Below are 72089 nucleotides of genomic sequence, written 5' to 3'. Positions count from 1 at the left end.
CATCCAGACATTTGCAGTTCTCAGAATGCGAAGGAAATTCCACAATGCTGGCTATCTCCTAAACCAAATGCCCAATGCTGACTTACCTCATCTCCTACAACCGCAGATGATCTCTTACTCTCAGAGGACATGGGAGGATCACAGAAAAAATAGTAGAGCATTTTTGTTAACACATAATGATTAAAACAGTAGAGTAGACTTTCTCTTGAAGTCTAATTTAAAAAGCCCATACCCTGTTTTTAAGTGCATCTTTGGTCTCCTACTTGAATAGCAATATATTTTAAATAATAAATATAATAAATATATTTATTTCACAGAAAATAAAGCATTAGTGAATCTTGCTGTGCTTCAGATTAAAATGAAATGCCATAGAATTTTTCCAGAAATATTATTGTTGAATTATTGTGAAAAGAAAGACCTTTAACTAGAGCAGATACAAACAGAAATGACCCAGGAACATTAACACTTTGTGTTAATTCCCATTTACTTCTTAGGTTACATCAACTACTTGAATTTTCTGCTGGATCAAAAGGGAAGTGAAACGGCACATTAAGTTAAAACCAGTATATCCAAGAAGACAGATGACTCTGGGTCATACTCCAGCATTGATTTCTGATGTGTCTTTGGGTAAGTCAAACAGAATGATTAATCCCAACCAGCTATTGTAATGCCTAATTTAAACTAATTATGTAAATTATTCCTGAAAAGGGGGATTATTCACATGTATTTAAGTTGAGTTGTACTCTCCTCTGCAGACATCGCTCTCTCTCCATTTACTACAGAAGAAAACTATGGGCTCACTTAGATATTGAGCTTGTGCCTTCTTCAGATATAGGTAACATGAATCTAGTTATTAGTTTTATTTAAGTTCTAGTTTAGACTTTAAGTTTATTTTCTCTAAATCCATATGTTTAAAACATAGTTATTCTTCTTTTCATCTTGTCTTCTACAGCTGAGCATTTAGCTCTTTGGAGATGGGACTGTCCCTCAATAAGTGCATGCAGTACCACACAAAAGACTATTCCTGGAGGGTTAAAGCACTACTGTAGAGATAACCTCTTCTCTGACTCTTGTAATGGGTGATATTTTTCCTTGCAGTCTGTAGTTCAGTGGTTACAGTACAGTCTAAGCTTTTCCTTCAATCAGAAGTGAGTTTATTTGCTAGTGAAGGTGACTAAAAATCAGAAAAAAAAAAAGTTCAAACTAAAAAGAGTTAAGATCAGCTCTTTCTCTCTCTCTCTCTCTTTTTTTTTTTTTTAAATTTTATTTAATCTCTTGTGTTGGAAATAACATAGTACTTACAGGCACAGTAGGTCTCAACTGGCTCCAGGCTGTGATGAATGTTTTGCGTCATTGACAGGATAGGTGGATTCCAGCATCTCCTGAGATCCAGGGTAGGAAGCTCCCGTGGTGTCTCTGCACATCCACAGTGATGTGCTGAGATCCCACAGGAACCTCATTAGAAGTGTGTATTTTGAACAAATTTCTGTTTGCAGATCTTTTTCTGAAGTACTTACTGTTTTGAATATCACAGAGAAGGGAGAATGTCTTCCTGCTCTGTCTGCTATCAGCTCTGAGATCAGCAGCACCTTAGTCGCCACTAGCTGTGGGAAAAGACCATGTAACTGCAATAAGTTGTCCATATAAAGGACGTATACGTGCTCTGGCATAAACACAAGACATCTTGTGGGAACATATCTGCCCTCAGAACAGCCACAGGAGTTCCATCAGCCAGCAACCTCTGGTCTACAAGAGCCCTGTTTTAGGACAGTGACAGGACAGATGAATGCATTTAATTCTTTAGAGACTTCTGTGGGGATGGGTATTTCTTGGGCAAGAGAGAAACTTCATAAAAATAAAATATTTTTACCCCAAATCTTTTTTTAATATCTACGTCCCCAGTTTGTTTCCTGAAGAGCACCTGTACAGGTGTTTACACTTGCTTTTGCAGTGGGGCCCACACAGTTAAAAATGTAAGGTGAGCACAGTTTTGTGTGCCCCAGCAGCAGATAAACATATCTGGCACCACCAGTGCCCAGCTGTCTAGGTAACGAGGAGCTACATCCCAATTTGATTTTATTATCTTTGTCACTTCTTCCTTTGTAGAGTATGGCATAATAAACATTAGCATCTTTAGAGCAAGAGCTACCTTTTCATTCTTTTTCAGTCCAACATCAATCACTGTGGCATCCCTATCCATGCCTGGAATTTCTATATGTTACCCACAATGTAAATAGTGACTAAGAACAGTAAGTCACACCTGTCTGCCAGCAGCTGAGGTTTTAAGGGTGTTTATGTTTCTCGTTCATAAACAACTGTGGAATCCTCCCTTTTTAAATAGCACTTTATAAATCTCAAGTCATATACTTTCCAAAATTTTACTAACTTAAAAAAAATATTTTGCAGTTTTAGCTATGAATGATGGCAATCATCCTTATCTTGAGTTGATCTGTAGATAAAAGTCTGAATACTGTAGAACTTGCAGTAGGCTCTAGGGTAAGGATTAAGGACACCATGCACTGCACTGCACAGCTGATGCCACTGTCACAGTGATGACCCTTGAACCTTGCAGCAGCCCATGACATAAACCTCATGTAAACCATAAACCATGCCTCGGATGACCAAGACATCTCCAATTCTGCGGCTGCAGTCCTTAGGTACTCCTCTGTCAGGGGTGCTGTGTCCCAGGTTTGCTTGTATGTTGGATGAAGCAGAAACTCAGCATCCATGAACTCACAATGACAAGAGCCTGCATTGGGCCAGCCTCACTTTGACTGAGCCAGTGCTGGTTCAGAACTGGAAGACATATATTTCTTCAGGAAAGGAGAAAGAACTGATGGATCTTAAGCTTAAATTTATCCAGAGGACAGACCTGGCAGTGAGCTTAGGACTTATAAGTGGCATAGATCCTGCCCCAGTCCTTGTATCAGCAAAAAATGAAGATACCATTGCTAAGATTATTTATAGGGAAAAGCATAATTGGATAAATTTATTTTTATTTTTAATGTTCTGACAGGATAATGTAATGGCTGGAAGGAGGAAGTCACATTGCCCAGTCTCAATAGTATTTATCATATGAGGAGCAGAGAAATATGGGCTACTTTTACTTAACTGTTAGTTAGCTTTTTGTGTAAAATCAACAGCAATAATGAACGAGCTGAATAGCTGCATCTCATAATGGATGTTGCTATAGAAATTATGAAAATATGCTTGGTTTTAGAATTATAGGTAGTCCCAGGAACTTCTAGGTCCCTTTCAACCCAGGTCATTCTATGATTCTATGACACACAGGATAGTAACAAAAAAATCCCCCAAACAACAAAACACTCTCCTTAAGTGGTTCCATGACACTAGACAAAAATATGTAGGTCTGTTTATAATTCTTATCCCCAAAGCCACTTTGCTATCATTTACTTGTTTTCTAACACTTTACATGGTCACTTCAAGCAAAAACCCTTGAACAATCAGGATACAAGCATGAAACTCTGCTTACAGCTTGGGCTCAGGCAGCTCTTTAATAAGTTTTGCATTATTTACCCCATTGCTTCCCTGGGAACCTCTAACTCTGCTGCTAGTAATTGAAAAAGGAAAGATTCAGAAAGTTCAGTGAAATCAGTTGATAACAGTGGCTGCAAGCAGTTTATGTGGTCTAGATGAGACAGAGCAAAGGGAGGTTTAGTAGGAGACAGGATGGAAGAAACTGTAGTCTCTTGAAAATAAATCTGTACACATGAAGAAACAAGGTATGTATTTTTAGTGTATTGATCTCATCAGTCCATAAAGAGCAAAATTCAGGTGAAAGTACATAGCACACTTATAATAGCTCCAGACATTATTGAAACTGCCATATTAAGGACAAAATTTACTTGACTGGGTAAATTGCAAGCAACACACAAACCACATGTGAAAGTAAGAAGCAGCAATGCTTCCTTAATTTTGGCCAGAGCATGAAAAAACTGGACCTGCCACACTCTTGGTTTTCCCTTATAATATACTGTATTTCTTGGGCCCTTCAGTGCCAGGGATGCCACCTATGTGCATTATACTACCTTCTGCTCCTTTATTGCCATGCTAGGTGCATATTTTTTGCCCAGTAGAAATGAAGGTTGGGGCAAAGCTTCCTGAGGCTCTGTTTACCAGCAAGGCATCCAGTCCTACTAAAATTGTTACCAAATGAGGGAACGTTGCCTCTTGAAGTATCAAAACAAATATATCATGACTTGTCAATAGACAAGGACAAATGTCACTTTAAGTGAATTTTATTACCAGAAATATATATATAACTGAAAAAAGAGATCCATGGACTGAATCCTTCCATTAAACTAAAAGAGGAAATTTACTTTTTCTCGAGAGCAACTTAGATTTGTACAGTTTATTTGTTAATTTGTAGAGTACATAGTTGTAATCTAAAATTTTATGAAGCATTAATTTTATGAAGCATTAATTATAATATGAAAATTTGAAACCATTGTTCTTGATGCTGAGTTTGTTCTTGTAACATTCCTGAATTAATCCTACCAGGATTAAAGGAAACTATGTTAGTTTTTGAGCAAAATCATGACAATTTTCTAGCAAAAACTAGTTGCTAAGTTCTGGGGAATTATTTGATTTTTGTCTTCCTGGAAATTCCCAACTTTGACAAGCTCAAAAAGTATTTAATCTACTGTCTCTTTTAAAGCAGCACTTCAAAGAATATATTTGGCAAATGCAGTTTGATACTTTTGTTAGCACATGGAGTGATGACCATTGCGTGCTGGTGTTTTTGATGATTGCTTGGCATGTTGATGTTGTTTAGCAATGAAGCTAAGGCAAGACATTGCAGTTCTACCCTATGCTATTGCTGATAAGATGGAAGATGAAAACAGGAATGCAGAAGCTCAGGGATTTGGGGATTTATTCCTATGTTGTGTGGCTAGGTCGTGTTGCTAAAAAGGGAGTGAAACACCTGTGAGAAGAGTGGAATTACTGTCTTTAACTCCAAGATGAATCACTGTGCAAGTGCTCCTATTGCTCATTGCGAGGTAGATTTAGAAGTCCGTTACCAGGGCAAAGGGAATCACAGAAGACAGGTTTACATTGAATGAAAGATTACTGATGAAAGACTTTCCAGATATACTACAAACTTGCTTTCAAAGTGATTTGCAGTAAAACTTGAGCAGAATGCTGCTGTTGAGTGCAGCTGTCATAGAGAAGGATGATGGTATTGGTTCTGGAGAGTGATAGCTGGACTGTTAAGTGAAATTTAACCAAGTGCTGATCTCCCTGGCTGACATGAAGCAAAGTAATTTAGTCTGGAGTCAATGAATCTCATTTACGTCTGGGTGAAGTAGATTGAGGCTTTTGAGATTCCTTTCTCTGAATTGTTCAAAAAACTGAACAAAAATAAAACCTTGATTTTATTACCTTAAGAAGTCCACTGAACTTTGCATTTCAATTATCCTTTCAGCAAAATGTGATAACTGCATCTACTTGCCTCCCTGAACAGTTGTGAGAATAAATTACTGTTCCTAAACAGCTTGCAAGCTGAAAAGGGATGAAAAAGGGAACAGTTAATGTTAACTTTTAGGAAAAGGAGAGCAAAAGGAGGAAAAGGTTATAGATATGCTTTTTACTGCTTCCTCACCCAATACAGCAGTCACTTCAAAACAAAAGAGGCCAGGCACATGAAAACAGTTCTGAGACACTTCTGCCAGGATTTGCAGTGCAGGCCAGTACTGCAGCAATATCTGCTCATGGGTCTTAAGGATCATCTCTCAGAATCATCATACAGAAAACACACACAAAAGTGGGGGTTGATGTACAAGCACAGGAAGAGAAGGCTAATAAGTTGCTGTTGCTTAACATGGGCTCAGGTAGTATTCTTCCCAGGCCTACTTGAACACACCCTGGTACCTGGGAACACTTTCATATGGAACAGTTATGAAATACTCTGGCTGATGTAGTTCTGATAAGAAGCTGTAGCAATGTTTATAAACTGCTGAGCTCTATAGATAGCAATACACTTGGTAACAGGAAATGAGACATGGTTGCTTCACCTGTGCAATTAGTGAAGCAAGTCTCTGCATGCTCATATACTCTTATACAACATAGAAAGACCCTATTGGCACTTGGGCTCATCGAAGTGCCATGGCGATAGTAAAGTGTCAGAAGGCACTGGACAAAACTAAAGAGCTTAGAATGCACTGCCTTCTTATAGTAAAATTCTCTAATGCCTGTACTGCTGTGTAAATAATTACAGCACTGAAAATTCTTAACTGTTGGTATGAATGGAATACGTTATTCTCAAGTTGGGATTGCTTTTTGCATCCATACAGAAATTTTCTAAAATGCCTGTCAATCTAAGGAACTCTGTGAATGCTGTGCCTCTACCTACAATCAAAACCAAATAAAGCAAAATAAATGTAAAATAATTGAGAGAAATTAAAATCTTAATCACAGCCTCTTGTGTCAAAGTTTTGCTCATGTCCCTCAGCAAACAGAAGTCATTTACTTTTACCCAAGCACTGACTTAAATTGCTTATAAATAGCATTTTCCCAGCTCCCTCTCCCCTAAATTCCAGATCCAAGGAATTTAATTTGATTGGAATCAAACTCCATGGTCTCACTGGCCATAAACTTCAGATCAATATGGTCAGTTTTTGTTTAATCATAACCAAATTTCACACCATTTGAATTCGTGTGATCTCACAGTGAGTCAAATTATCTTTTTTCCTAAGAGTTAAGATTTCAAAACATGTTGCATAAATATGATTGTCTTACTTTGAAGAAGTTTTGTCAAAAATCTACAGTGTATATAGAAGGGGAAGGCAATGGAGAGTTAGCACTATCACTGACTATCTGCTCGGGTGGGGCAGTACATAGTGGAAGAGTAAGATGGGGCAAAAATTTTGTATGTTTCTAAAATCTTTAAAGGTATGACTCTAAAGACAGAGAGACCACATAATTGTAGAGCTCATGGTTAATATTTGTAATGGGGAAAAGTTTCTGTGAGGTGACAGCAAGTGTGACCTTGGTGATGCAAAACCACTGCCCTGACAACATCAATAGAAACAAAACCCTACTCGTCTCTTAACTGGCTGCAGATAAGTACAGCATTTTAGTCCTGTCTGTTGTGCAAAAAGGAGGTTTTTCTAGATCTCATATATCTAAAAATACAGAATAAAAAAATTAAGAAGTCATATTAGTGGATATAAGTTGGAAAAAAATTGGAAAAACATGTTGCACCTTGGGAAAGGAGGAAGAGGTTTATTTTCTGCCCTGTGTATTGCTGATGGCATGGTTGCACTGTGTGCATTGTAATCACAGCCATGAGAGATACACAAGTGTTGCTGCAGATACACTCAGTAAAGTTCTTAGCTAGTAATGACTTCTAGTGTTGCCCTTCATTACATATCAGCAGAAATATATTATTCTGCGGACCAAACATTCCTGCACATTGCTGTGCCAGCTGGCCAGTAATTCATTTCAGTGAGAAATCCAACTTGCAAAACATGATCAGGGCGTCTCTTTTTGGTAAGCTGCACACACAGTGCTTATTGCAAGCTAGACACACATAGGCTTTGACAGAGTGCCACAAAACCACACAGCACATAGGTATGTTTCCAAACACTCTTGCCACCTATTTTTCTGTACTATATTCTTAGAACATATTGTGGTGACTGTCAAGATTTATGCAGACCTTCACATCTCTGACTTGATCTCCTTTTTCTGTTGCTGACCCAGGCTGGTTTTTTTCTTTTTCATTTGGTTGATTTGGGTTTTTTTAATAATAACCTCAGCTTTTTTTTTGCTTTACTACAATACAATTTCATCCTCTTTTTTGTTGTGGGGTCCCTCTTCTCAGATATGTGAGATCTTTTCTCTTTTACAGCAGATTTAAAGCAAAAGTGATAATAAAAGAAAAACTGTTGCATCTATGCAGGAAAGAATTTTTTCCCATGCAGGCACTTCAGAAGAAAGAGTGTTCTCTGAGCCACAGACCTCCTTAGAAACCTGTTTTGCAGGAGACAAAGGTTGGTATGGTGAAGAAGCTGGAGCAAGCTGCATGTGCTGAGAAGGGTCTAAGCAGATGTTTAGCCTGTAGAAACACACCAAAAGACTTTCTGGACTTCTGGACTTTAGCTAGTCCTCCAGGACTAAGTACCTGGAGAGTCTGCAGCTACCATGATCATCTTTTTGCCTGGCCTACATCTATGACAGGCAGTATCAAGACTGTATTTTAAGTATGACTTACCATGTACTTCATTTTACTCTCATTTGTGTCACTAAGGCTAGAGCGCCTTAATAGCTCTCTTTAGAAGTCAAAGGCCTGAAATAGCATGTCAAATAGGTAGTAAGAGAGATGAAGTTGGACTGAAATGAAGAAATTACTCATAAAACAAAGTTTAGGCAGTGTAGACTCCTGACTATTGAACACACAGCACAAATCAACTGGACAGCTGGAAATTTTAGCATCAAGATGTAGTGAGTAGTGAGAACACAAGAATCTATGTGCTGTGTCAGAAAATGCACATATAAGGTTCTAAAAGTGAGCATTGGAACGAGGGAAGTGCTTGGGCAGCAGGGTTGCTGAGAAGATGTAGGTCTTGAGGTTCTCCAACCGCTGAAGATCAAGATAGCTCTTTGAATATCTGGCTCTTCACTCCTATATCACTGTTCCAGGAATTTACATCAAACACAGCAAATAAGTTATGCAAAATCTCTCACAGACTTTTGAAGTACACATTCTCATATTTTAAAGTAGGCCTCACCTTCCCTCTTACTTCAAGCTCATTTCAGCCCATTTCTCCAGGAACAGATCTTCCAGCTGTATAATGGGAGTGATCTTCTGAAGGGAGAGAAAGAGGGGCAAATTCAGAGCAGAGTGTCCACTACAGATATGGGGCAGTATAGCCAGGGTGCAGGGCAGAGGAAGGCCCTTTGAAGTCAGATTGGCACTCTTCTCTTACACTCATGTGTGGAAGGATGAGGTTCATAAAAAACAGAATTACGGATTCACAGATTCAATTAGATTTGCTTAGAAGAAGTGCATAGCACACAAAAATGTGGAAAGTATTCAGGAAGCATTTGTTTTCCTCAGGGACATCCAGATATTAAGTGTATTGAAGCCAAAAGTTCAATCCATAGACAGTAATCTATATATGGCACAGCAAAAAAAGTGTGGCATTTGCAATATCAATGTCACATCTCATATTATGTTTCTGCTTTGGAGATGTTCTTATGGAGCCCTTTGCCACTGAATATGAGCCCACTTCTTGGGTGGAAAGGGTTTGTTACATACAACGTGTCTTTTAATCTCTGTACAATAGACAGGTCTGGTGCTTTACAACACTGGGAAAGCTGGATGTTAGAACAGATTCCCATTCAGGAAAAAATGTGTAGATTAGAAAAATAAGAGAAGGGCAGCAAGCTTTGGGACTAGAGGGAGAAAGTGTTTGAGATATGAATATCAGAAAACAACAGTAGTATTTAGATACTAAACAAAGACATAATACACTAAAATAAAATTATTCTTCATATTTATTCTTCTTTACTGTCCTGAAAAACAAGGCTTAATTTATTGAAGCTGGTAGATAGGAACCACTCTAATGTTACCAACTTTCTTAGAAAGTATAACAAAGTTTTTCAATGAAAACATTTTGCAAAACTCTTCAGTAACCAGAATAAGAAAGCAGCTCAAGACTGTAGTAACAAATATTTACTATTCTTTATGTCCTGAAGCCATACTTTGCTGTTTACAAAGCTCTGTAAAGTTGCTGAGGATCATTTCATTGTTCTACCAATGCATCCACTGAAACTGCCTTTACTTTTAAGTTGGTAACAAACAGAAGACCTTGGTAATGTGCCCAATGAAAAGGGACACAGAGGTTACTTTCCTAAGGAGAGCATGATTTAAAATTAAGCCCTAATTCAGCGGCATCTTAAAAAGTGATTTTGTATCTTAGATAGAAAAATAATTTTGTAATTTTTGAATAATTTGTATTTCTGTGTACATGGCAACTACTTGCATTCTTATTTGTCAAAATTATCACAGCAAAATTAATTCAGCTACTGTGCTTAAATATGTGCTTTATCATCTAGTATTTTATATTTGTTCCATTGCACTAGAGGAACTATGATTTGGATTTCTATCTATGGAATGAACATCTCTATACTCCATGATATTACAATTAACTATTTTAGCTGTAATCTTAATTTCTCTTATTTATTGCCTCATCTTTGTTTATTGCCTTTGTAGTATCATGACTAAAATCTGACAAGAAGCTGCCTGAGGAACAGTCTGATCTCTTTGTAGTATTGTAGAGTATGCAACATACTTAGAGCAGAAGTGAAATGAAATTATACTAAAAAAAAATCTAAAAGATTTTGCGTGTAAGTACCCATGATTTTGTTACAGTAAACATTTTAAAATTACATTAATTGGAAAGTAATGTAATTTCATTACATTGGGAATGATTTTCCTAGCTCTCAGAAATGTGAGTAAAACTTACAAACATATATATAAGAATGTTGGTATTCACTCTGTCAAAGGAAATAATCTGTTAGCAAACATTCAATTTCATAAGTATAGATAAAGTAGGAAAAGATAAATATAAATTAATTTGGCATGATCAGATATGAAACACCATATACTTCAGATACCACAGTGTGATTCAGGAGAGCAAAGACTGGATTTGGTCTGTTTCAGTCTTTGCAAAAGGGCATGCACTGAGGTTTCTTTAAAACTTCAGAACATTTCTAGGACAAATAATGAAAACTTCAATAATTGCTAGCACATGCAGCCTGGACTTACTTTAATCTTCTTATCTTGAAGTGGGTCTTTTTAATGTTGGGCCTGGCTTTAGGGTGGTACAGGTGAATATAGTTCCATTGCAATCGGGGTTAAATACTAGGATACCAAAAAAAGCATCCTGGGCTGCATTATGAAGAGCATTGAGAGCAGGTTGAGGTAGATGATCCTGCCTCTCTACTCAGCCCTGGTGCGGCCTCATCTGGAATGTCTAGTTCTGGGCTCCTCAGTACAAGAAAGGCATGAAACTCCTGGAACGGGTCCAGCAGAAGACTATGAAGATGATTAAGGGACTGAAGCATCTCTTATGAGGAAAGGCTGGGAGAGTTGGGCGTGTTCAGCCTCAAGAAGAGATGACTGAGAGGGGACCTCATCAAGTATTTGAAGGGAAGGTGTTAAGAAGCTGGATGCATCTTCTTGGTGGTACCAAGCAATAGGAAAAGAGGCAATGGGAATAAATTATGAATATGAGGAAGGACTTCTTTACTGCTGTTTACTGTGTGGGTGATCTTGCACTGCAACACATTGCCCAGAGAGATTGTGGAGTCTCCCCCACTGGACATTTTCAAGAACCATCTGGACATAATCATGTGCTATGTGCTTCGTATGACCCTGCTTGAGCAGGGAGCTTGGAACAAATGATCCACTGTGGTCCCTTCCAAGTGACACATTCTGTGATTGTGTGAACTGTCAGTGCATTGCATCAGTGTGGAGTCAGCTTGGGGACACCAATTAGGACAGTTGCTGACATGTTGCTTACTCTTTTGCTTTAGCAATACTTTGTCATGGGCTACATATTTAATGCATAATAGCACATGAACATAATAGCATATGAACATATATTACCAACCTATCCACCCCTTAAAACAAGTGCTAATATCTGTCCTTTAAATAAGAGGGTATTTACTAATGTGGTAAAACATAGTGAAGTAATTAATTTTTCATTTCCCAGAATAAGATAAATGCTATGGAAGTATTCACAATCATAATTTAACATTCCTTAATTAATTGGCTTGTCTGTCACATTATTTTCACATTTTCTTGATATTTAACTGTCTTCATACAAGGTAGAATACCTGTAGGCAAAGGTACGGAAGAATGTTTGGGAGTACTTTTGCTGGAGCCTTAACACTAACACAGCTACAACTAAGTACTTGTGCCACTGTGTCAAACTCTGCCTGTAGGACTCCAGTGGCCTGTGCTCTCACCCCTTTAAGTTTCCCTAAAGTTTCTCAAAGAGGCTGCATTCAGACTCCGTGTGATATGCTTGCTCCCCATGAAAGATCTGACACCTGCTCCTTATCCCGTAGGGATGGACAGAAGCACTGCAGTCAATACATCCCAATTTCTTTGGCACACAGCCCTCTAACCAAAGAGTAATTTTCTGTGTAAATGTCTGGATCAGCCAGAGGAGGTTTTTCCTAGCCTTTGGAAAAGCTGATTACTTCATGCCAAGCATAGCTGTATTGCCCAATGAGAGTTTGTTTATCAGCCCCACTGTCACAAGTAGCTAAGTGTGAAAAGACTCCGTCATGAATAAGTTCCTGCTGGAAATAGTCTGGAGTTTCTTTCAAAGCCACACCTGTTCATGTGATACAAGCCTCTTAGGAGAGCTGCCTGCTCTCTCATGGCATTGAGAAACAGAACGTCACAGCCCAATAAAAAGCAAGGTAAGGCCATAATGAGCACACAAACACATAAGCAAGCAAGGAAATGGCTTTAGACTGCAGAGAAACATTGCCCATTTAACCATATCTAATGTTTTTACTCTCTCTCACACACAAAACTTTTGGTGCCTGAGTAGTATTTCTATTTGCTTGAGAGGGAAAAAGAATGAAAGGTCAAAGGACAGGTTACTAGGAGGGGATACATAAAATATTTCTGATTCAACTGTGATGAAGTCCACTGAAGACAAAATACCTACAGGTTTTCACAATTGCCCAGGACCTTATGGCTGTGATACACAGAAACAGAATATAGCCTTTCCATATTCAAACTTACAAAAATTACATGCCTGAAAAGAGCCTTTAACTGTAATAAAAACCAGAACAAGTCACAAAGAAATGGATGAGAATATATAATCTTGTAATTGTCCCTTGTAGTCCATGGAGGATCCAGTAATTTGTAGCCTCTTTCTTCCTACTTATCAAAATCAACTGTCACACCTTACACTGACACCATGGGTTGGGAATACATGATGCAATGTAACAATGGTTTATGATGACGAGCATGTAGAATTAACCTGTTCCCTGTATTACAGCTGATCCACCCAGTTATGACTCACTGGTAAAGGACGGAACTTTTTGTCTTGAGGCAAAAGGGCACAGCAGCTGTGTCTCCCAGATACAGTGCCAATGCTTTCGTGACATCTGCAAGTGCACTCAAGATAAGACTGATCCAAGAGCAGGTTTTTTGTACCACAGGGATTTTTGGCACGACAGACAAGTAGAAGGCTTGCAGACAAACAAGACAGATCAAAAACCCTCTGGCTTTCACTTTCACACTCTGGGCTGAGGTCTCAAACTTGAATGAAACTGGGGCAAATTACCCAATCATTTGTTTGTTCACTTTTGTCAGTATCTGAAACACATCACGCTCCTGAACAAGGTTGTCCTGGTTTAGGGCAAAGTTGGGAGGAAATCTGGGGTGAAATGATGGATACTGCAGCTATTCCCACTGTTTCATCCTTGATGTCCAGATCGGTATCACTAACCTTAACACAAAAACAACCAACTGCTTATACTTCTGTTCCTGGCAAGACTGCTCTTACAAATGTATGCAAGGCCGCAACAGACACTGGTGGTTGCTAAGACCAGTTGATTCCAGAAGTAGGTGAGTCGATATTCCATTTCCGTGGCATCCTTTTGGAAAGCATTCTACCATTTATCCACACATAATCATGTTAATTCTGATTCATACCTCTTTACATAACAGTCACTCTCTGGGTCAACATGAAAACCGAACTGAAGAGAACTTCTGAGTGAAACAGAAGTCACTACCTGAAAAGACCATGATGCTAAGAGCTCTAGTAAGCCTCTATCTCTTCTACTGCTGAGCAGTCCCCAGCATGAAACTAGTTCACATAACACCTAACAACTTCATATTTGCAACAAACTAAAACAGGTTCTGCTTAGAGAAAGGAAAATATACATAGAGTTTGTTAATTCACTATTTAAAAATAGAGTTATTTTTTTCTGAGCTGACTCCATTGTAAAAAAATCAAACTTCAGCCTTCTCTCTCAGCTGTTGTGCACCTGATTATAAGAATATTCCTTCACAAAGAAATTTAGAAGAACATTAAACTGTAGTGCTTTTGTATTGGGCTTAAATAGTAACTGAAACTTGATAATTTCCTTTCCTCTAGAGCTTTCCTCACATTTTTAAGGAATAAGTCCTGTCAAGGACAATGTAACAGCACAACTAAGTATTATCTTTCCTTTGCAAAGAACAAGAAAATGCTATGGAAATACGGAATGTTTTTAGAAACAGAAACTCAGGCAGCATAGTTTATATTGGTTATCTAGAGAGAAACTGAAAACTCAAGTTTCAAACTGTGTCTGTCTAGACTTAATGTATATTAGTCCTCTGAGCCACTTAACAGCTTCTTCACTGTGAAAGTGGTAATTAAATAACCACAGCAGAAATACAAATGACCAACAACACAGGAAACTTGGCAGATCAGCAATCTCAGTTCACCCTGATTGCTTCTAACTGGATGCACGTCCCTGTGCAAGAGTCTGTAACTGCTGTGGAAAATGGGCATAGGTCAGAATAGATGATCCCTGTGAGCTGGGTAAGGAACATCCGAGGCAGCAATTGCAAACACTCTGCATGAAGGACTGCACTGTTTCAGCTACTCTCAGCTCACCACACCCTGTACACCGCCCAGACATGCAGGAGTAGCCACTGAAGTTGTGACCTATGTAGCCACTGAAGTTGTGACCTATCAGTCCAGTTCAGCACACAACTGGGAAAATGGCTCTGCTTCTGCAAGTCCTGAGCAAAACAGTTCTTTTGTTCTGGAGAAAAACATTTCTTTGTTGGAAATAGCAGGTCCGGACTATGCTATAAACACATAACACTGTTTGGAACAGCAGAGCTTCTCAGGTAAAGGGGCCTGTTACTTGCAACACCTTTAAAGAAATGCAAGTAATGCTTTTGCAGGATGTATACCTGTATTAGACATGGTAAATAAGAGATGTTCCCAAAAAAGAGTTGGGAAAACATGCTCAATGTGGCTGTGAAATATATTTGAACAGCAGCTTTTATCATGTCCCTGTGACCTCTATTATTGAGCTTAGTTTCACAAAATAAAGGAACTAGAATATCAGAAAGCATTGTGGTAAGATGGAGGAGCAGCAATAACATCTAAATAAGCAACTCTGGAATCATTAACATCTGATTGAAATACTGAGTTAACAACTATGTAGAAACAACTGTTTATAAACCACTCCAGGAATAGCATTTAAAATAGCTTTTTAAAACAGTATTCTTAAAATGCCAGACAAACTTTCCTCTTGAAAATTTTAGCTGTGTATTTTTGTCTTTAGGTTACACTGTCCTCAGCTTCTTTCAGCAGGACCCAGGCAAAAATTGAAAAAGTCATGATGTCCATTTCAAAGAGTACTATGAGACTGCGATTCTTTGTGATGAGAACCAAGTACATGGCTACAACAGATGTCTCAGTGCATTCTGGCTACTTACGCATAACCTTTCTGTCCATCTTCAGTCTGTACCTCCACTCACACTGTGGGAAACTGCAAGCAAATACTCACAGATACCAGAAAGCAGATCCCAGCACTCCATAAATGAGTTCAGAGTGATTCCTGGATGCTTGCCAATTCTGCAGTGGTTGAGAAAGATTCAAATAGAAATCATATCTTTGCAGCCATTTGGGAAAGAGGCATTCTTTAGGGATGCCTCTGACGAAGCTAATGGTGTATGCTGTAATTCCAGCCCTTGAGACATGAGTAGGAAACCCTGTGAGATATCTTGGACTGTATTCAATCACAAGTTATCTTGTCGTTAGTGTGTTAATGTCGACTTGAGAAATTGCTGGGCACTCAGCTTCAAGGCAGGGCTGGTCCTGATTTCTAAGAGAAATATCTTTCTAAAGCACTTATTTCCTCCACCCTCTAAGCTTTGATAAGTAATGACCAAAACATCTTTACAATTTTGCTCACCTATCTGGCCAAGGCAGTTTTACTTCCAGGCAGTCATGGCTTTAGTAGTGAGAAAGGACTATGAGCTTTCCAGCTCATAGGATCTGCTTTGACTGAGCTCAGGAGCCAGCTTTTACCCTAGCCACCATTTTTGTACCATAGTGCCAGTGTTGGGGCCCAGGAGTTTCTTAAGAACTAATCTCAGTGTCAGTATCCATAGATCCACTTAAATCTATTATTTGTGTCTATATATATTCTTGGAGTATCAAATACTTGTTCTTAGAAGAAACAAACATTACCTTTATATACAGTGTCCCATTCAGTCATGAAACATCACTATTTAGCTCACTTCTGTGCTAGATTCTGTTCCCTGGATTTCACCCTTTTTGGCTTTTACTCTTGGCTTACAAAAACATTCATATTTTTTATCCCCAAGGGGGCTTTCTGACCACAATTTCTGCTGTGTTGCTCCCTGACAAAATTCTTTCCCCCAGTTGAAACCCTTGATATATGTATGTTCCTAAGCCCCCAGACAACCTGCCCTTCATTGAATCTGCTAAAACTTGGGAATAGCTCTTGGCTGTCCTTGCTGGGGTTAACAAGAATGCAGCAGTTTTGTAGTAAAAGGGGTTGAGAGACGCAAAGAATCCTCAGTGTCTGCTTGGGTCTAGCAGTGGAAAAAGAAACTTGATTACATGTTTCTAATAGTAGTAGTATACCTTCAACTTGCACTCAGCATTTTTAATTTCCAGGAAGGTTTGCATTGATGCAAATTCATTCCTGTAGAATGAATGCTTACTCTTGTGAAAACCATGAAATATGTAGCTAGCTAATAAATTTGCAATTTTGCTTGATTTTTTTTCTTACCTGAGATAAGGAGATATCCATAGATATCTCTATATAGAGAGATATAGAGATATTCATAAAAGATATTAGCCATTATGAGGTGATATCAGTGGCCAATTGAGTTTCATGAATAAAACAATAACTTATAGTCTGAGTGAAAAGTCCATGCATAATGTGTATCTAACTGGACAATTAACAGTAAGTATTTTTTTAAGATACTTGTTAAAAAATATGACTTTCTTCTCAAAACTATTAATGAAAAATGTGAATTTAAAACATTATCCAAACAGATAATTACCTTCTTCTTCCCTCTCTATCCTTGTACTCAGTATTTCTCTAACATGTTTCTGGGTTAAAAAAACCAATTATATATTGATATATATTCTGCTCAGCATGTGAAATTCCATGTACATACTGTTGTCAGATGAAGAATTATTTGCTCAGCTGGTGGGAAAATACAATGTTTATGCTGCAAAACCAGTAGCCAATGGAACCACACAATGCTATTCTGCAGGATAATGTTAAAGCCTAACCAAGAAGAGGTGCAAAATAATGCAGTTACTACCATATTTGGGTAGTAACACCAGTTTATAACAGCAGTCAGCTGTAACTTCAAGGTTTACAACCAGAAGAGGAAACCCCAGGACATAAGAACACATGTGCAAAGGGGAGGGAACATTTCATTTCAGGGAAATAATTATCACATATATGTTTATTCCAGGAAAATCAATTAATATTATGTAAAATTCAGTATAAAAGCAAAAGCTTTTCTATACTCAGCTCAACTGGTGGAGATATCCCTTGTGCATCCAGTGCCCTAATAAAAATGCCTGCTTCTTAATGCCACGTTGGTAATAAGGAGCTTTATTTTACTGATTTTTTGATAATAATACCTGCAACAGATTTTGTTCTTAAAAGGAACCTGTTTGCTTAATATTCCTTAGATATATGATTTCTAAAACACTGGGGCTGGTGGAGTCACTGTCCGTGGAGGTGTTTCAGGAAACACTGGATGTGGCACTCAGTGCCATGGTCTGTCTTGCTGACAAGTTGGTGTTAGGTGAGAGGCTGGACTCGGTGATCTCAAAGATCTTTTCCAACCTAGCTGATTCTGTGATTCTGTGGAATATATATGGATATATAGATAGATAGATTTACTGTTTCCTTTTGTACTTCAGATATGAAACTATCACACTTTTTTAATCACATGCTCTCACCCCTGATCACCACCCTCTTTTTCTCATACAACCATACAGGGAGAGATTCCTGGCCATCCTCCTTGGCCTGTGGCTCCATAATAATCAAAATACCGTGGCCAGATGGTTTTGTTTTCCAGGAGGTAAGGCTAGCATAATATGCCTTAGAAGGAACATGTAACTTGTTTATAGGATGTTTTTTAAAAAATAAAAATACACTGCTGTGTAGATAAGACGATTTTGTGACTGTATATTGAAAAATAATGTCTTTTCATCTCAGAGGGATAATCCTTGTTCTGAAAAGAAAAACAAAATAAAAATGGAGAAAAGAGAAGGTAAAGGAATAAAAATGGAGCAGATAAAAATTGAAAAAATTACCTGTTAACACTTACTTATAACAAAGCCCCATTGTTCTTACTCATTGATAATTGTATAATAAAAAGAGGGACTCTGTAGTACATAACAGAGGACAAACCAGAGCAAACATTTGGAAGTGGGTCTTGGAGAACAAACCCTTACAAAACATGGCTGCTGAAGTGAAGAATAAGAACTTTTAAGGAGAGTCAGGAAAGAGAAGTAAAGAAATGGAAGATATTCAGAGCATATAAAGGAAAAAGGTTGAAATTACCTGTATGAATAAGCAAGGTCTCCTCATCAAAATCAAGTATAAAATGGAATCTTAGAAGAGTTGGGACCAGCAGCTCTGAAGGAATACAGACACTCTTTCTGAGCACAGAGGAAAAGCCACAGTGCATCTGGAGTTGACTCTGATGAAGAATGTGAAGGCTTGTGAATTACCCTGTAGCAAAAGAAAGATCATAGAAAATGTGGGACCACTGCTTAAGCAGGGAGAATATGTGGTGACAGAGGGATATGACTGAACTACTCACTGCCTACCTTCAGTGGAGGAAGATCAGGAGAAAATTCCACCCAAGTGTTGAAGCAGCAGGCCTCTTCTGATTGTCTTTAACACATCAGCAGAACATGGGAGGTTCCTGAGGACTAGGAGAAAGCAAAGGTAACTCCTGTTTTCCAGCTGGGCCACAAGCTACAGCCAGGAAACTACAGGCTGATTGGCCTCACCTCAATCCCTGGGAAGGTGATTGAGGTGAGGCTCAGCTATCCTGGAAACCATTTCTAAACAAACAAGGAACAATAAAGTGATTTGGAGTAGTTGGTATGAACTCTTGCATTGGGAATCAGCCTTCTATGTAACCTTCTATGACCAGACGACTAGCTTTGTGAATAAGGGGTAGTAACTGGAAGCTGTGAATCTGAACTTCAGGGAGGCTTTTGCCATTGTTTCCTACAATATATTCCTAGACAAAATGACAAGAAATAAACCAGATAAGGGTGTGGTGAAGTAAACAGAAAGCTGGCTCAGGCAGCCAGGTTCCATGCCTTGTGATCAGTGGCAAGAACTCCAGCAGGAGGCCAGTCACTATTAGAATGCACCAAGTGTCAACAGTGGGGCTTGAACCAGTGCTGTTTGAACCCTCAGAAAATTTGCAAATAATACAAAAATTGGAGGGGTTGCTGATAACATACATGGGTGGATTGAAACTCAGAGGGATTTTGACAGTCTTGACGGATTGGCTGACAAGAACAACATGGAATTCATGTAGAACTCAAGTAAGAACATTACAAGTCGTGCATTTCGGGAGGGAAAACCCAAGGCAGCTGTACACACTGAGGACAAACTGTCTGGAAGGCAGCTTTGCAGAGAAGGACCTGGGGTCTGCTGGTGGACACAAAGTTGACCATAAGCAGCAATGCACCCTTTAGACAAAGAAGGCCAACTCATTGTGGCTTTCATTGTTATGTGCACTGCCACTGCATGTAGCAGCATGGAAATAGACCAGCTGAGGGTCACAAAGATGACAGATACTGAAGCATCTGACATATGAGCAGTGACAAAAGAGCCAGGATTGTTCAACTTGCAGAAGGCCCTGGGAGAATGTTACCAACATGCACAAATACACACTCCACTGGTTGGGTGGAGTAATGAACATGGAGACTGACTCCAAACTCAGCAAATTACTCTCAATGACCCTGCTCAAGCAGTAAGTTGGAATAAATGATCTCCACAGGTCTATTCCAAACCCAGCTATTCTGTGACTCTGCAAAATTATTTACCTTGGTTATCTAAATGTAACTATTCTCCAAGTATTCCACCATTTAATACAGTGTGCAACATTTAATACAGAGTCCAAGAGCAAGACTTGGGAGGTTTATAGGTTAATCAGCCTGGATCAACCTGGATCAAGAAAAATACATATACCTGAAACATTGTTTGAGTTTTTTTAAAAAAATCTACTTTCATGTTCTATTACAAAATTATTTCTGAAGATCAAAAGTACTGAGGCTTTATTAATTTCAGACTTTTACTTCGAGGTTTCACTGCAACCTGTAGCTTTAACTTTTTCAATCCTTGGGCATAAGAACTCTGGTCTCTATTTTTTCTGGTGTTTAATTTTTTGAGACGCAGTAACAGACAAGACAAAGACTGTGTTATGGGCTAGCCTAGAACTACATTTGTTAAACCTCACATGCCACTTCAGACATCAGATTGCTTGTTGCTGGCAAACAAGGAGGATACTGGCAGAACTGTCTCTTTGTGTTCTCTCTCTCTTGCCCCTACTAGACAGGCTTTTATATACACAAGTGCTCTAAGACTTGTATTTAAGTTCTAAACTCACTTAGGCATGGAGACTAACAAACAGGGAGCAATTGCATAGATTTCTGTTTCAAATCCAACTGCAAACTTTAGTCTTAATCTAAACATTTAAAAGAAAGATGCAAGGCAGAGTATTCATATAGTAACAAACATGCAGAGCTGTAAGACACACATTTCTTTGATTTAATTAAAAGGAACAAAAGTGGATTTTTAATAAAAGAAGAAACACTTCTCAGAGTTTAAATTACTAGAACCAAGTTTCAAAGACACACAGTCCTTACCAATGCATGTTCCCTTTATAATAAGGTATTTTACAAAGCAGTTTCAGAGTGCAGATGCATTAATGGATCTAATCATTAAGGGAAGAGGAAACTTCCACTGTCTGTCCCCTTATTTTATATTTTCATAAGGAAGACGACACATAAGCAAGAGAAAACAAATTTATTCTTGCCTTCTATTTGCCCAGAACCTCAGTGATACCGTTCTAAACAGAAACAGTAATAGTAAAGTGAACTGGAGAAAATGTACTTGGAAACACTAATACAAATTCTGAAATAGCATTTCAGAGGATTTTAAATACAATTTTAACTGAAATCCAGGGGACAAACTGTCTTGCCGCCTGAGGATGGAGACTTAGATCAATTTTCTCTCTCCAAGAAAAACCATTATGTAAGCAATGTAAGCAATGGTTTTCAATAGAAACTGATGGTTGAGAAGAGAACTGGGAGGTCTGTATAGGGTTAAAACCTTTCGTAGGTATACCAGTAAGAGAAACTTTAGTGGTTTTGGTTTCCACAGCCTTCTCAGCATTAATACCAGTATCACTACAGGTTAATCCACTATTGTTCCTTTGTAAACTAATTATATTTATCCCTTTTTATCTGTTCAAACTTACATGAGTGTTTCTATTGCATCATTTTTGTTGTTGGAACCAGTCTCATATCTAGGCCACCTTTATGATGAAGATTTGTATTAACTTAATCTTTTTCAGTCTACAACAAATTACACTCAAACACTGTAAAAATTAATCAACATTTTGGCAAAATAATGAATGAACCAAGAACAGCAACAGCAACTTAATAGCACATGGGAGGGTTTTTAATTTAAACATAGTACACATTTGCATTAAGTCCCAAGCCCTTGATTAGAACACCAGGGTGTATCATGCCCCAAGGCATAATGAGGCACCTTTGAGTAGGCAGATTTGTCCTGCTTCAAGAACACTGCTCTCTGTGAATTGTTGCACTCCACACTCACAGAGGAGTGACCAAATGTATGCCACTTACTACTGAACTGTCACAACTCCAGGTGGCCCCATGCTTCAGGCAACCTTTACTCTTTGCTCCCCCACTAATCTAAATACACCTGCTGAAAGAATCCATGTGGCAGCAAATTTTACTAGGGAAATTGCTCAGGTTGAAGTCTTTACCATACCTGATTTTCCTCCATTACAGTGCTGAAAGTATACTGAAGATTCTGGTTTTAAACCTTACATCAACTTGAACATTGAGTGCTGCAGCTTTTTACCTTAAACGCCTCACGAGAGAGTTCTTTCTCCCCATACAACCAGGGGGCAGAATGACATCCCAGAGAGGATGACAGAAAGGTGGATCCTTTCTAGACAAAGTTATTTGTACTAGCTTGGTGTTTCCCCTTGGAACACTGCTTGAGGACTGCTCATTCATCAGTATGGCTGGCTGAAGTACAGGAGTCAGTACCTTTATTCATTTTATTTACGAAGAAGCCCCAGCAAAGTCTGTTTGCATGGAGTCATTGACCCTACCTGTTGCACAATAAGCAGCCTCTCAATCTAATCTCCCAGGCAAACACCTTCTAGGACAAAAAAAAATAAGCTTTACTGCTTCAGTTTAATAAACTCTGATTATTTGCTCTACTGATTACTGGAGACAGGCCCTCAATCTTCCTCAATTCCCTGTACTGTCTTATTTTAAGCTAAGATACTCTTTTGCATAGGTTGTTTCTGCCTTAGAAGAGAGATGCAAGCCAACCAGGTAAGGGTTACATGAGCTGTTATTCCAACAATTAACACTTATCAGCTCTGAATTCTCTGACTCAACTAGTCTTGTGTGACTGTGCCAACATTGAGCATGGCAATTCAAATCATGGCTAAAAAATGCCTATAATGCTCATTGAGGCAATCTTAAATTAATATAAATGTGATCATTAGACTCCAAATGAAGGAACAAATGGAAAAAAAACCTGCCACCTTCAGTTACAAATGACATACAAACACAATAGGGGAATTTGAAAATTAAGGAAATTGTTTTACTTGAAAAGCTATTTTTAAGGAAGTTATAATAAGAAATCACTGAAGCCAGTGAAAAGTCATGTTGCTGCCCCCATGATTTATTTATGTGGAAACTAACATTAACCAGGAACTACCAGACTATACAGGCAGTGTTTGCACTAGAATGGACTGATACCTCACCTGTTCTTACCAGTTATTAGTAGCTTTTCACTTTTAGTTTTAAATTATACTTTTAATTTGGTCACTTCCACACCAGATGAGATCCCTTTTTATGATGCCTTTAAATTACTATATTTTAACTTGTCACATATAACTAGAGCTAACTTGAAACCCAATTCTTTCTGCAGTTATTGTGGTGGCTAGAATACTTTTCAAAACCACAACTGAGTTATTAGCAGAATTTACGAACACTCCTGATGCTACATTAATAAGAGAGAGCTGTAGAGGAAAAAAACAATTACAGAATATGCATATCCTGCAATGTTCAGCTTGTGTTATTAGTGAAGGCTCCTGAGAAAAAGTATACCTTCTCGTGTACAGGTAAACATAATCTCTTATGTAAGGCTATGCTTATTCTGGCAAGCTCAGTATAGTCAAGGCACAGCCAGTCAAGTAATTTTATCCTCCCACAGCATATCCCAGATTAATGGAGTTAAATTTAAAACAGTTAATGCAATGCACGTTTGCCTATTACACAATAAGAAAAGAAAAAGAAAAAGAAATAAATTCATATTTATGACCCCAGCTCAAAAATGCTGAAATGTAAAAGAAAGCAGAAGTGTTGCAAGGTTTCTGCATGTGAACCCCCTCAAAAATGGACCCACATCACAGTAATAGGAATTGCTATAAACACTGTAATGAAATAAAGGCAAGAATAGCTGGCTCAGAGGATTAGTAATGAGCAACTGACTCTTTCATTAACTGGACACTAACTCAAACATATCCAAGGCTGGTAGTCACCAGGTTGCTTTAGCACTACTTAGGCTTCACAGATGGCAGTATGACTGCTGGAATTGCCTCAGTCCATGGAGCAGCTGCTCTGACTCACAGAGTTCAGTGCTGCCAGCAACTCACAGGTGCACACCTATGCTAGAAATAGCAATCCTGTCCTGCAGCATTCAACATTACCAAGAAAGTGTTCGGACTCAAAAGCAATAAAGAAAAATAACAAAGGCCATGCAGCCCTATATCAACCCCCCTGTACTAGATCTCAGAATCAGAGAGCAGTTAGCGTTGGAAGACACCTCTGGAGATCATCCAGTCCAACACCCCTGCCAAGGCAGGGTCACCTAGAAAAGGTGAACCAGGAACAAGTGCAGGTGGGTTTGGAATGTCTCGGGACAAGGAGATTCCATGACCTCCTTATGTAGCCTGTTGCAGGGCTCTGTCTGTGTAAAGAAGTTCTTTCTCACGTTGAGATGAACTTCTTGGTGAAACTTCTGATTTAGTTTATGGCCACGTTCCCTGTCCTGTCGCTGGGCCTCGCTGAAAACACTCTGGGACCTTGGTCTTGGCACTCGCTTTCGAGATATTTATATACATCAATGAGATCCCCTCTCAGTCTTCTCTTTTCCAGACTGAACAGCTCCAGCTCCCACAGCCTCTCCTCAAAGATGCTCGGCAACACCGGCAATATCCGTCTGCCCCCGATCCCCGCCTCTGTGCACAAAGGGCTGCAGTCTCCTCAGCGGCCAACACCAAAGTTAGACGATACGGAACCAGCGCCTCTGCCGCGTCCGCACCCCTCCCCGGCGGGCGTGGCGGGGTACCTTCGCCTGCCGCCGCGGCCCCGCACCTCCCGAGGGGGCCCGAGGGGGACGGACCCAAGGTCAGGCGGCGGCGGCAGCGGCGGGCGGGGGCCGGGCCGGTAACGGATGTGCCCGCCCGCCCCGCCTCCTGCGCTGACAGAAAGGCGGCGGCGGCGGCTCTTGGTGCGCCAGCGGCTGCCGCGCGCAGGCCGGTGCGGAGCAGCAGCGGCGCCTCCGGAGCCGCCCCAGAGCCCGCCCGCAGCAACCGCCGCTCCGCCGCCCCCGGGCCGCCCGCGCCCCCGCCTCGCTCCGCTCCGCCGCCGGCTCCTGCTCGGGCCGCCGCGCCCCCCGGGGATGGCGGTGCTGGCCCTAGCCTCGGAGGGACTCGCCATCTTCGGGCTCATCCTCTTCGTCGTGCTCTGGCTCATGCACTTCATGTCCATCATCTACACGTAAGCGCTGGGGTGCGGGGGGATGGCGCCGGCGTTGTTCCGTCACCCACCCGCCATCGCGCCCGGAGCGCCCGGACAGCGGGCCCCGTCCGCCGCGCCGCCTCCGCCCCGGGCTGGCGGCTCCCCTGCCCCGGGTGTCAGCAGGGACCCGCCTGCCTGCCTGTGGTGTGGCTCCCGCAGACCCCGCCGAGAGACCCGGGGCCGGGCTGGCCGTGCTTAGGGCACGGCTGTGTCCCTGCCGTCGGTCTGCGAGTAAAAACCGTCCTCTGGTATAATGCCTCTTGCTCCGTGCGGTGATCTTTGCTCCGTAGCCCTTAGTGCTGCTGAGGAAGGCTTGGTGTTTGTTGTGTTCTGGTATACACCTGTAAAGGGTAGCTTTCCCGGTGGTAGTGGGAGACCAGGGTGCACAGGACTTCCAAAATGTATGATGTTTGACTGCAAAGGCTGTACGGCAGAAGAACTGAAAGAGCACAGTACTCTGTGCCAGCCGTAAGCACACTTCTTTTTTTTGTATTGAGAAATAATGATAGTGCTAGTAAAACAAGTATATGTTGTGAGTCAGATCCTTCTTGGGTAAGTCCAAGTAAAAATGCCTTTAGAGTTTGTGAACAATGTTTGCATTTTAGTGACTGACAAAGCAGATAATTTCTCTGCCAGGTTCTTTCTCTGGGTATGTGGGGAAAGGATTAAGAATGCATCTCTTAGTTGTCGTTTTGCTCTCTTAAGTAAAAGGCCACTCTTGCATCACTACTAGGATTGGAAAATACCTGAATTTCTGTTTGCTTTCTTTGTGCTTATCTGTTCTCCTTTCTTGCTGCTCTACTGCATCTGATAGGCACCTGTGATAAACCTCAGCCCTTACTGAAAGCAAAGCTCACAGAATGGGTCAGGTTGGAAAGGACCACAGTGGATCATCTGTTAATCGTCTGTTAATCCTAAAGCACAGGACTGTGTCCAGATGATTCTTGAATATCTCCAGTGAGGGAGATTCCACAAACTCTCTGGGCAACCTGTTCTAGTGCTCAGTGCTGCAAAATAAAGAAGTCCTTTCTAATATTTAGGTGGAACTTCCTGTCCACCACTTTCTCCCTTTTCTCCTGTTGCTTGCCATCACTGAGAAGGGCCTGGCTCCATCCTCTTGGCACCCTCTCTTCAGATACTTGTAGACACTGATGGGGTCCCCTTTCAGTCATCTATTTTCAATACTGAACAGGCCCAGCTCCCTCAGCCTTTCCTCATATGAGGGATGTTCCAGTACCTTAATCATCTTCAGAGTTCTCTGCTGGACAGTTTCTGTTGTCTCTCTTTTACTGAGGAGCCCAGAACTGGACACAGCATTCCAGGTGAGGCTGCACCAGGGCTGAGTAGAGGGGCAGGATCATCTGCCCCAGCCTGCTGACAATGCTCTTCATAATGTACCCAAGGATGTCATTGGCCTTCTTGGCCACTGCTGGCTCATGGAGAGCTTAGTGTCCAGAGGACCCCCAGCTTCTTCTCCACACAGCAGCAGGTCACCCCCAGGTTGTGCTGGTGCCTGGGGTTGTTCCTCCCCAGCTGCAGGACCCTGCACTTGCCTTTGCTGAATTTCAGAAGGTTCCTCTGTGCCCATCTCTCCAGGCTGCTGAGATCCTTCTGAAGGGCTGCTCAGCCCTCTGGGCTATCGGCCACTCCTCCCAGCTTTGTGTTGTCAGGAAGTTGCTGAGGAGGCCTCTGCCCCTTTACCCAAGTCATTGATGGATAAATAAACAAGACTGGGCCCACTATTGAACCTTGGGGGACACCATGAGAGGCTTCCAAATTAGAGTCTGTGCCACTGATTAGGACTCTGAGAACTGGCTGAACAGCAGATCCCAATCTGCTTCACTCTTCACTCATTCAGTCCACACTTTCCGAATTGAACTTATGGATACCAAAGATTTGCTTCTGCCTCATTTTTTTTCTTGTTTCTTTCTTTTTTTTTTTTCTTTTTTTTTTTTTTTTGTGGTTTTTTTTTTGGGTTTTTTTATTTTTTTTTCTTTTGTGGTTTTGTTGTTGGGTTTTTTTAAATTTTTTTTTTTGGGGAGGGTGTTTGTTTTTTTAAATGTGAAGTCACTAATAAGCTCTAATAATTTTATTTTATTTTACTGTAGTTCAATTATCCTTAGACGTTATATTCACTTGGATAATTAACTTCTTTCTTGAAAAATACCTCTATGGGTTACCTTGGACACAGATGGCAGGATTTCAGTACTAGAGGGGCAGAAAGTGTGCTTAGTGGGGGGAAGAGACTACTTTGGGCTGATTTTGGTCAGCTTTAAAGATGATTAAAACTGTCCACTGCATGCTTAAATCTCAACCTGTCAAGTAAGCATGTGTGGTGCTACTGCTCATAACTCTTTTACAAATAAGTGACAACTGTAATGGGCAGGAGACACGAATGGGGAAGATGTGCAAGAGGATAAACAGGAGGCAGAAGGATGAGATATGCTAAGAGATGTGAGAGGAAAGTGTGGTGGCCTACAGCTGGTCTGTAGGCCTCAAAGTATAAATAAGCATAAAATTATAACGGAAATATGTGATCAGTTACATAATTACCTGACTTATATAATTTGACCAGTAAGAGCAGGCCCAGGCCGTTGGAGACTCAGGCTTCTATTGGCTGGCTGAGCAGGAAGTTACAGGCTCAGCCAATGAGGATTAACCTCGTGGGCTCCTAAGGTATATAAGGGAGCAAGGTCTGAATGAAGTGAACTGCTGCTGCAGGGACTCAGTGTGTTGGTCTGTCTCCGAAACTGTGACAACTGGTGGACCCCGACGTGATCGCAACAGCTGTCACCAACAGAGTGGGGAGACAGACGGGGCAAGCAGGAGGAGCTGCCCACAGCCTTTGAGCGGTGAAGAATGGCATATTGGTCTGGAGCCATGATTGGGCTGGACCCCCCCTTTTAATTTTTATTTTTTGTAAGTGGAAGACACCACCAGCATGGGAGTATGGGCTTCAACACCAGAGGACCCCCTCCTGAAGGTATGGACTCCATACCCATTTTAAAGAAAAGATGTGAATAATATGAAGAGCGGGCTTTATTAGCCCTCGTAATGTGGTGTGAGAGCCACTGACTGGATGTATCAGAAGGGGCTGCCCTAGATTTAAAAACCTGGGAGCGGGCTGGCCAACATATCCTAACAGCTGCCTCCACAGGAGATGACTCTGCCATTTGTGTTATCAAACCATGGAGACTCATAATGAACATGACAAAAATGTTGCAGAGCGAGCGGGTGGTGAGAACGGCAGAGGGATCACAACTGGTGCTGTCTGCTGAGGCGAATGGCGAAAGCAGGAAGCCGAGGGAGGCAGCAGGGCAGTCAGGTGCTGTGCCAGGTGTGAGAAGGAAAAGGATGGTACAGAAAGTACAATGTGTCAGGAGGCTTATGGGCAGAGTCATGGGGCCTCCCCAGGCAAGGGTAACCTACCCGGGGAGTGCCCTGACACCCTCTGGGACCAGGATCTGTTGGCCGATCACCCCATCCCTGGGGCCGCCAATGAGACCGCCCCAAGCGGCCGTGCTGTGTTAAATGGGCACTCCACAGCCCCGCTGTGCCCTGCCGCGGCTGCCGAGGCCTCTGAAACAACTGGCCACTTTCCCGCTCTGCTGCCCCTTGTTCTGCTGTGCTGGCAGAAACCTCCGTAAGCACCCAAGACCAGCGCGCACTGTCAACAGGATGCACTGCCACTGGTGCAGAGGGCAGAGAAACCCCGAGCGCCCCAGAACCGCTTCCTCCTGAGACCAGCTGGACCAGCTCCAAGACCACACCCCCAAGCCTCCTTCCATGGGTCGTGCCTGTGTTTTCTGCCCAGCCTCCAAGGGGTTGGGATGTACCTGCCCATCCCCATGACATGGGGGTGGGCCCGAGAAATGTGTCACCACGAGTTCCCAGAGATGTCATACATGGAAGCGGTGCTGCTGTCCCAGTCGCTCCCATGCTGCAGGACTGAGAGTTTTCCCTAGATTATACACCAGCTATGAACACAATATACACCAGAGAGGACGACTCTGCCACTGCTGAGCCATGATGGTGCAGAACTTTCCCTTTCGACCCCGGTGGGTCTCCCTGTGCCAAGCCTAAAATTGTGCTCTCAGTTATCCAGAATTGTGCAGACATGTTATTTAAGGATAAAAGCTGTTAGGCAAATTTTTAACTAACCAGCCAAAGGTACAAATAAAGTTCTAAAGCTTATAGGGTTATTAAGAAAACACCAAAAGTTAACCTACTCAATATGCTTGTAAAAGAAAGCCTTACATACATTATTCTTAAACAACATTCATGGTAATATTTAGACTTTATCACCTTATATCTAACTGGACATACCTTGTGATAACTCTAAATAATGGCAACATAACACTTAACTTTGTCACTTTCAGTTTAAAGATTATTCATAATCCCTCAAGGAAAAATACACCTTGGGCCATCAATGGGACCCTTAGAATGACAACTCGTAACTTTACTCAAATACTTCAAGAATCAAATATTTTAGAGACATTACAAACACAAAGATGTGTCATTTTTGCTCATGTGTCAAGATGTGGCCTGTGAAACTTAAGATGTGAGATGTTTCCTTTGATAATTTGGAATTAGTCTTGTAAAGAGTACTTTCAGAAGCAGTTGTACACCTCGCTAAATACAATTCTGACAGTGATAAGGTGTGTTACGCCACTAGTATCCCCTACACAGAACTTTAAAAGATACTTTTTAAACAGAAAAGTGGGAATGCCTAGTGCTGTGTATACCCTAAAACAGGTGACACTATTAAAAGGATTTTAGATATTTAAAGAAATTAAGACTAAGGGTTTTATTTATTTTAGACTATAGATAACGGGCCTGAACTAATATTGTTTTTCTTGTTGTTTTTCCCACAGTTCTGAGAATTTAAATGTTTCCTGGTTTTAGATTGAGCTATTTCTTATTTTAGAGTTAAGTTGTAAATTTGTAACTGTTGAGTTGTTTCTTATTCTTAGAGCTAAGTTGTAAATTTGTAACTGTTGAGCTGTTTCCTGTTGTTAGAGTTAAGTTGTAAATTCATAACTGTTAAGCTATAAGCCTGCAGCGTGCTTTATTGATAACTTGTATCGCTAGTGGTTCCACCTGACAGCTCCGGAGAGTGAATGTTACAAATTCCAGAATATATAGGCTACATCACCAGCTAAAAAGAGGCCTGAGCCTATTAAATTGAGTTGAAGGCTCATTCAAGGCCTGGGTCGATGTTTTACCCAAAGCCGTGTCCGACACCTTGTCTGCAAGGCGCCGGCAGAGGATGACAGACACTGCTTTTGTATTTAAACACAAAAAGGGGGAACTGTGGTGGACTACAGCTGGCCTGTAGGCCTCAAAGTATAAATAATTATAAAATTATAACAGAAATATGTGATCAATTACGTAATTACCTTATTTATATAATTCGGGCAGTAAGAGCAGGCCCAGGCCGTTGGGGACTCAGGCTTCTATTGGCTGGCTGATCAGGAAGTAACAGGCTCAGCCAATGAGGATTGACCTCATGGGCTCCCGAGGTATATAAGGGAGCAAGGCCTGAATGAGGTGCTGCTGCACGAACTCTGTGTGTTGTATCACTGGTCTGTCTCCAAAACTGTGACAAGAAAGAACAGGGAAGAACTAGAGGGAAGGGTACACTTCTGGGCAGACGATTCCACAGGAGCTACCCCCTCAGAGGGGCTGCCTGCTGTGGAGGCAGTAGTGGAGCAGGGACCCTCTTGAGTGCACTCTGGGCTGCAGGTAAGGCACTCCTGAAGGGACTGTAACCTGTGGGCAACCCATGCTGGTGCAGAGACGCCCTGAGGGGCGCAGCTCCATGGCTGACTCTTCCCTGAGGATACTGCAGCCTGTGGCAGGCCCTTACTGGGGCACAGACTCTGCCAAAGGGATTGCAACCTGTACAGCAGTCACTCCTGAGCAGTTACACCTGCTAGAGCACAGCAGCAGTTTAAGAAAAAACAGCAGTGGAAGAAAGTGAGTAAGAAGTAAGGCATGGCAGAAAAACCATTATGTGCTGACCCTTGCTTCCTGCGTCATCTTGCTGAAGGGCTGGGGAGGGTCTGAGGGTAAGGAACCATGCAAATGAGCAGTTCAGATAGAAGGGTGAGGGGGAAATGTTTCTTATTGAAGCAGGACAAAAGATACTTCACTAAAAGTTAGGTTGTCTTTTTTTCCTCAATACCCAAATGGATAATTAGTTGCCTGATGATTGCCAGTAGTTTAAATTGAATTGCCTGAGTTGAGGCGGTTTTGTCTGTGGCAGTAATTGCTGGGGAATGAGGGCAGCAGCTGGACCTGGTATGGCCTGCATCTAGAGTATTTGCAGTGGTGTGAAATCTGGAAGGAGTTGTATTTTTTGTTAATAGAAATTACAAGTGCATGTATAAATTGTAAGTTAACAGGTGGAAAACTTGTCAGTTGCGGATGGAGTGGGTAGGAACTGGGGTGATCTAGTCTCAGCCTCTGAGGCCCCTGGTTTGCTTCCAGCAGGGCTCTGGAATTGCCATCTCAGTAGGGCCAGAGTCAGGAGCTGTCTTTGACCGAGTAACAGGCTGATGGCAACGGGGATATTTAGAGTTCAGTGCAAAACAGTGTCCCATGGTTGGAGGTGAGCAGCTGGTAGCAGTGAGGTGGCAAAATTGCAAACTATTCTGGGTTCACAGGCAGCTGTGGTGGAGCTGCCCTGTTACAGTGATTTGGCAGATCTGAGGAAAAAGGACCGTAGCTCCCCATAGTGTGACCACACAGCTGCCCTTTGAAGTGAAAATATGGAAGTGGGGAACACCATCCCAAGCTACTGTCCTTACAGCATCTGTGGTGGTGATGGGATGTATCCGATGGCTGGAGAGGACAGCGTGCTTGTGCATTTGGTGCCTGTGACACTTGTTAGCATTGCCCTGTGTGCGGAGCGTGCATGGGATGTTGTCTAATGGAGCTGCACATGGAGGAGTGGCCTGGTCCTGTAAGCAAGATAGTCCTGTGAAGGGAAGGTGAGGGACATGATCAGTGGTATTTGCTCTGAATGCTGGAGCATGTTTATGGGGAAAGGGTTCCAGATAAACAATGATTGCTGGTGTTATGGCTGAAAAGGTTGGACACTGTTCCTAATGCCTTTCATCTCATATAGACTAGTTTTATTCTGGATGGCAGACACAGCACACTGCAGCTTTTCTGAGAAGCCCCTGAGGTAGGAAAGGGACTTATGGACAGAACTGCTTTTTATGTCAGAAGATGCAGTATTAGAATAGAATTAGATGATATTCGGCATTTACTGAATAACACATTGTTCCTATTACAGGAAATAAAGAAAAAGGATGAAAGTAGTTAGTCTTCCTGTTTTCTCCTTACAGACAGTATTGTTGATTTCATTTTGTTGAAGTCATTGAGATACTGCTTGTACTCAATCTGCACTGTGTCTAGCCATGTTGTATTGGTGAGTTGGAAGGTCCCATCTGTGCCATTGGAGTATTAAGATAATGTTGTAACATGTCAATAAAGCTGTTGTGGACTAGACAGTCATCCTGTGGTTTTCCACTGGTATTTAAGAAGTTTGATTTAGTAAAACACTTAGAATGTGTAAATTAAGTGGGTAAATGGAGTTTTTCCGGAAAGTAAGTTTTTTGTCTTGAAATGCCTTAGCAGTTGTTGAGATTAAGATCAGGACAATATTTCTTTTGCGTTTGTTCATGCTGTAATTCCATTCAAAGTCGTAGGATTTGGATATCTAAGGTACTGTTCTTCCATTCTGTTATTTGCAAAATCTGGTTCTTGCCACCTCTTTCTTCTACTTTAAATGGGTTTGAGACACAGAAACTTCTAGGTTGGAAAAGACCTTCAAGATCATTGATTCCAACCATTGACTGATCACCATCTCGTCGATTAAGCCTTATCACCAAGTGCTGTGTCCATTTCTTGAATATCCCTGGGAAAGGTGACTCTGCAACCTCCCTGGGCAGTCCATTCCAATGCTTGATAGCCCTTTCCATGAAGAAATTCTTCCTGATATCCAAGCTGAACTTCCTCTGACTCGAGGCCATGTCCAGTCATCCTATCAGTAGTTGCCTAAAAGACACCAACCCCCACCTGGCTACACCCTCCTTTCAGAGTTGTAGAGAGCAATAAGGTCTCCTGAACCTCCTCTTCTCCAGTATGAACAACCCCAGCTTCCTCAGCTGCTCCTCCAGTATGAACAACCCCAGCTTCCTCAGCTGCTTCTCACAGGACTTATTCTCTAGACCCTTCTTTGGCTTTGCTGCCCGTCTCTAGACAAGCTCCAGCACATCAATGTCTTCCTTGTTGTGGGAGGCCCAAAACTGAACACAGGATACAAGGTGTGGGCTCACCAGTGCCAAGTAAAGAGAGACAATCACTGCCCTGGTCCTGCTGGCCACACTGTTTCTGATATAAACCAGGATTCCATTGGCTTTCTTGGCCTCCTGGACACATGTCTGGCTCATGTGCAGGCAGGTGTTGATCAGGACCTCCAGGTCCCTTTCTACTGGGCAGCTTTCCAGCTACTCTGCCCTCAGCATGTAGCACTGCATGGTGTTGTTTGTCTCCTGAGCAGCACCCAGCAGTTCACCTTGTTGAACCATTGTCGTGGCTTAAGGCCAGATAGAAATTAAGCACCCACAGCAACTCACTCACACCTCCCCACTACTTCTACCTTGGTGGAACACTACTTCACAATTGATCCTGGACTATTGATCCAGATCCCTCTTCAGAGTCTTCCTACCCTCCAGCAAGTCAACACTCCTGGCCAATTTTGTCATTGTGAATGTACTGTGCACTTGATCCCATTGTCTGGGTCCTCAGTAATGATATTAAAGATGTTAGACGTTTGTCAACTCTCTCAAGCTATTTATTTGTCTTTTTGTCTGTATTTATCTGGTCAAAAAACCTGAACTTGTGTGAAGTCATGTTCTGGCTTTGAGTCTTGTCCTACTTGTCAGTGGCAATTCTAATTACAGCACTTAATGGAAATCACTTTTAGGCAGCCACAGTCAGTTGGTATTGAGGTTGCTCATTTTCTTGGTTCCCAGATGTAAGTGGGAAGGGTAGTGCATGACACTTAATTGATAAACATACTGCTGGTTTTAGACAAATTATTTTAAAAAGCTTTTATTTACAGTAGTAAATGAGGAAATAATGAATTCTGCATTTTTGTGGCATTTGGGTGTAACTGGGCCTTGTCTGCTGAGTGAAAATCAAGACTTTTCAGAAACATATACAGGTAATAAAAAACCCAGACATAATTAAAAGTAATTAGTAACCTTATTGTGTGTATGGACACTAGGAGGAAATTCAGTTTGCACAGATGCATAAAACTCAAATTTCCTGAGGTACTTCTGCAACACTGAAAGACTTCTTAAACATGGCTTCAAACCTAAGCAGGAATCTCCACATAGCTGATGTCTAACTTCTGGGGTTTTTTTAGTGTGAAGTTAATACTTTGGTTAATAATTCCTCATTGCGTAGTAATTGTGATACTTAATTCTTAAGAAAATAAAAAAATTATTTCTCTTGGGCCTGTTTGTCTTGTCAGCCCTTTCTTTTTATTCTTTGATAATCTCTTGCTGCTCAGTCTGTAATTTGTGTCCAGGTTTATCCCATTCCAATCTCTCTGCTTCTCATTGTCATCTCATTTTCACCTTATTGTGTGTTAGTGGGACTGTCTCCTCTTTTAAACTTTCTTATATTTTCCATTGTCTGACAATAGATTGGGTAGCACAGATGTTAAGAGCAGCACTAGTTACACAATTAGACACTATTGAGTTGCATTTTCTTTGATTTGTGGAACTGCTGCAGAAACATCTTGTTGCAGATAGGAGTAGGTAGGTGGTGGTGTAAATCTAATTTAAAAGGCAATGTTTAGAGAACTCTCCTGTTACTATCAAGGTTTACCAGGCATAAATGAACAAACATTTTGATAGACTCTGATGGACATAATCCACCTATTCCTTTATGAAGTGAGAGGTACCCTTGCCCCCTGATAATAACCAAATTCAGACAACTGCAAAGTGTAATGGTACTGGAGCTTCTCCAGGAAGTAGCTGGAATATGTCTAACACATGCAGAATGCCACATCTGTTTTTGGGTATTTGACTTAAAGGAACTTTTATTCAACTTGAACAACTTGCACTTAAATGTCTTATGCAGGTTATCTTCCTCAAGTAAGTAAGTAGTTTTTCCAGCTATGTATCTGATGACAAGGATGTTGTAGAGTGTTGGTGACTCTAACAACAAACAGATTGTTATCTGTGGTCTCGTATGTGTGGAACAGGGAATGAAGCAAATTTGTATCTGATTAGCAGTGTCTTTTTGCAAAAATTCTTTGAGGGTTAAAAGCAAGCAAAAGAAATACTTAAGTGGTTGACCATAAACTAGGACATTGGAGAAGCAGGAAAAGTTGGGAAGTTATCTGAGGCTTATGTTTGATCTGAGGTGACATTTCATCTTCCTGCTTTTTCCTTGAGTAACCCTTATCTCCCATAATTTGTGCATTGATGATGGACCCTACTTTATGCAAAAATCTCAAGGTGTTTGCTGCAAGTGTTATATCCATAAAACTTCATGTTGTATGGGTTTTCAGCAAATGGATAACAACATTGTAGTGAGGCACATCTGAAAGATAGCAATGCAAAGATTGGCAGTCAAGTAGAGTTACTGAGGAGGATCACAGGAAATTGGTAGGGTGTGGAAACACAGAAGTCAGAATAAACAGAATATCCTGAGTTGAAAGGGACCCACAAGGATCATAGAAGTCTAGCTCTTCTTCCTGCACAGGACCAGCCTTGAGAGTCACACCACATGCTTGGGAGCATTGTGCAAACACTTCTTTAGCTCCGGCAGACTTGATGCTTTGACCATGTCCTTGCAGGGGAATCTTTTTCTGGTATCCAGTCTAAACCTTCCTTGACCTTCAGACCATTTCCTCAGGTCCTGTCACTGGTCACCACTGAGAAGAGATCAGTGCCTGCCCCTCTTCTTCCCCTCACAAGGAAGTTGTAACTGCAGTGAGGTCTTCCCTCAGTCTCCTCCACACTGAGCAGACCAAGTGACCTCAGCCACTCCTGACAAGGCTTTCCCTCCAGACCCTTCATCTTCTTTGTTGCTGTCCTTTGGATGACCTCTAATAGCTATATGTATATATATATATATATATATATATATATATAAATTTTTTTTTTTTGTGTTGTTGTGCCCAAAACTGCACACAGGACTTGAGGGGAAGCTGCCCCAGTGCAGAGCAGAGTGGAACAATCTCTAACAACTTAGAGGTGAAAGCCATTTTTTTCAACACTGTAAGGGAAGTGGAGTGCTTTAGGTGGGAAATGCCAGTTGAAGGTTAAGTTCCATCTCCTGCTTGAAGGTGAAACAAATTTTCATAGTTTGCTGTATACACATTGCATTGATATGATAATAATAGCTTGTGGTAGAAGATGGAAACTGTTGAAGGAACGTTAAGTTTGAGATGCAGAAAATTATCAGGTGTCAATGATTGCTGGGGCCAGTTGTCATCTTCATTAATGACATGGACTATGTGACGTGATCACCAAGTTTGCTGATGGTACAGAACTGGAGAGGGTGGCTGATACACCAGATGAGTTCAGAGGGACCCAGACTGGCTGGAGAAAAGTCTGACAGGAAGCTTATGAAGCTAAATCCAGCAAAATGCCATGTCCTGCACCTGGCAGAAATAATTCCGTGCATCAGCACAGGCTAGGAACTGAGAGGCTTAAAAACAGCTTGGCAGACAAAGACATGGGAGTGCTGATTGATGCCAATCAGCGTACCAAACATCAGTTTGATTATGAACAGTGACATGCTTTTGGCGGAGAAAGCCATTGCTGCATTGTTAGCAGGTTGAGGAAGGTGATCCTTCTGTTCTACATGGCACCAGAAAGGCTGGCTGGGGTGCAGAGCACAGTTCTGGTCTCTCCAGTGAGTCATGGGTATGCTTGAGCAAGTCTAGCTTAGTGCTACAGGGATGATGGTGGGATGGCAGCATCCTTCACTCAAGGAGGCACTGAGAGCTGGAACTCTGCCTGGAGGAAGGCTCATAGGGATCCTGTTAATGTGTGTGAGTACCTGATTGTTTGGGGGGGAGTGAAGGGTGTGAGGTCTGGGACTCATTTCAGTGGTGCTGTGTGACAAGATGAAAAGCAACAAATTCAAGTGAAAGACCGTAATTTTAGAGCAAAGAAGCTGTGCATTGAAAGAGGCTTTCTGGAGAGTTTGTGGAGGCTCTGTCCTTGGAGACAGGAGAAACTGCCTGGTCCTTAGCCAGGACCTAATCTAGCTACCCCACTTTGAGCCAGGTGTTTGGAGTAGCGGACCTCCAGACATGCCTTCCAACCTCTGCTGTGTGGTGATTTTTTTTGTGTGAAAGATGACATTGAGACAGCTGTTTGGACTATTACAGAGCAATAAACTAAGAAAGGTGGTGTGGAGGCTGTAAGTATTGTGTGTAAACTGAAGTTTACCTGACATCATGTATTCATAAGGCTTAAATTTAGATAATCCTTAGGGGAAGACATATCTGAAAACAGGAGGTGATTTTTTTTTATATAATAAGATTGTGGTTAGATGAGTTTCTGTATTGCAGGCATGATAAATGGGGAAAGCAAAATAGTGCAGGACCAGTAATCTGAGAGTGATTACAGTGTGGGAGAAAACCAATAATGTTGAAGGCAATTAGGGCAGGCCACTTCTTTACTGGGGAGTCAGGAGGATGACATGCAGACTGTAAAATTTGGGATAAACATTAAGGTATTAGTGGCCCTGAATGATTTACCAAGATGCAATAAACCTAAGCCTAGATTAAAGACATCTAGTGTTCATTTAAAGGAGAGGAATCATGGCAGTGGTGGATGATGTACTTATGTTGAGAAGAAGGAAGATAGTACAGTAGATGTATTTTGATTTTAAAGCCTACTTGTCACATGTCTTGGAGTGGTTTGTGTGGAAGGGGAAGATGGAAGGCTGTAAGATTTGGAGTATGTAATACGGAAATTAAATGGATTTGGTTAGTGGAGCTCTTATAGGGCAAAAAAAGCATCCAGCTTTGTATGTGAGCTGGAGTGGAAGAAGCTGAATAGTGGGATGGGGAAAAATATCTTTCTGTCAGCTTTTGTCAGGATACGAAGATTTTAAAGAAGTTGATGTTTTAAATGAACTGTTTCCATAAAAGTGCAAATTTTGATTAAGGTGGATGAGTAGAATGGTAGAAGATAAATGACTCTTAAAAATTGGAATCTGAAATTTCTGTCCTAGCTGCTCCATGACATGCTAAGCACATAACTAATTTACTTGTTTACTAGAGCACCCTTCAGTATTTCTGTCTGTCACTCCCTGAGAATGGCGTAATGCTAAATAGTAGTGTCAGAGTTCATTAGGATTTTTAAACTGCTTTTTAACTGAAATAAAATACCACAGTTTTGACACATTTAATATTGGTTTTACCTTTTACTGAAGATGAGTGTTTAAAATAAATTATTGATTATTTTATTGTGAGAGATGTTTTCCTATAGACTAAAAAAAGATTTAAAAAATATTTACTAATTGAAGGTGACTTGTTTTGCATTTTCTCATATACATTACTTTTCATAGTAGGTGATGAGGACATATTGAAGACTATATCTTCTTATAATTCATACCCTGAATCAAATTATTTCAGTTTCAGAATGTATAAAGAAATGTCTTTCTGTTCTGTGTCTTATACTGTCCTTTGGGCAACTAAGGTAAAACACATTCTTGCAAGTGTAAACTTGGAAGATAGTGTCGTGGGGTGACAACCTTTATCCCAATATTGTGTGTTGTGTGTGGCAGCTGCGCCTTTTCCTCCCCCGGCCGTCTGGTACTGGGGGAGGGGTGGTTGGAGGTTTTTTTTTTAGGGGGCTCCCTTTTGGAGATTTCCCCTAATTTGTCCTAAACCAGGACAGATAGAAAGCTGATGGGGTGCATTGTACTAAGTGAAAGATTAGGACCTTCTTGCCAGTGCTGCTTTACTGAGGAATTGTTTTATTTCTTATGGCAGTTTTTTGAACTCCTGCTGGGTGCTTTTAGTGGATAAATCTTTTTTCATTAAAGCAGCAGGATAACTAACAACCTATATTTTCCTGTTTGTGCTGGTAGCTGATTTGGTCAGGTTTTGACCACTTGAGTTCTGCTCTTAGAAATACCTCTTTTTAAATTAAAGATTGTTTTGTTTTCTTCCCCCTCTGTTGATAGGGCTCATCTTAGATTTGTTCACAATATAGTCCATGAGGAGGAATCTGTAAATGAAGTTAGCCATTCACTTTTATATTGTTTGCGGCTGTCCTATTTTTGTTAAGCACTTGCCTTGATCTTGATTCAATTTGCCCATGTTGTAGGGATTTCCCAGATGACTGCTGCTTTGGTTTAATAATGGGTATTATGCTACACCTTATTTTATGAAGCGGAAGTATCACTTGTTTGGTCATATGCACACATTGTTAAAATATTCAAGCTGATGAAAATCAGATATTGGTCAATGTACTGAGCTGTTATGGAGCAAATAGCCTATGTGTTTTGTATTGAAATACTTTGAGTGAAAAATTGGATCAAAATTGAGTTCAAAATTGTTACTTCACATTGACTTTAGTTAAGCATTTTTAGAAAGATAATACATATGTTTTATTACCTCTTTTGTGCAGATTGTGTAGTGATGAGGGCAGTAAATTTTTTTGACAGCACAAACCAAGTATTGTGGGGTTTTTGTAGACATAAGACAGATAAAATTTGTGAAGTTAGTTTTCTGGTTTGTACTTATCAGAAATGTAAAAAAAAGTAAGATTACCCTTCTTAAATGCAGTCATACATGATGTTGAGTGTAGAAGTGTTACTTTAGCTTGAAATTTTGTTTCAAAGCATTTTTGTTTTTATGTAATTGCTTCCTTCAGTTTCTGATGTTTCATACAGGAGACTTATTCAAGCTTTCCAAAGCATTTGCAGCACGAGGGCACTGACCCTCTCACTGACAACTGTGTAGTCCAGACAAGATTTACAGCTTTTTTATTACCCCAGCTTTGGGTAATGTGGTCCCAGACAGTGTGTTCAAACTTGTGTGAATTTGTGGTTTAGTGTCTTTTTCAGCAGTATGCTGTTTTGTACTCTGGAACACTTGTTGCTGAGTCAATGAAATAAAAATCAGACTGTCATACACTGAAAATAAAGAAAAAATCTTGGCATGGTACCTGCTGTGTGGTTGTTAATATAAGTTTCTGATGAGCCCTTAACATAATTCTACTGCTGGCAGTTAATTGTTTCGGAAGTTTTGAGGGAGAAGAAACTGGAAAAAGCTGCACAAAAGGAGCAGCCTGAGGTCTGTAGGATGCATGTTATATTATGTTTAGCAAATCATATTGTCATTTAAATTTGTGCCTTATGAAATAATTAAGGCTGAGCTAGTTTAATCTTAACAGATTTTCAAAGTAAAAGTCAGAAAACAAAATTGAATAGTCTCAAAATAAAATTGTTCTAAAGCTTTGTGTTTTAGAAGTTCCCAAACATTGATGAGTCGATCCTGTACTAAAAGCTGTCTTCTGTGGTTTATCTGGCCCAGAGTTATGGCCATTCCCTGGAGATGCTTTCATAAACAAAACATGAATTGTGTTGGATGCAGCAGTTCTCTAAACTTACATAGTGTTTGTTGCAAGGAGTACCAAAACCTTTTCTGTTTCTATGCCTTAGTGAATCTTGATTTGATTCCCAAGGGGATAATCCAAATCCCTTCCTTCTGCTATACCTTTCTAAACATTTCTGCCATACTAATCTGCCTTTAGTGAGCATGTGGCTATGTGGTGACTCAGATCAGCAAGCGAGTTTTTTCTGTGGGGTAGTTCCCTGTTTAATCAGAAGGCTGATCTGATTTGTCTTGTGGTGCTGACTGTTTTATAGCCACAAGTGGGCTGAGGGTGTGGGAAAGCAGAATCCGGGAATAAACTGCTGTTTTGATGGCAGACTGCAGATAGACTACAAAGAAAAAACAGTGTGTTTATTTTAATATTCAGCATGATGCAGTAATGGATGTAGGCATCTTGCTACATCTTTGTTAACTCTATTAAACTCTATTAAACTTGTTAACTCTATTAAATTGTGAACTATCAAAGATTCGGTCAGTAAGATGGTTCCTATTGCTTCAGGTTCAGCCACAGCCTATTGTATGGCTGTTTGTTTCTCCCTTTATCCTGAGGGAGTGGGAGAGGAGTTGGAGAGGAAGTGTGTTTGCTGGCTTTAAGCTGAGGTCTCTAGTGTTTGCTCTTTCTTACTCCTAAAAGATAAGGTCAGAGTTTTTTCTACTTGAAACTGTAAAATAGATTTGAAAGCATTTTCAATTCCTGCCATTCAATTCCCCCGTTTTAGAAAAGACTATGGATTGCATGTCCTGAATGTGACTTAAAGGTAATACTTGGAAAATGCTAGTTAAAGAATTTCAGTAGTGCGTGGAGGTTTTAAATTTGAAATGGCAAATAGCAATAGATTGGACTTCAACTGTTCTACATTACATGATTTTTTTTCTTATTCTTAGCTACTGATTGAATGACTCCTTTCCAAAACTGAAAAAGCAAATTAGTGTTTGGTTTTTGAGAACACTCACCTTCTAAAAAATAACAATTATCACAATCTAGGATCTTTCCTGATCAATTCCAATTCAAGACCTCTAATTTGATCTTTTTTTTCTTTCAAGTGTTGACTATTGAGCTTCTTTAACTTAACTTTTTATTTTTTTTATAATTTCTCTTCCTTTCCACTACCCACTGTGATTTCAGTGCATTGTATTGTACGGTCCTTTTCATTCTGTCTGTGGAGGTTATGTGTAGGACAGGAGAAAATATGCACTGGAATTGAACGAATTGTTTTATTTGCCTTGTACACTCAGCTGGCATGTGATGAAGCTCAATTGTAACATGCTTTTCAACATAAACCCCTAGCATGCATTCTTTGTTTTCAGTAGTTTTGCAGGCATGCACAAACCTATGACTGTTTTTCTGCTGGCAGACAGCCACAAGAAATCTCTGCTACAAAGTGCATACCTGAATCATACCATGTTCTTCTTTCAGACTCATCTACTTCCCCCTGTCTCTGAACATTTTATCAAGGCCAAGTGACTTGTTAAATGTTTTTATTTACATAAGGGTTTCCCCTGAAGTCCTTTCCTTGTTGTCCACAGCTGCTTGATTCTGCTCCTCCCTATTGTTGGATCTGAGGGTTGTGTAGCTATGAGGCTGGTGAGTGGGTGGATTGACTTGCCATGTGTCCATATGGCTGTTGAATTGGATGTGAATTGGATAAGGTGACAAAAGTGGAGATGGGAAAGAATGCCTCTCTGAGAGCAATAACTGTCTGGTGCAATGGTTTACCCAGGCCAGCAGCTAAGCAAGGGTGCCTGGCACTAGCATATTTCTATAGACTGATGTCTTCCTTTCAGTCAAGAAAGGTCAAAGAGGGGTATGCCTGAAGTATTGCTTCAAGAGTCACTTTTGAACACTGGCATTGTTTTCTGTTACTAATTAACTCAAGTTAGCTTTTTCTGGCAGATAAGGAGCAACCTCTAAGGGAGTGAATGCTGTGAGGGAAAACTGTGATGTGGAGATGGTTGTGGGACAGTTTTTAGGGGCCTGAACCAAATCTATGGTCAGCTCAGCTCTTCTGGAATTCTGCTGAAGCGTGAGGTGGAAGGAGACCCTATTCCTGTTCTTCTCCTGTGATCTTGGCAGCACATTTAGGGCCTTCTTGAACACACTCTGGAGCTTTCTGCAGCCTTCCTTAGAGTTCAGATGCCTGAACTCTAATTTTGCAGAAGACAATCTGAAGTGAACGAAAACAAAATCCAGATTTAATTTTCAGTTGGGTGAGTGATTTGAAGCAAGATTGTATATGCATCAATACTGGCACAATATCTTGCTTGGCTGGGATTGATGGCAGCACAGCAGAAGGATTACTGGGGGACCTTTGCTGCCTGTGAAGCTGCGTGATTGTCTTGCTGCATCCTTTCAAGCTTGCTAGGTTGGACTGATGAAATTCTCACATTACATGTTGAGTAATAGTTATGTGGTGGTTTGTGAATCTCAGCTAGTTCACTGTGGGATCAGACAATTATCAGCACAGGACATCCCAGAAAAAGAGGAGAAAGGCGGCAGGAGGGAGTGCCTCTGAGCAGTAGCTTGCAGTTAAACTGGTTCAGCTACATTATAAAGCTCCTCTCAAGGGGAAGAAAGGTTTAAAACAAGACCAAGGTGTTTAATTCTTGCTTTAAGAATAATTATTTCAGTTTACTAAGAGACCAGTGGCCACAGGTGATTCTGGGTTTTCTTTTTGATCTGTCTTTCAGTTTTTAAAGCTCTCTGATGTCTATGAGGTCCATAAAAAAGAGTAATAGAGTAGTAGGCCTCCACAGTAATGCAGCAGTGGTATTTCTGTGGGCTTAAATCTGGGCAGAGGAGTATAAGAAATAGGTACTTGATAATAGTATGTTATTCAGCCTTACTTGTATCATTGCAGAGTCGTCTTGTGTTTCTCTGCCTCCATGTTTTGCTTCCTGATGGGATCTACTAGAGCTATGACAATGGTTGCTTATATATACCCCATGCTTTCCACCTTCACATGCAGACAAAAACCTGCATATATATTTATTATATAAAATGCAATTATATTCATATATATTTATTATATAATATTATGTATAGAAAAATATTATTCACATAGGAAACATAGCAACATATGGAGTCACAGAATAGTTTAGGTTGGAAAAGCTCTCCAAGATCATCAAGTCCAGCTGTTAACTGAACACTGCCATGTCCCCCACTAAATTGTGTCCATAAGTGCCATATCTACGCACCTTTTAACTGTCTCCAGGTTTGGTAACTGCCACTTCCTTGGATGGCCCATTCCAATGCTTGCTAAGCCTTTTGATGAATAAATCTTTCCTGATATTCAACCTAAACTTACCCCAGTTCTGCAGCTTGAGGCCCTTCATCTTGTCTTCTCACTTGTTGCTGGGACCAGAGACTGACCCCCATGTCACTACAGTCTCCTTTCAGGGAGTTGTAGAGAATGATAAAGTCACCTCTAAGTCTCCCTTTCTCCAGGATGAACACCCTCAGCTCCCTCAGTCTCTTCTCATGAAACTTGTGTTCCAAGCCCTTCCCCAGCTCCTTTGTCCTTCTCTGGACACGCTCTAGCACCTCACTGTTCTTCTCGCAGTGAGGGACCCAAAACTGAACACAGCACTCATGGCACACCTCACCGCTGTACAGGGTGGCAGTCACTGTCCTGGTCCAGCTGGCCACACTATTGCTGGTACAGGCCAGGAGGACACCACTGGCCTTCTTGGCCACCATGGACACATGGCTGGCTCATGTTCAGCCGTGGTTGACCAGCACTCCCAGGTCCTTCACCTCTGGGCTGATTTCCACCCGTCCCTCCCCAGCTCTGCACGGGATTGTTGTGCCCCAAGTGCCGGACCTGGCACTTGGCCTTGTTTAACCTCATACAATTGGCCTTGGTCAATCCAGGCTGTCCAGACCCCTCTGCAGGGCCCTCCAGCAGATCAGCTTGGTGTCATCTGCAAACTTACTGACAGTGCACTCAATCCCCTCACATGATCATTGATAGAGATATTAAGCAGGACTGGACCCGATACTGATCCCTGGGGAACACTGCTGGTGACTGGATGCTAATTGGACTTAACTGCATTGCCCGCCATCCTCTGGCCTGGCCGTCCAACCAGCTGTTAACCCAGCAAAGAGTGCATCTGTCCAAGACATGGGGAGCCAGTTTCTTCCAGGAGAATGCTGTGGGAAATGGTGTCAATGGCCTTACTGTGTCAAGGTAGACAACGCCTATAGCGCTTCCCTCATCTACCAAGTAGGTCACCTTGTCACAGAAGGTGATGAGGTTGATCAAATAGGACTTGCCTTTCCTAAACCTATGCTGATCCCCAGGTTGTCCTGTTCATGCCACACTCAAGATGATCTGCATCAGAACCTTCACCAGCACTGAGGTCAGGCTGACAGGCCTGTAGTTAGTTCCCCAGATCCTCCTTCCAACCTTTCTTGCAGATGGCTGTTATGTCGGTAGCCTCCAGTAAACTGGGACTTCCCTCACAACCAGGACTGCTCGTAAGTGATAAAAAGAGGCTTGGTGTGCACTTTCTTGAGCTCCCTCAGGAGCCTTGCATGGATCCCATCTGCCCCCAGACACTTGTATGTCTAAGGTTTGTCCCAGGTTATGGGGCCTTCATTCTGCTCCCTGTTCCTTTCTTTTCACTCAGGGACCTTGTTATCTGGAGGGCAACTGGTCTCACTATTAAAAACTGAAACAAAGAAGACAGTATCTGAGCCTTTCCTTATAATTTCCCATTATGTGTCCCTCTGCATCCAGTAAAGGATGGAAGTTCTCCTCAGCTCTCCTCTTGTTGCTAATGTGTTTTTATATATACATTTTGTTGTCTTCTATGGCAGTAGCAAGATCAAGTTCTAGTTGTGTTTTAGCCCATCTAGTTTTCTCTGTCCATAACTTAATGACACCAGAGCTGCCTGCATTGTCTTTCAAAGGTCATAAACTTTTCTTTTCATCCTGAGTTCAAGCCAAAGCTCCTTTTTTTGCCAGCTAAGTAATCTTCTCTTCCTTGTCTTTTGGCACATGTGGATGGCCTGCTGGCTGTACCTTTAGGATTCCCTTCTTGACTGTGAGGATAACCTCTCAAGGTACTCTGTTGAACAATCTCCCAAACAGGCCAAAGTCTGCCCTCTGGAAGTCCTAGGTGGCAGGTCTGCTGACCCTTCCTACTTTTCCAAGAATTGCTGTGATTGCTGAGCCACAGACAGCCTCCAATCAATCATCCCAGCATCCACCAGTCCTCAGATCCCAAACAAAAGATCCAGTGGGGGCCCCCACTCAGCTTCCTGGCACCATTGGGATCTTCTACACACTCCAGGAACCTCCTAGATGGTTTCTTTTTTGCTGTATTGTATTCCCAGCTGACATCTGTTAAATTGAAGTCCCCATGAGAAAAAGTGCTAATGATTATGAAAATTCTCCCAGCTGCTTGTAGAATATTTCATCTGTCTTTTTTTCCTGGTTGGGTGGTCTATAACTAACTTCCACCAGGGTTTCTGCCTTTTTGGCCTATTACCCTGATTACTGCCCATAAACACTTAACCCTATCATCACCGTCATTAAACTCTAGACAATCAAAACAGTCCCTAACATACTGGCTACCTCACCATCTCTCTTTCCCTGCTTATCCCTTGTGAAAGGTTTATAGCCATCCATTGTAGCACTTGAGTTGTTGCACCTTGCTTCCATGGTGATAGCTATGTCATAGTTTTCCAGCTGCACAATGGCTTCCAGCTCCACCAGTTTTTGCCCTATGTTGCATGCATTGGTGTAGATGCACTTCAGCTGGACAATTAATCCTGCCACCATTTTTTGGAGGTTTGTGACAGTTTTCAAACACTTCCGTCGTTTCTAGGACATCAGTGACTCTTGTGTCTTTGCTGCAACATAGATCTCAATCCCCTGCCTCCACTGAGATGGCCAGCTGACAGAACTCACTACCACACTATTCCTTAAATGCTAACAGGCTGTCCCCAAGCTTATTTCTGCCACGCCTGATATTTATCACTTCCCCCTTTAAATTAAAGTGCCTACAATGAGCTGTGATAATACCTATGCGAAAATCCTTTCCCCCTCTTTGAGACAGGTATATCCCATCTGCTGCCAGCAGGCCATGGTGTCACGTAAACCAACCATGGATCAAGAAACCTAAAAATCTGCTGATGACACCAGTTAAGAGGCAGGTATTATATTCTGCTTGATCTTCCTGTGATGTTCTTCTCTCATCCTTCTTTGCAACTGGGAGGACAGAGGAGAAACTATTTGTGTTCTGATACCGTAACAAGTTGTCCCAAGGATATTATTCTGGGTACATTATTTTCCATATAGAAGTCCTATATTTCTGTATAAAAAGGATTCTTGGTTACTTAATTTTAAAAGGATCAGATGACTGTATAAAAAGTTACTGCTGTGAGGTACTGGAATTTTTTTGTTAGCTGTCTATGTCTTCTAATATTGAACTGTCTTTATACTATTGCATTAGGGGTAGGATTTTATGTCTGCTAATATTAGTGAAGCAGTGATGCTGTTAACACTTTCATGAATTTAGAGGTCGTCTGTAATACTTTTTGAAATCCTCCAGTCTTTTTCAGTTGTATTTAATGTACTGACCGGTGTGGTATACCAGAAGCAAATGTCTTTTTTTTTTTTTTCTTTTGTGGATAAAGGTACCAACTTTTGGGAGTGTTTTAATTATATATACATGGCTAGATGTATAGTTATATAGACAAATATATTTCATTATATATATAATTTGTGAAGTGAAGAAGATATGAGGAGCTCATCCTTTTTACCTTTCTGTTATCAAAAGGAGAATAATCTCACATTTTCTTATTCTTGTTTATGATAAGACCTTATGCCGTGTATTCCATAGCAGACCAACACTCCACAAAGGCCTGTCTGAGATGTTCTAGATCACTAAAAATTCAGAAGTAGAAGCAGGAAAACAAGTCCCCTTCAGAGGTAGTGATCTGCTACCTTATCTTGATGGTCTATGAAACCACAGTCTTCAAGGAATGTCAAGTGCTTTCTGCATCTTGTTTTGCTGTCTGGCAATATTTAAGTATCTGCTACAAATTTCTCATCAAGATTTACTTACCTCCTTCTAACAGGATAGTTCTTTAGTTAAACTAGCTGCTGAGGGACGGTTGACATGAGGGAAGAAGGACTGTTGAGGTTTTTTTAGCTGTGTTTAAAATGTGTATGTCTGAGAGACCCAGTGGCTTGTCTACTGTAGCAAGGCTTTTGGTTGTGCTAGAAGAGATGGCAAGGGACTTTTTATAAGGTCATGTAGTGATAAGAGAAGGGGGAGTGGCTTCAAACTGGTGGAGTAAGTTAGATTAGATATTGGGAAGAAATGCTTTACTTTTGAGGGAGGTGAGGCACTGGAACAGGTTGCCCAGAGAAGCTGTGGATGCCCCATCCCTGGAAATGTTCAAGGCCGTGTAGGGCAGGGCTGTCAGCTGCCTAATCTAGTGGAAGGTGTCTCTGCCTGTGACAGAGCACTGGTACGAGATGGCCTCTAAGGTCCCTTACAGACCAAGTCATTCTGTGATAATACTCTTCTGCCCGTAATGAACTGGGGAGAGGAAGTGTTGTCTTAGCCCCTTTTTTTTTTTTTTCCCATAATTTGGCACAGTTTAGCAAGAATTCATTCTGAACAGTGATAACTTGTCAGGATTTTGTCTTTGGAGACTTTTTTTCCCCTCTGCTGACAGGAAATCTGGGGTACAAGTACTTCTGGGGGTTAATTATTATTGTGATAAGCAACCAAGTTACATAAGATTTTGCAGGTGCTTTTTCCATTATGCTGGATAGTGAAACTACAGCTCTTGACATGATTCCCATATGGCTGCTTTTTCTTTTTTCTTTCCTCATCTATGTATGCCAGTACCACACTGTATAAAGAAAAATTCAGCTTCACTACCTAGGGACTGCAGGCTGATTAATTTAATAAATGTGGGTCCCAAAGTGCTGAAATATAACCTAGCTACGTTCACACCTGTTATCTGAAAGTGCTTATGAACACTGCTCTGCCAGCACCTGTTTCAGAGTTCAAAGGTCATTGGTGGTTTTGACTGCTTTGAACTAATACCAGTGCAAAATAGCATGTATTACTCTATACATGGTATGAACCTTTGAGAAAGGATTGCTTGGTTTTGTAATTTTGAACTGTATGTGTTATACATGCAGAGTAATATAGAAATTAAGACCTTTGCGATCACAAAGTATGTCTAAGAGAACTGAACCAGCATAAGCACAAGTTAGTGCTCAAAAGCAACATCTTCATCTTACCTCTCTTTGGAGACTTTAGTACATAATACTGTAGCAGATTAACTTAAAATGTACTTACATCAACAGTGTTAATGATCCTTAAATTTAGCCTATTATTTTGACTTCCATGTTACATCTTAGCCTGAATTTCAATACTGTAACTTTTTTAATGGTTGGCCTGTTTCTCTGGTAGGTTTTCAATTTAATTATTTCTCAGAATATGTCACTTCACAAATAGTCCCCAGTGTAAAATGATTGGTTTACTGCTAATTTGCTGTTTGGTACATGGACTCTTAACAGAGCACCATAGTTACTTTAGTATCACAATACCTCAGTGCTTTCAAAAGGGCGGGCTGCCACTTTTGTGCAATGTTATGAATAGCACATGAACTGAAGTCTTAAGATAGAATGTTAGGGACAGTCTTTCCAGTTGCTGTGAAAACTGTACTATGCTTCAGAGCTGAATGGATTGTGATAATGCTGCATGTCTTATTTGTGTGTTTTGCATGGTTTCTCTCTCTTGTTCTTTATCTTACTGTAATTCATTAATCACCCTCATAATACTGTGTCAGCATGGTTTGTAATATGTTGCCTTGCAAAAGTCTGCAGTTTTTTCACTTCATGCTTACTCACCACAGTCCTGCCTCAGAGCTGTCTTCACAACTTAGTACACTGACACTTATAGTATTTCCTGTTTGTCGTGGCTTTTGTTGCTGTACAAAGCTCTATGAATTGCTACACTTTTTTTTTTCTCCCTTGCATTACCTACTTTTTGACCTTCCTGGTCAAAGTTGCATTCTTGACACACTCCCTTTTTATTGGCACTAAAGGCCTTATTTCCTGTTATGTTTTTGAACATTGCAAGGAAAATTTCTGCCTGGGGTAGCTATCTGAATTACTGCTTCTTTTTTTCCTTTGGTCTGACCATCCCTTGGTCAGTTAAATGGTCAGCAAGACTATTCAATTTACCTCTGAAGAGCCCAGGCCTGGACTCAAAAGCAGCACTAGGACATAATCTGCTTTGTTCTTCTGTCTTTTTGGTCAACCCATTGTTTATTTTCTGTAACATTATGCTCATGATGTCTAGCCACTAACCTGCCTAAAGGCAAACATGCTGGCTGGGGCTGATTAGGTATCAAATGCCACTGTCCAACTTCAGGGGGGAAAAACCCCTAGAGATTTACTGGAATATCTTCTCTTACTGGAGCTTCTTCATAGTCCAGTAATTTCACTTGGTAAAGATGAGAATTGATGTCATTAGAACCATATTGCAAGAAAATAGTCTTTCAATCTGACTATTCTTCATGGTAGAGAACTGCAGTATGTGATACATATGTTAATTTACAAATTTTGTTTCTGCATATACTTGTCCTTCAGTTATTTGTGTATATGTATTTTCTTCATGCAAATTCAATTGTATACTGGCCCATTATTATGATGTGGTTTACCACAGAAAACCAAAGGCAATGAAGCCTTGTGAATAAAAGAGATTGGACCCAGAAAGATTCTAAATACACCCAAAAAACTTGATTAAAACCAAAGGAGGTTAGATGTTGGTACCAAAAAATTGATGTATTTTATGTAATAGTTAAAGAGGCAAAGAGAAAGGAAGAGGAAAGAAAGAAAGAAATAGAAAAAGAGGTGTGCATGGGGAGTAGGGTGACAGGGGCAGAGTGACAGGGGTTAGTTGGAAGCATGCCACCATCCAAGGTCCCAAAGATGGATTGTTGTTCCCCTCCATCAGATCCTCTCGCTGGTGAGGGTCCCCGTTGCCGCCACCATGCACCGAAGAGTTCAGAATTCCGTGGGTTCATCCACACTTGGGGCAGGTGGAACGCCCAGGTGCAGGGGCCAGTTTGACACCGTCCCTTGCAACACTGAGGGTCTGCTCAGTGTTGTAGGATTAAACATTCATTTTAGTGAGTTGTGATGTTATTGCCCACGCATTTTATATATTCATGGTGGCAGTTAGGGACATGGTTGAGTTGTGGACTTGGTAGTGCTGGGTTAACAGTGTGACTTGATGATCGTAAATGTCTTTTTCAAAACCTAAACAATTCTGATTCATTGCTGAAATACCAGAAACTGTTTGAAAATATGTGTAAAAGTTTATCTATGGTTCTGACTCAGCCTGGTGTCAGGATTTTTATACTAGTTAATTGATCCTTAATCTTTTCTTGAAATTGTTAACAAACTGATTAGTAGGATCAACTGTTTCCCCTGTGCTTTCAGTTTGCTCTGAACTTTGCATAACTTGATGCAGGAAAAAGCACCTGAGCCTTTCACTTTTTTGCCTTGTTTACAGTAAATTGGTTTTTATTATTATTTTGTTATAATACTATGTTATAAATGGCAATATTATATTGGCTTTTGCATTTAAGTATTAGCTTTTGCATGTTGTTGTTATTTGAAATGGTGCAATATATTCTTAGTTTTAAGTGCTTTTGGCATAGTATAATCTCTCAGTTTATGTAGGCACCATATAGCTTCTTTAAATAGTAGTGTAATATATATATATATATAATTTCTTAGACCGTAGCCTAATAGAGACTGTGGGATCTTGAAGTGCTTTGTCATGTAACTAACTCAGCAAATGGTGTAAAATAATTAAGTAATTTCCCACATTCAGGGACTGTCTTATCTGAAAGACAAGGTAATAGAGGCAAAAAAGCAGAGCACTGAGAAAAGAAGAATTTATTAACCCTCGTTATCAGGGAATAAAACCACAAGAAGAAATAAAATATATTGATCTAATCAACAGGATGGCATGCAGACAAGTCAAAGGTCAAAAACTGAGCAGGAAAATCCCTGAAACATCAAAACTCACAAGAATGTTTGAATAATGAATTAAACTAATGAATATGTATGTAATGTAACAGTACATAGAGAACATTGTTTTACACTAAGTGGTGTGTTTTCTGGCCCATCGCCAAAAACACCCCAGCTCTGGATAGTTGTACTTTTTTTTTATCCCATATTAAATTTTAAAAAATTCTCAAGTGTGAACTTTTTTTTTCACATACTGCGAGTTTTAATGCTGTGAAGGAAGGCAGAAAAATCTCATTTCTGTGGCAGTTTGAAAAAAGGTTATATTCCTGTTGCTCAAAATGCATTGTGCAAAATGCATTAATCTGAAATATCTATTAAGTTAAATAAAGCTGAATGTAAACTACATGTCATGCTAAGGTTGTTTTAGGTGTTGCCTTTGACATCAGCTGTTGACATCAACTGTTGGATAGAAAAAGAGCTGTTTTTTCAGCAACTAGATTTAATTCTTTTTGCAGCAATTTTAACTCCAAAGCTTTCTTAGTTCTGAATGTATTTTGAATGGCTTTCTCTAGCATATTTTCTTAAGTGGTACTATATGCTATTTCTCATTACAGACGCCTCCACCTCAATAAGAAAGCCACGGACAAACAGCCATATAGCAAGCTTCCTGGTGTTTCACTTCTAAAGCCGTTAAAAGGCGTGGATCCTAACCTGATCAACAACCTAGAAACCTTCTTTGAGCTGGATTATCCTAAAGTATGTATATTATTTAGTGTAGGTTTTTTTGCTCCTCTGTCACATGACAAGCTTGGATGGAAGTTATGCTGCTTGATTGTTTTGGAAGAATTGTTCTTCCATCTGTAGAAAAGGTATCATTACATATTTTATATGTTGCAAACAAAACTTACTCTTTTTTAAAAAGCTGTCCATTGAGGAGCATGCCTAAGGCTTAGGGGTGAAACATACTCTACACTCCACTAAGATTTTCTTAATCAATATTCGTGTATTGTGGTGTTTATAGATTTAAGTGTTTCCTACTGCTGCAAGAACTTACTTGAGAGGCAAGAAATTCTTCTCAGTTGACTACTTGTCTGTAAGAGATCCTCGAATAGAGAATACTTTAACTGATAGCTTGAAACTTTTTGGTGGTTCTTACTGATGGCTCATCTAGTGAAGAGAGTTGCTCAGTGATGAGGTAGTGTACCTCAGTTGTTGGTAGGTAGGGTAGTCTCTAAGCTATGTGTTAGTGTTGGGAGTAAATAGTTCATAAAAGCTTACATTTGCTGTTGAGCACTGTTTGCATGTGTAATACAAGCAAAAGCAATGTAATTGATAAGTATGTCAGATGCTCTCCTTGCTCTAAAGAGCTTAAAAGAAGCCTGTAAATGTTTGCTGTATCATTCAATATTTGAAGTATGCTCCTGTGGATGGGAAGAAGTACTTTTTTTACTGAATTTGTCTGCTGAATTCTGAAATTTGAAGTTTAGCTTTAATATGAAAACTCCTCTTTTCTCAATTCTTCTCAAAACTGCATCTGATGCTGCTTCTCCAATTGTAAAAGGTCAAAGGTTTGTGTGAGCTGTACAGTAAGTTTTGTTTGTGTATTCTAAGAGCCTTAAACTGACACCTCAGTAGGCAGGGTAAAACAAATAAAAATCCCTAACACTTGGAACTAATCAGAAATTGGAAACTTTTTCTGTAATGAAGCTTTGAGCCTTTTGAAAAGCTTCAGACATGCACGTATGAATTCTTTCAGCTCAAAAAAGTGCAATAAAGTTGGCCAAGCAGATTTTAAAGCATACTTGAGGCAAGCTGCATATGCCAATAGTGCAAACAGTGCAAAGAATCTTCAGCAATATCATAAGCTATTATATGACCTCTAATGACATCCAAACATTATGCAGCTGAAACATTTGGCTACAAATAAAACTTGTTTAATGAAAAAAACCAGTTATGTTGGATCTTCCTTTACAAGAAAAAACTTTTATAGTTACTGTCCAGAACCACTTGAAGAGATCGACCACAAAAATTGGAGTAACAGTATTGCCTGGTATTCAAAGTTCAGCTGTGCAGTGAAAAATTATTATGAAAGATTAATCTGAAACTTTTTTCAGTGAAGCTGGATTCAACCTGCAGTGATAATGATTCTCTTCTGTGATACTCCATGTGTGAAATACTCTTCTCTTGAATGGAATCCAGTTATGCTGTCTCAAAACTGCAGGACAGACATAATATTTTTATCAGTGAAGGCTTCTCACCTACAGTGCATATTGTAATTCTGCAAAAGTTTCTCTATTATATTAAATACAAATGAACCTGATGGCAATGTTTGTGTCAATAAGCATTGTTTTTTTACTTTGCTACTACATACAAAGGCCATTTATTTTTAATTTTTCTGTTCTCAAATATTGGAGTCTAAAATATCTGGTTAACTTCTGGTTGAATTTATTGGAGAATATGGATATAGAAGTATCATTGCTGCTGTGGATTGAAGATTGATTATATAATGACTTGGAAAACCAGTTTTATTTTACAAATTTAATTTAATGTGCAGTAAAAAATATAATTTCTTCAGTTATTTATTTCTGTGTCATTCATGCTATCAAGATTCTGTTGTGATGAGAGGACCTGACTGCTTAATGAGACAGCTCTTTTAAATTCCATTCTCCCATGCTGTAAGATGGTAGAAGTCAAACACTGCCTGCTCCTTAGCCAAATAGATTGTAGTGCTAGAACAAATTTTAACTGCCATTTAAATGTTTATAAATTTCGTCAATATTCTGAATGGAGTTAGAGTAGATCAGGCTTTTGTGTTAAAAATTTCCGTTCATTAATTTGAAGTATATATGTTTAGCTTAATGTCTTCTATTGTATATGATACTGCCTACTTAACAAAAAACGTCAAAAATTGTCATTATAGAGCCAATATGAAGCTTTCAAAACTCAGACAGTTTTTGCACAAGTAGTTTAGTGAAAATAAAGTTTAGTGAAATGATAAAGTAGTATAAGGGAGAATAAGAATTGTTTTGATTGCTAGTTGGGATTCTTTTTTACAGCAACTACTGCAAATGTCCAAGAAAATTGGTTCTTCTTGTGACTGAATTTTTCAGTCTTGGACTGTAAAAATGGTTTCCGGGTATCTCGATCAGAAATTTGCATTTTTTGTATTTTAGTCTTTGTATTGGAGCTCTAATAGCTCTAATTTTAACAAGGTAAATAAAAGTTATATCAAGTAAGAAGTATTTGCCTCATTGCAAAAGCAGAAGTACCTTTATCAAAGCTGCCTCAATGTTGAGTCATTTATTTCTTTGCCCAGTATCACTAGCTTGTATAAATATGTAGCAGCAGTTTTCCCTCACCACTTGTTTTTTCAACCATTACTCTATTAATAAGAAAATACAGATATGTTACATATACTTATTCCCGAGCTTTGTTGTACAACTAAGTACACATACGTACATATACTGTTCTCTGTGGGGTGTCTTCCAACTCTGTTCTGCATATGTGTCTATAAAGTGAAGGAATGGAAGATGTAGTTCAGAGGGATGCAGTCACAGTGTATCATAACCTCATTCTTTAATATTTCAGGTGCTGTCATTTCATTGAATATAATACTGGATTTAAGATTTGTATGTGAGCAAAAACGGAAATGAAAACAAAAATTTTACCTTGTACACCAGAACATCTTATTTCATGAATAATATAAACCCTCCAATAACAGCAGAAGTAATGCTCATCAGTAAAAGAGTTCATTGAGACACAGCCTTAGTTTTTTTTTCACAAGTACTTGGCTGTGCATTAAAAAACTAGACTCATTTAGCTGTAAAACAACCCCTTTGTTTTTAATTCTATAACAGCACTCTTTATATTTTCAGCTTACTACACTCTTAAGCTTTATTTCATAGACCCTACGGATATTAGCTGTATGTGTGTAAATATATATGTGAGTGTATACATTTTTGTTTTTACTAGTATGAAGTACTACTCTGTGTGCAAGATCATGATGATCCAGCTATTGATGTGTGCAAAAAGCTCCTTGGCAAATACCCAAATGTTGATGCTAGACTGTTTATAGGTAAGCAGTGCAACTTGAATGTGGGATTCTGACTTGTAAAATGATAGGTCTTCAAATCCGTATGGAATACTCTAAATGGAGTTGAAGACTCCGTATTTATGTGGACTTAAATAGTTGTCTTGTTCAGCCCATGTTGCTTCTGTGGCTTAATCACCAGTTTGTGGTAAAAAGTAAGTTTGTCTGTGACATCAGTCCAAAAAAAACTTTAGGAAGAATGGCTTGGGTAACCCCCTGCAATTTTTCCTCCTAATTCTAAAACAACAGTTTAAATCCTGTCTTTGCACTGAACTAAATGTGCAGAAAGTGTCTCAGAGTTGTGACTGTATTTGAGCTTGAGGTGTTGCAGCAATCCTTTTTAGTCTGCTTAGGCTGTATGGCTCTTTCTTCACTTTATATTTGAATTAATAGAGGAAAGGGGTATTAGAACAAGATAGTAAAATGTAATTGGTTTTCTTTTTCTCTGATATAAAAAAAAACCTTTACCATGTCTGTCAGCTGGATGTAAAGGAGTGTGTCTCACTTTACTCTGCTCCTTTTTAGTTTTTCTGCTGAAATTACTGTACAATCTTCATAATCATAGTCTCAAAGAATAAGAGATGAATAATGTTTACATTACAAGAATGTAGTAATAAGCTTTGTAGTTCTACTGCTTCTTTAATTACATTAATCTTGCTACCCTGCCATTTTAAGGAAGCATTTGAATATTTTTTCCTTTTATTTTTCCAATTATAAAATATGGAAGTGAAGGTATATTTAAAATATAGATATTTTGTATAAAAGTGGACTTTAAGAATTGGTGGGTAAATGTAATGTCCTGAACTCTTCTTCAGTTCATATATTTAAATATTTTGGATATTGAATCTGAATTCCAAAAACTCCCCATACATTGATTTTGTATGATGTTTGTATTTTTTAGGTGGTAAGAAGGTTGGCATCAACCCCAAGATTAATAACTTAATGCCTGGCTACGAAGTTGCCAAATATGATCTCATATGGATTTGTGATAGTGGAATCAGAGGTAGGTGCGTATGTGCTAACTGTTGAACTGTGCTTAATCACCATAAGCAAGCAGATTTTGGAGACTATTTTAACTGAGACTATAAGCAGAAATTAAAGTTAAAAGTCTGAAAATAAATGTTTTTGTGAAATAAAAATTAGCCTCTAATTAGAGGAGAAAATACCTGTAAAATACTATTCAGACTGTTTCCATTTTATTTGTTGTTGATCATAATAATTGTTACTCACTAATTTTATTTTTCTGAAACCATTTTTATAAGATAGGACATATCAAAGCATATGAACTCTTGATACTGGTAGTAAAATGAGAATTAGTGTCTCACTGCTGTAGTCTGCTGATGACATAGTTGCTCCATCAAGTGTCATTTTTTCATTTGTCACTTAGTAACACCAGACACACTGACAGATATGGCCAATCAAATGACTGAAAAAGTGGGCTTGGTCCATGGGCTTCCCTATGTTGCAGACAGACAGGGGTTTGCTGCTACCCTTGAACAGGTGAGTGCAGTGTTCTTTTTTTGCTTACAAAACCTTGCTAAGTGAAAGCTGTATTGTGAGTGAGGAAATGGTTATTTTTAGCTGTAGTCACACTTCCAGCTCAGGGTAACTAGAACAGCTTCTAAGTGCTCCAAAATTCCTCTGTGATGTTCTGTCTGATGTTGGTTCAATGTTTAAATTTACAATATGAGCAGTAAAGATTACAAGATACATGTTTATATATTTTTAATATTTAAAATTATTACATTTTATAAAATAGAAATTATTATTTTTTATTAAAAATGAAAGTTTTATATTTAAAATTATAAAAAACTGAAAAATTGAACTGATGAATGCTTTCTAGTGCCTAGTCAGAAATGACTACTTAATTCTGTTTCGTATCTGAAAAAGCACACAAAAATGGCCAGGACAAGTCTAAGCTAAGTCTAGCTCACGCAGTATCTTACTTCCAGCAGGATTTACAAGCAGAGCCTTTATGGAAAGTAGAATAACAGCAAGGCTTATATCCTATTTTCCTGTAATACTGCCTCAGTGTTCTGTAATTTTCTTCAGCTGAGAGACTATCTGAGCAGGAGCCAGACTCATATGTTTACTAACCCTTAATATAATAGTATTTTAGTACGAACAGATTTTTTAAAGGAACTGTTCCATTTTTTGTTTTTTGAGTCCATATAAATTTTTAACACCTGTAACTTTCTATACCAGGAAGTTGCATAGATCTTTTTGTTACAGGATCTGTGTCTGGTTTACTCTGACTCTTGTTCTGTAGTGCTAATTCGTATCTCATAATAATTGTATTGTGAAAGAGAAAGTGAAAGTGATTCCTATCCACCATCTTCATATTACTCATTCTGTCCTGTTCTCCCTTTCCTCTTTCTCATTAAGTTCTCTTTGGTAGAATGAAGATGTTGACTTTGACTTTTTTTGCTCCTTGTGTCTCAAGGCATATAATCTAAACAATTTTTATTTGGAGCTGGCATGTTTAAGGCATTTTGGCCCCAAGGCTAACTGATAGGAATGAAAGACAGACATGTGAGAGATGAAAGTGTGGTGAAATTCAGTTCTCCATCATTGCTCTAAAGGAGAGATGCTTTTGTGCTGATTTTTTTTCTTCCTTTTTTATACCTTTTTTTTTTTTTTAATGATACAAAGTCTGATTTTTTTCTTGCAAGAGAAAAGCAGAGATCTATAACACAAATTTCCTAGTACTGCTATTTGTTAAAGCAAGAATTACAACTCCTGCTCCTGTATTCCTGGAAGAGCTTTTTGCCTGCTGATCCAGTACACTGCAAGACGAGCACACCTTTTCTTGAATGAGCTACTGTACAAGTGTGAAGACAGTCTACACTAAATAATGAGAGGCATTAGCACTCATTCCTTCTGTTTGTAGGTTATTCCTAGTCTTCAGGTAGTGAATCTGGTAAAAAGATTTTCTCACAACCTGAGTTTTTTCTTCTTTGGTTTTGATTGCAAGCGTGCTAAGTAAACAAATTTCCCATGGTTCTGTAGAATCATATAGTAATGAACATATATTCAGGAATGCAGTTAATTTTCACAGGAGAAAGGCAAGAACATGTCTGTTAGTTATCACTAGATAATACATTAGTCTTAGTGATTAGTTGGTTACTTAATGAATTTTTAATACATATATTCCCTAAGAAAAACCTCAGTAAATTAGAAATTAAATACAAAATTAAGTGCAGTAGTTCAATATGTGGATTTAAAACCTGCTTATAAATTTGCAAAAATACGGCCAATATCACCAATAGATTTCTCAGATCTGCTGATACTCTAGGTTTTTTTAAATGGTACTACAGGTCTTTCCAAATACACCATCATAATTGGCCACACCTAGTGTTTTTTACCCTCCATATGTTTCCAGAAGAAAAAGTTTTCAGTGTAGTACTTACATACAGAGTTTTAAATGCCTTCTGTTCTTTTGATAGGTTTATTTTGGAACTTCACATCCAAGGTCATATATTTCAGCCAACTTAACTGGCTTTAAGTGTGTAACAGGAATGTCATGCTTGATGAGGAAGGATGTCTTGGACCAAGCTGGAGGACTGATAGCTTTTGCTCAGTATATTGCTGAAGATTACTTTATGGCCAAAGCTATAGCTGACAGGTAAGATGACTCTGAAGTAAGCTTATTGCTTTAGGTGTAGTTTGAATCTTTCTTTTTGTTTGCTTTTTGTTTTTTTTTTAAACACGTGGCACATACTGTAAGTATAGGTGTTCATGTCAGCTTCACATATATATAGTAAACATGTTAGTGACATGTGCTTTGTCCTATTAGTATAAGGCTTTTAGAAATAATAAGCCATATAATTGTCAATTCCTTTAGAGAAAAGTTTCAGAACTTTAAGTTCTGAGTTTAAGTTCTTGGTTTAAGTTTGTTTTTTTCCAAAGAAGAGTCTTGTTGAAATATAGGGGGTTATTTTTGCCTACACCCATTGTAATAATAGGGCACATATGCCAAAGAAGCTTCTCAAGCTTAATAACATTCTTGTGTTTGTTATCTGGTTGTTTTTGCATCTCTTATTTACACATTTTTATTATAACAAATTCCTTTTTCAGGGGCTGGAAATTTGCAATGGCCACACAAGTTGCAATGCAAAACTCTGGTTCATATTCTATTTCTCAGTTTCAGTCCAGAATGATCAGGTAAGATTTTGATCTTTACTTCCTCTCCCACCCATCCCTGCCCCCTTCTTCTGATGGGGACAACCTGATAATGAGAGGGAATAAATTTTCCAAGCTAATTTGATCTAATGCCCAGTGTGCTAAAGTTCAGTGCACTGCTTGATGCATGCTTCTTCGTTAGTGCTGGGAGAGAGGCGCTGACTTTCCTCAGAAAGGAAACTCGACTGTTACAAGTTTTAAAAAAAATTAACACACCTCTGCCCTTGGTACCTTTTAAATGCTATCCATAGCATCTTTGAAAGGGAGGTTTTTTGCAGTATTTTATTTGCAGGTGTTAATTAAATGAGATTAGCCTTTTAGAAAGTACCATGATGGGTCATTTGGTGAGGTAGGGGAGGAGGAGGTAATGAGTAATGCAAAGTCAAAACTGATTTGTTTTTCTTTTCTAGGTGGGCCAAACTACGAATTAATATGTTGCCTGCCACAATAATTTGTGAGCCAATCTCCGAGTGCTTTGTTGCCAGTCTAGTTATTGGATGGGCAGCTCATCATGTGTTTAGATGGGATATAATGGTATTTTTCATGTGTCACTGCTTGGCATGGTTTATATTTGACTACATTCAACTAAAAGGTGTTCAGGTATGTAAATTTTCCAGGAGGTTACTAAAATTACTTACTGCCATTGATTTCAGCAAAAAGCTAAGCTTCATTACAACCATAAATAATTCTATTGACTTGCATGAAATAACAGATCCAATCCTTTTCCTTCTCAGTCGTCCAGCTTCAGTTACAGTATCATGTAAAGGAAGTAGTAGTTTTGGTTGCAATTTTGTATTCTACAAAATTCTGCACTTGCCCCTGATTACACTCTGAAAGTTTGTCCATTCCCTTAATTAATATTCATGTTCCAAATCTGCTCTACATGGGCATATGCAGAAATTTTAAGCTCTTTTGACAGTACAAGAGCAGAAGCTTTGTGGGATTTCATTTGGGAGGGGGTATTATTTTATTTTATTTTAGTTATCACTTGGTCTTATATTTGTTGAGCTGTATGTGTACTCATACATACATTCTTCACCTCATTTTGTTAATAATGGGCAAGGAGAACAACAGTAACCTATTTCCAAGGCCTCATAAAACTTTTAACATAGAAAAGTGTCACAAATGTGGACAGCATTTGTTCTTCTAATGCTGTCGAAAATATTTAATATGGGTGATTGTATCTTGGAGAAGAAAACATTCTGGGGTTTTAATGAAGGATGCTATTGATACATAAATCTGCCTAGTAAGCGTTATAAAACATTTTTAAAAGGTTTTAAGTTACTTTAAAATTCCTCTTGAATTATCAGTATGATAATAATAATAGTAATACCTTGCTTTTTATTATTTCTAGGGTGGTGCTCTGTGTTTTTCAAAACTCGATTATGCAGTAGCTTGGTTCATCAGAGAATCCATGACAATTTATATTTTCCTATCTGCTTTGTGGGACCCCACTATTAGCTGGAGGACAGGGCGCTACAGATTACGTTGTGGAGGCACTGCAGAAGAAATTATTGACGTATAGCCACACATTTGTAGCTGTGAATGTCAAAAAGTGAAGGGGGAAAGAAAAGTATTATAAGTTGTTTATATACTTCCAAGAAAATCTACCTTCAGTAGTTTTATTACTTGTATGTTTGGTATCTGTTCTTCAATTTATTTTTGCATGGCACTTGCATCTGTGAAAATACATCTATAGTCTTGGCCAAATGGTACCTTCCTTCTGTATACAAATAAAAATAGGGAGAATTGGTCCTGTCATCTGCTTTCTATTTAAATGCTCTGCAGTAGACTTTTTTTAAAAAAAAATATCCTCTGGGATATGAACAGCTTCTTACTCCTTGGTGTGCTAGGCTAGCGAATCCAGGGTTCACATAGCTATTTTCCAGCTGGATTGCACAAGGCTGTACCTAGTAAAATCACAGAGGTACAGCTGATTTCTGTTTTATCCCACTAAATTGAGCTAGTAAGGAGACCTTGGGAAAGAAGCTCTGAAATGTTTTATGCCTACCTCTTGCAGTTGCTGCAGAACAATATGAATAGAAAGACTAAACTGCTTTACAAAAAGAAAGTAAAGTAAACCTGTCTTGTGTTTATATGTATATTGGGAATATTTTAATCATTGCAGTAACCAAAAGTGGATTGAGTTTGATAAGAATGAGTTGGAAGGATTTAGTGGTCAGGCATGTATTATGGGCAACTTTTGACCAAGTCTGATCTGGTTCTGTCTCTTGAACCTCGTTAAGCACTGTGCTGTAACTAGCCAAGGTGATCCCCTCAGTACTTCCATCCTTTTTTAAGGGGTGTTTGTTTTTCCCTGTGAGTGAATGCTTTCGGGGGGTGTTGGATGTGTGTGTGGGACGTAGTAGGGAGCAGAAATACATTTCAGAAACATTTCACACATGAGCTATTTTCTTACACAATGTCTTAAGAATGTAATTTCATGATGCAGGTATTTAATATCTTTGTAAAGTGAACATACATACCTATACTAGTCATAATTAAGTATTCAATTGCAGTAGATATTGTGAATATATTAAAGGGCCGGGTGAGTTTGCTGTTACTGGTTAAAACTGTAGTCTTAATTTAGATATCAAACTAAGTTTACTCTTGGCTCTTTGCCTGTTAGTCTAGCCTTTAAATTGGACTTCTGTATTCCAGTGGTATGACTAAAAGGACTAGATTATAATGCATGCCATGGTTTTCCTCTTCTCTGTTCCCTGTAACTTGGTTTTCAACCTCATTGTGAAATTTCCTAATTTGTGGTGAACTGGACTTGTTTTCTTTGAACACTTTTTAATTGAAAAAAAAAGCATAGCAAAGCTAGAGAAGACTGTTGCATAAGCCTTTTGTTTTCATAATTGTATTTATGCTGCTTTACTTTTCTTCCTATGGAATAGCATATTGTCACCATGAACGTGAACTGCTAATTACAAGGTTATGTCAACAAAGCAGCTTTAAAAGTTGGATGATGATGTGTAGTATATTAGCAATAATGACATGTATTTATAAACAATGGATTTTTTACCTTACTGAGCCAATTCCTTACCCATCATATGCTACACAAGTGTAATGTGTAGGTATTTGTTGTAAAACATACTCTGGGCCAAGATGCTTCATCCACCTTAATATCTCTTTTGCCTTATGGTTACATGGAACTTTTTTAGTGGGCATTTCTGTATGAGCAAAGGCTTGTGATGCATGCTTCATTCTTTTAATGTGAATCAGGAAGAAGCACTTTTCCTGAGGAAAGATTTACCCTGAAACCTAGTCTAGTTGTGACCCACAAAAACATTTTTTTTTAATATTGTTTTTGACATAGTTGAATTTTACTGACAATGTTTGTATCTTCATTTGTTTCATGAAGTTTGATGCCATTCATTGCACTGCTGAAGTGAAGCTTAGCTTACTACTTAGCTTTATGCTGATTTCTATGCAGGCAATGGAACAGAACAAAAAAAAAAATGGCTGAACAGACTTCCGTTTAAAAAACTAGGTGGGGATAATTGTTTAACAGGTGCTTTGGTATTAGTAGAGCCATCTTTGGCTGTGAAAAATAACGCTTCACTTAAGCAAATGGGTTCATTTGGGTATTGTTTGGTTAATGATGAAATGGAAACCAACAGTGTCAAATGTTGTAGACAATGCTGCAACAGAACTTTTAAAAGTTATAAACAGCTTATGTAAAAGTTATGTTGATTTACAGCTGTGTAGAACACACCTTGTTTATTTAAAATAACTGTATTGTTTTTTCCTTTATTTAAAAATAAATTTTGAATACAATCTATTTGGAGTACTTTTTTCCTTTCTTCAACGATGCTGTAATGTGACAGATTAAAGTGTTTATGGCAGTTTTGTTAGATTATATTTCTAATTAATCTTCGCAGCAGTAAAGGTATGCACATTTAAAGTTTTTTTACAACTACACAATCTCTTTTGGATTTTATATTTGACCGAAATGAACTCAAATGTGCTAAATTGATTTTGAGTTATTCTTAATTTTTTGGAATAGCTTCAGTGTACAAAAATTTTACAAGTGAGCAGCATAATTCCATACCTATTGCAGCTATCCTAGATTCAGATTTTAGAGATGATATCTTTTGCCACAAAACATGTTGACATTGAGAAATAATGTTGATCCTTTGCTTTCAGGTACACTAACTTGAAAGCACTCTGAACTTGCTCTAACATCTGACTTGGCTTTTTTTGTCTCTTCCCTACCATTTATGAAAATCATGTGAAACTTAGTAAGAGACTGTGTTTATGAAAGGGTTGTTGGAATCCTGCATGGATGGTGTAAACGAACACTGCTGGAATCACTTGAAAACTATTTCTAGAAACTTAAATGTTTCCAAATGTGTTTTGTGCTCAGTACATTTGCAGCCACACAGCCCAATACTTAAATCCTCCTTCCTCAGTCCTTTTATTACTTTCCTGCCTACTGCTTAAATAATGTTGTCATTTTATATTGTACTTCCAGTTGAAGTCTTTCTCCCTTGAATTCCTTTTGCTGCTCTCCCGTTTCCTGCTGAGTGCTGGCTACCTACATTTCCTCTCAAGTCTGTTTTGATAGCTGGAAAAGCTTGTCTCTAACCACCTGTTTTCACAAATCACTTCTGAAAGCTGTTTCATTAATCTTAAAAGCTTTCAAGCCTCACACCTAATTTCTGATTATCTAATTTCAGGGTGGGTTTGAGCTCCAGCTATTCTTGGATTCAACTGGTTCCCCCACAGCACTAATACTGGTGATTGATAGCTGTTGAGGCTGAGAAAGACTAAAATTTAATATGTTAATAGATATAGTTTTAATAGTGTTTTAATAGTTATACAAGAAGATTTCTGCTTTTATAGTGTCTATGCTTGCATAAATAACACTTAGAAGAGAGAATGGCAGTGTATAGAATGGCAATAATTTCAAATTTAATCCATCTTTTGGGTCTGAGAATGTGTTAGTTTTGAACTAATGATCAGATTACACTGAATGGTTTACTACTTGAATATTAAGAGTGAATGGACAGGTTTTCATAAGGTTTTTTCTTATCTCCTAAACTAAAATCTGTGTCATAGGCAGTACTTAATGTTATAATGCAGCTATCTGAGCAGATAAGAATTTCCTGCCACAAAGTCATCTCTGCTTTTATGTTGACTTTGGAGAATATATGAAAGATTCTTCTGTTAGTGTTGTAAAACTGCACTGTAATTGAAATCAGGGTCCTGGGATGTGCTTTTAACAAAAGAAAAAAAAATCATAAAAACAAACCAACCCAAAACAGACAAACAAGAAACCCCCACCAAACAAACAAACAAAACCAAACCAAAAACCACCACAACCAAGGAAACCACCAACCACAGAACCAAACCATGCTGACTCTATGCATCCTGTTGATTCTGAGCCTTTAGGGTTGGACTGCTTAAAAGGTTGTTAGCTGTTCTGCACTGTGGAAACCAACTTCAATTGCCAGGTATCACACAACTGAGAAGAAGTGATAATTCTTATGGTTAAATTCACCACGTTCTGCTTTTGTTTATTTGGCAGGTCCCTAAATGTTTCTTTGTAACAATTTCTAAGGCCAGGTGGCTGCGTTTTCAATTTTAAGTCCTACCTGTAATCAGCGCTCAGTTCTCCCTACAAATCCAACATTAAGTGTAAGCATACCAACCAGTCTTGTGGATCCTAAGGCTTTGCTGATGTTCAGCTATAACCTTGCAAGGTTTCCTTTTCAATGGCAGTTCTTGGTTAGTGTCCTGCAAATGTTCTAACTTTGCTGAGGCCCTGCAGGGTCCATCTGAAAGGACAAGTGTCTAACAACCCTTTTAAGTGGAAGATGTTTGTGCTGCCCATCTTTACACTTAGCTGAGGTTAAAATAACTAGCCAACTTAATCCTAAACCTAAGAGACTGTAAAAAGTAAAGTATTTCCAAGACAGCATTTGGAATACTTTATTTCTTGAATTCTCATCAGATCAAGAGTGGACTGCCACTTATGTGTGGTTTGTGCTTCAGGGGAGAATATGCTTTTTCTTGATCGGAATCAGATGTAATGATTTTTGCCTAATTGTTGGTGTGACTGCAGATGCTCAATTAGGAAATGCACTGGAAGTTTATGGCTTGCTGATTCTTTCTGTCTCATCCTTCTGCACATTCCCCCAACCCTTTTTCCCAGTTTCAGACAGGAAGGAAGGGCCTCAGCCAAAAGCCCATGTGCCAGCTGGAATTAACAGCCATTTTATATGTAGCCAATTTGTGGGTGAATGGGAGAGGTCAGGCTCATGTGCCTGTGCAGGAAGCCAGTAAATTCACAAGGAGCACAAAGCAGGAGCTGTCAAAAGAAATCTCTTCACTGGGCTTTGACATGAAGTGAATTATTATTCTTGACTTTGTCTTTGCATCCTCTGGGCCTGTGTTAAACTTAGCTCTGCTCACGGGGTGGAAGTGAGCTCAAGCCAATTTGAAGATCTGCTAGCCCTCCCCCTGCTTTTACTGTATGATGAATAGCTTTTCTTCTTTTAAGGTTTGCCTGATGCCTGGAAGCATGTATTTTTACATGTTGAACAGTAACTTTTTTTTTGTTGGCAATGACTTTGCCTTTTCTATGATACCAAGATGCTGGAAGAGGTGATGAGACAAACACAGGCCTGTAGAGTACACATGTAAAATGCAGTAACACATTCAAAAGTTACTCCCTTACCTTATAGAAATGAGAAAATGGAAACTATGAAGCCTTTGGGGGAATCTGTACATATAATTTTTGTTTTTCTATTGCACGTAGACATACACACATAAAGGTGTAGGTGCATGCCATTTTTATGTATGAATTTTTATATATAGATATATATGTACTAATGCCAAACTAAAACCTTGTAAGATGCCTTGAATTTGACAAACCTATTCTTTCTGTAAGTAGACCACACAGGTAAATTAATAATTTGCTAGTATAAAAGGCCAGCAGAACAAAGCTAAATAAATCATGAGCCACTGGATCTAGTATCCAGTTCCATTTCACGTCTCAGTAAGCAGAGAGAGGAAACCTCAGAACTTGTAATTTTCTTCCTGGACTTTTTACTTATAAGCTTGAACAATGTTTTATCCATCTAGGCTTTTGCATTTTCCACTAAGAATTCAGAAATTCCACTTCCTTAGCTGGCAGCCCCCCAAATCTGAGCAAGGCAAGGCACATACTTTTGTCACTTGCCTCCTTTCTGTTCAGTTTCATTGGCTTCTGCTCCTCTCTTTTGGGGCAACTGTTGTTCCTGAGGGTCTTTATAAAAGAGTTTTCCCAAGGAGAGAAACATGTGGGAAGGAAAAATAATAACAGCAATTTGGAACAGGTGTATGCAGTGTTAAATTTGCTAATGCTGTGACTAATGCCCCAGAATGAAGTATGGGCAAATCTGGCCACCTTTGCAATGTACTAGGTAACAAGGAAGAATAAAAGAGGTGAAATTTTAGAAAGATTCCTTAAATTTTAAGAGTCCTTGCTCAGAGAGAGGCTGGAGACCTCTGAGATATTCCTGAAGCTAGGTAATCTAGAATAAGTCTCTTCCCATGAATTTTATGGGGCTTTCAGCATGATCTGTTTAAGGGTTATGTTGTATGGCTGGAAAAGGAGGAAAGCATTTCAGCTCACTCTGCAAGACATGGCAACTTGCACCTGTTGTCTCTGGATTACAAACCTCTCAAAGACTGCTTTATTTTGGCTTCCTATGTCTTGAGGCATTCAGCTCGCCCTCCTGCAGATGATTTGCAGGGAGGATAGGGACAACTTGTCATTGTGGGGCCATTGCCTGTGCAGGGAGGGAGCAGGCAAGTTTGGACTTTCGCCATGTTTGGCAAAGTCTGCAGCCACGGACTTTATTTGAGATGAGAATGCTAACTCTGTGGTATGGTGATGACTGTACCATGAAGGGTCTCTGCTGATGCTGTCTAAAAGCAGACAGCGTGTCTAGTAGGGAGAAGGCAGATGTTGGAAGGAGTGTAGCTCTGTGAGTACTACACTGGTGGTGTGAACTAGGAACCTCCTTACTAGAGCTTAAAATCTCAGGCTTAAAATGTTGGTGTGTTTCAGGCATCCTCCTGCAGTGATAAGTGCACATGAGCGTGAAGTGTATCTTTTCTGTATGCAGACTGACACAAGCAATGATCTCATCACAGTGCGCCAGCAATGCGCTAGCTCTGCTAGGAGTCAACAGTCATATTTGGCATTCATATTTTTATGTGTATACATAAAAACAATCTCTCTGCAGCCAGAATATAACTGCATAATATTTTTGTGCTTTGCCTGTTGAACAGATTGCTTTTGTATGCAGCAGGTGATGAGTAAAGAGATTATTTCATTTTGTTTAAAAACATAACTGAAACAAACATCAGAAGTAAAATTTGGCATTTCCAGTTCTCTGTCCAGTGATTAAAAGAGAATCTGGTGCAATTTTGCCTCAGGCAGTATGTTACTGTCAAACAGTGGAATCATTCTTTATGGACATATAAAGTCATAAACCAAGCCTGTACAGCAGGAAGGACTGTATGGACTTCTTTGTCCATGGAGTCTGTCTTAAGGCTGGTTTTTGTGGGGTCACAGCAAAGTAGCCAGCAGTTGACTTATGCCAGGAAGCTGTGTACCCATTGTGTTTTCAATGTCAAAATGCTACAAGTATCCAGAGGAAATTGCCCTGCAAGTCCTTCAAATGGACGATGATAGCTGATTTGCAGGATCACAGAAGCCAGGTTTCTAGCCACAAAATTATGCTGTTTTGCACTGCCTGAGTAGGTAGCATTTCCTGCTGTTGTTTCAAGCCTGACCACAGATTGTATCCTAAAGGAAAGTATCTTAGAGAATAAAGGAGCCCTTTTTACTAAAGACTGTTTCCTCTTCTAAAATCCAGTAGATTTCTCTCTCAAAAAACCCATGGACTTTGTCTGATATATAACTCCCAGCATCATGGGGTCTTTTTCCCCTTGTAGGCTGCAAAATGTTTTGAGCTTCTCAGTCCCCAGGAAGCTGATGTTGTCATAAATAGACATAAATAGACACAGTTTTCTTTAGTTTTCTAGGTGGGAGATGGCAAGTGTCTGAAGGGAATGAAGCCCTACCATTTCAGTGCTCTGCTGCCTTCATCTGCACTGCAGCCACTTCTGATTTCCTCTGCACCTGTGAGAGCCATTTGTTCCCATTGCAATACTGCAATTAGTGGATAAATGTGTTTCCTCCTGTCAAGGGAATTTCACCATCTCCTCCCTACTGCTAGCAACGTGTGAAAATCAGAGAGCACAAAAAAGTGTACTAAGTTCCAGGCTGGAGAACCTTATCTCTGTGTACGACAGTGTGCAGATGGTGTAAGTCTGATACACTGATGCTTGGCAATTGCTTTTTGGGGACTGGTTCCTGCCAAGGTGGTAATAAAAGGGTGGGGCGGTTGTACGGAATGGTATTTGCTTAGCATTTATTTAGAGAAAAAGACATTGTTTGAAAGCCTTGCTGTAGTATTCCTGTGAAAAAACAGTCCTTGCTACACATCTCCTAACCCTTGTTTCCAGTTTCTAGGCTGTTCTCCATAATTAGCTGAAACCTGTTGTTTTGCAGAGAGAAAGGAGCATCATTACCCACTGAGTTTGATCAGATCAACACAAATGTCCATTTTCCTTTATGTGCCCAGCTGATAGATTCTTAAGGATTTTTTCCTGTATGGTATGCTTAAGTCCTTTTGTGACAAGCTCACTTTGTTTAGTTACTATCTCTGTGTCCTCTAGAAGTACTCTACAGATAGCCATTGCTGTGGTGCCCAGTATTTCAATCCACAAGTCCACAGGCAACAAATAAGAAGACAATAAGAAAACTTTGTGTGGCAAAGAAATTTCTGCTTCCAGCCAGAGAGTGTCTGTGCTACCATAAGGATCTCCTTAGTAAAAATATGTATTGGATTTTCAGTAGAAGACTGTTAATCACTGCTGCTTCAAACAGCACCAAACAGCCCACTATATGCATTCTTGCAGCACAGGAACTTCTTGCCCCCCAGTCCATTCAAGACGGCATGTGTGAGCTGGTTGCTCAGGACTGGGTCCAGGTGGATTTTGAGCATGCAGACAAAAACTCTCTGGCTGTCCTGTGCATCCACTCTCACAGCAAAAGTGTTTCAGAAAGTCCAAAAGCAATTTCCTGTGTTTGTGCCCACTGTCTCTAATCCTGGCACTATGCATCACTGAGAAAAGAGTCTGTCTCCTTCTCCTTCACCCTCTTCAGGTATTTGTACATGCAGATAAGATGCTCTTGAGCTTTCTCTTCTCCACACTGAGCAGTCCTAGCTCTCTCAGCTTCTCCTCATATGTCAGATTCTTCAGTTCCTTCATTGTGCTTGTGGCATTCACATGGACTTGCTTGAGCTGTGACCTCACCAGTGCTGAGTATTGGGAAGGATCCCATTCCTCAACTAGCTGTCATCACTTCTTTCTCTGTGGCCCAAGACACCATTTGCCTTCTCTGTGTAAAGGGCATGCTTGCTGGCTAAAGTTCAGCTTGATGTCCACCAGGACCTTCAGATCCTTTTCTGCCAAGCTGCTTTCCAGATTGTCAGCCCCCAGGCTCCACTCTTCCCTTCCCTGGGTTCAGGATTTTAAACTCCTCCTTGCTGAACTTCATAATATTTATGTTGGGCTATTTCTCCAGCCAGACCAGGTCCATCTATATGACAGCATGACCTCCTGGCTGTCATGTGTACATCAGCATGGTGTGAAAAGAGACCATGAATCTGAAGTTATTTTACTTCAGTATAAATATGGAAAAAAAAATCTATTAGTCTAAACCAAAAGCAAAATATATCCTTCTTGGTCTGAAATGGAAACAATGCAAATTAATTACTGATGATAATCATTGGCTGTGACTACTGGCTGCATCACAAATTCCTGAAATAACTGGGTGAAAAAAGAGAATAAATTAGTTTTGTTAATCCTTGATATATCCAAGCAGAGACTCTGAGTGCCTTCATTGCATATTGGATATGAGTCATCTTGTCTGGGTGAGGGAATCAACATCTTGTCCTTCACAATAACAATTCCTTTTTGCCTCCTGTCCCTCTGCTAGATTTCCACTTCACCTGCCCAATGTTTCCAGAGCCAGTATCTTACTTCTAGGTTTCCTATTGCTGTTTTCTTTACCTCTAGGTTTGCTCTCTCTCCTCTTCTTTCTTATTTCTTCTCTCCCAGCCAAGTACAGGTACAGGCTGCTGCCCCCTGTCCAACCACATATCCATGGATTGAGGTGCATTTCCTCATCTCTGGGCCTGCTGCAGGGCCTGACATGGTTCTCTCCACCTTTGCTCTTCTCCATTTCTAGGAGGTACCAGTTCACACAGAAGCCAGCCATGTGTTGCTGATGTGCCCTCTCCTGGAGGACGTGCCTGCGGCATGAACCTGCTCCTCACTGGAGGAGACGCAGAGGCAGCCTTGGTGCCTTGATTGTCACCATCCCGCTGACCACCCATCAGTCTGTCCCACTGCCTCCATGCCTGGGGTCATGGTGAACAGTGGGAATAGGCAGAACATGTGGTGGGTGCAGGGTGGCTTTCAGCTGAACTTAGGGTCCCTCCTGCCTCTGTGCCTACTGAACCCATTGCTGAAAACCTACTAAGTGTGGTCAGGGACTGCTGGAATGGAGTCCTGGATGTTCCAGAGATGCTTTGAAGCAGTGATGAAGCCAAGCTGGAGGATAAAACAAAAGATTGTCTTCCGTGATGTGTTTTTGCCTGGCTATCCTGGCACCCAGAAAGATGGTGCAAGGAGATGCAGTGTGTCCAGCACCTGTGTCCCTGAGAAGTGCAACTCTCCTGACTTAGACAAACAAACATGCTGGCTGTCCTATGGCCATGGGGTCTTGAGCTTGACAAGGCACTGCAAATTGTAAGCCTTGAAGCACATCCTTCACAGCAGAAATTTGGGTAGGCACAGGTACATTTGGGCACAGGTACATTTGGGCACGG

At 39.9% G+C, this 72089-nt stretch overlaps 1 protein-coding gene across 1 annotated transcript; it reads left to right on the top strand.

The window, feature by feature from the left end:
- The first annotated feature begins 24862 nt into the window (after nt 1-24862).
- UGCG (UDP-glucose ceramide glucosyltransferase) lies at nt 24863-63906 on the top strand. Its single transcript, XM_041400197.1, has 9 exons — nt 24863-25139; nt 52466-52607; nt 55824-55926; nt 56843-56944; nt 57329-57441; nt 59388-59566; nt 60019-60105; nt 60534-60723; nt 61478-63906. The coding sequence occupies exons 1-9, from the start codon at nt 25042-25044 to the stop codon at nt 61646-61648; spliced, it is 1185 nt and encodes a 394-aa protein (XP_041256131.1). The 5' UTR covers nt 24863-25041; the 3' UTR covers nt 61649-63906.
- The last annotated feature ends 8183 nt before the right edge of the window (nt 63907-72089 follow it).

This window comes from Onychostruthus taczanowskii, unplaced genomic scaffold (assembly GCF_017590055.1).
Source record: "Onychostruthus taczanowskii isolate IOZ18803 unplaced genomic scaffold, ASM1759005v1 scaffold174, whole genome shotgun sequence".
Taxonomy (NCBI): Eukaryota; Metazoa; Chordata; class Aves; order Passeriformes; family Passeridae; genus Onychostruthus; species Onychostruthus taczanowskii.
The sequence above is the reverse complement of the archived record's forward strand: the minus strand, read 5'-3'. Positions and strand labels throughout refer to the sequence as shown.

Excerpts from the sequence above, each read along its gene's own strand:
- UGCG (XM_041400197.1), top strand. The coding sequence starts at position 25,042 with ATGGCGGTGCTGGCCCTAGCCTCGGAGGGACTCGCCATCTTCGGGCTC. Across the intron at positions 56,945-57,328 it reads TTGTGATAGTGGAATCAGAG|TAACACCAGACACACTGACA; the intron begins GTAGGTGCGTAT and ends TTTGTCACTTAG. Across the intron at positions 60,106-60,533 it reads TTTCAGTCCAGAATGATCAG|GTGGGCCAAACTACGAATTA; the intron begins GTAAGATTTTGA and ends TTTCTTTTCTAG.